Source organism: Sus scrofa, chromosome 3 (genome assembly GCF_000003025.6).
Source record: "Sus scrofa isolate TJ Tabasco breed Duroc chromosome 3, Sscrofa11.1, whole genome shotgun sequence".
Taxonomy (NCBI): Eukaryota; Metazoa; Chordata; class Mammalia; order Artiodactyla; family Suidae; genus Sus; species Sus scrofa.
The window spans coordinates 22,632,547-22,684,586 of record NC_010445.4 but is presented as its reverse complement, the minus strand read 5'-3'; the positions used below and the strand labels follow the sequence as shown (position 1 = coordinate 22,684,586).

Here is a 52,040-nt window from a genome sequence, read left to right as displayed (position 1 = left end):
TCCCAGGCTAGGAGTTGAATTGGAGCTAAAACTGCCAGCCTACGCCACAGCCACAGCAACGCAGGACCTGAGCCGTGTCTGCGACCAACACCACAGCTCACAGCAACACTGGATCCTTAACTCACTGAGCGAGGCCAGGGATCAAACCCGCATCCTCATGGATGCTAGTTGGGTTCGTTAAGCAGAGCCATGACGGGAACTCCAATCTGATGAACTTCTTAGGCAAAGGTTGGGTCTACATGAAACCCAGCTAATTCTTTAATCCCCTTTCTCTAGTCTCCTGGACAAGGAGAATGTATCAGCTACCCACGGCTGGGTAACAAATAAAGCCAGAACCAAGTGGCTGTAAACAATAAACGTTTATTATCTCATATTTTATGTGTGTCTGAAATTTGGGGAAACTTTGCTTCGTGGTCTGGCTCAGGATCTTTCAGGGTTGCAGTCAAATGCCAGTCTGGGTTGCAGTTATCTGAAGGCTTGACTGGGGCTGGAAGACTGACTTCTATGATGGGCCACTCCCATGGCTGCTGTCAGGAGATGCCTCCGTTCCTTGTCACATGGAACTCTCCACCTGAGGCCACCTGGAAGTCTTCATGATGTAGAAACTGGCTTCTCGCACAGCAAGGGATCCGAGAAGCATCACACACAAGTCGGCCCTACTTGGTGTGAGTGCCAGGTGGCAGCGATGACTGGGGTGGGGGCACACAGAGGAAGCCTAGAAGCCCTGGTGGGGGTCTTTGAGGCCAGCCGCCATCCTTCTTTCACTTTAGCGACTCCTACTCACCCTAAGACGAAATGTCATTTCAGAAACGTGCAGACAGTGACTTACAAATAATGGGGAGGAAGGAGGAGGTGGATAGGAAGAAAAAGATGCAAAATAGACGGGCTGAAGGTCTCCAGTCCAGAGACCAGGTCTGGGGAACTGGAAAAGGGGAAGAGACCACCTTTAGGCAGGAGAGACACAGGCTGCCCCACGTCCAAGGACAGAGATCAGGACACGACGTAAGTATTCCCGCTGGGCAGGTGAGCAGGTCCTTCCCTTATAAACCCCAAAGACAGACCAACAGCCAGTTCGGTCTGATTGTCAATTACTGAGCCAAAGTCAACCTGGGGCCTGAGAACTGGGATCCATGAGTCCATGATGCTGCTGCCCAGCTGTTTTGTAGGGGCCGAGTTATGCCCCCTCACGGTTCAATCTCGGAATGGGATTGCATTTGCAGACAAGCCTTCATTTACATTTCTTTCTTTTTTTTGGCTGTACCTGTGGCCATGTGGAAATTCCTCGGCTGGGGATCGAACCCAGGCCACAGAAGTGACCCAAGCCACTGTCCTGACGCCAGATCCTTAACCCTCGGCGCCACGAGAACGCCCAGAAAGGGCCTTTAAAGAGGGGATGAAGTTCAACTGGGTTGTTAGGTTGGCCCTTCATCCCAGACTGGTGTCCTCGTGAGAGGACAGGGAGGGACCACGTGCACACACACGGAGGGAAGAGCACGTGTGAGCGCGAAAAGGCAGCATCTGCGAGCCAAGGAGAGAGGCCTCAGGGGACACAGAACCTGGCAGCCACTCCATCGAGGACTTTCAGCCTCCAGAACGGTGAGAGAATAACCTTCTGTCCTATAAGCCAGCAGTCTGTGGTCTTTTGTTACGGCATCCCGAGCCAACGGAAACAGGAGCCTTCTCAGGAGTTCTCCTGTGGCACAGCAGGTTAGGGATCCAACACCATCCCTGCAGCGGCTTGGGCAGGTGCTGTGGTGGGGGTTCAAGCCCTGGCCTGGGAACCTCCGTATGCTGCAGGTGCAGTCTAAAAAAGTGAATAATTTGCAAGTTTCCTTGTGGCGCAGCGGGTTCGGGATCTGGTGCTGCCTCAGCTGTGGCACAGGCTGCAATTGTGGCATGGGTTCAGTCCCTGGCTTGGGAAGTTCCCCAGACTGTGGGTATGGCCAAAGAAAGAATAAAAAAATAAATAGAAAAATAAAACACGAGCCCTCTGGGCGGTTCTGTGAACCAGCTCCTCACCTCTGTTGTGTACAGTGGTGTCAGAACCACACACGGGGCCTCCCTTGCCAGGGTCAGGGAGGTGAGAGGGGCTGGGTGTCCTCGGCCAGCTGATGAGAACAGGCCTGCCATGGAGCCAAAAAAGACCTGTGTGCACCCAGAGGCCCTTTCCACTCCTGGCTCCTTCTATGAGCTTCAGATGGGCCCCAGGCCTCCGGCAACTCCCCTCCGAGGGCAGTTCTTGGGAGGACCGGTTCCTGCAGCCACCTCCGCTGTCCTGCACGCCTCCTCTCTAGGTGGCCAGCACCTTCTGTATTCGTTCTCGCACCTCCTCTGGTCCCAAGGACACCATCATCTCCGCTACAGGGGGTCCTTGCTAAGAGCGAAAAGAGAAAAGATTGCCTTGAACTGCCTGACGAATTAACACCCAGCCTCAGTCTGCAGAAGAGAATGCCCCAGGCCAACCCCAGCACTGTTGCCTGAGCCCCAGGAGCAGAGTTTGCATCTTTTGCTGGGGCTGAGGACAAGTCCCAGGAGGCTGCTCTGGCTGGGCTGATATGTCTATTACCCCCAGTCAACCACCAGCTCCATGAAGGCGGGGACCATGTGTGTTTCACTCACTACTGTAGCCATGGTACCTAGCGTAGTGCTTATGCATGGTAGGTATTTCGTAAGGACTGTTTGTTGAATGACTGAATGAGGGGAGTGGTCATGTTTCAGTCATCTCTGTAGCCCCAAAACTGTGCCTAGGGCTGAGTGGATAAATGTCCAGCCCAGGGGTCCTGCCTCACCAGCTGTCCACTGAGAGCCATTCGCAGGAGCTTCATCACGTGACTGTGTTTGGTGCCTTCTAGACCTTCAGACAGCTTTTTCAGTTCTCTGTTCAGCACGTCCTGCGTTAAGTTCGTACCAGGTCCTTCTAAAAGCCTAGAAGAGGGCCAGTCTATAAGGGGCCAGCATGGGCCAACGGCAAGTGGGTAGAAGGGAGACTTCGGAAGATCCTCTATCAGCTACGATATCAATAGCACAACCAAGGCATTTCATTGTGGCTCAGCAGTAATGAATCTGACTAGGATCCGTGAGGACGCAGGTTTGATCCCTGGCCTCGTTCAGTGGGTTACGTATGGATCTGGCATTGCCGTGAGCTGTGGTGTAGGTCGAGGTTGCAGCTCCGATCCAGTGTTGCTGTGGCTGTGGCGTGGGTCGGCAGCTGTAGCTCCGATGAGACCCCTAGCCTGGGAACCTCCATATGCCGCAGAAGCGGCCCTAAAAAGCAACAAAAGGAGCTCCCATCGTGGCACAGTGGTTAACGAATCCGACTAGGGACCATGAGGTTGCGGGTTCGATCCCTGGCCTTGCTCAGTGGGTTAAGGATCCGGCGTTGCTGGGACCTCTGGTGTAGGCTGCAGACGCAGCTCAGATCCCGCGTTGCTGTGGCTCTGGCGTAGGCTTGGCAACTACAGCTCCGATGAGACCCCTCGCCTGGGAACCTCCATATGCCACGGGAGTGGCCCTAGAAAAGGCAAAAAGACAAAAAAAAAAAAAGAGACGAAAGGAAAAAAAGAGTACAATCGATGTTGAAGGCTGCTTGGGGAAGGAGGACTATCTACATCCATCCCCATCCTAGTTGGGGAGAAACAGCAACCAAAGGACTACAAACCCAGAGAATCCGAGCAAGGGGCCATAAACCAGAGAAACTAAGAGGCCACCATAAGAGGATTTACTAATTGCTACCTCTGTGCCACAGAAATCTGCATGCCTCCATTTTCTCACTTGTAAAGTGGGGATAATAATAGCGTCTGCACCTCCCAGGGCTGGGGGGTGGGGGCTGAGTTAACACTCGTCAAACACTAAGTACGTGGCCTGGACAGATGGCGAGTTACTCCAAAGGATGAGATCGTCTGTCTATTCAATAAAAAGTTAAAGATTCGCTAATATTTATTACATCGAAGAGTGCAGAGACATTGCGAGAGGATCTTGAGAGAAACTCAGGAAAGGGTCAGACCCAAGACGGGAGAAGGAAGCTCTCTGGGAAGTGATCCAAACACCAGCTTAGAGCCTTCCGAGGGATTACAGCAGAGAGGGGAAGAAAGAAAGAAATCAGGAGACTCCACCTCCAGTAATGGTTCTGCCAGCAACTTGCGGTAACTAGTCTTTGCCTACAAACTGAAACACTTAAGGAGCTAAACTCCAGCGGGCCAGCAACCATTCCCCACTTCCCTGGCAGTCCACCTGAGACCCTCCCTCAAAAGCCTTTTGGAGGAGTTCCCGTTGTGGCGCAGTGGAAACGAATCCGGCTAGGAACTGTGAGGTTGCGGGTTCGATTCCTGGCGTGGCTGTGAGCTGTGGTGTAGGCTGGCAGCTGTAGCTTCGATTAGACCCCTAGCCTGGGAACCTCCGTATGTTGAAGGTGTGGCACTAAAACGCCAAAAAAAGGGGGGGGGGCTGTTTGAGCTCAAGAGAAATTACCCGATAAGAGCGGGACTTGCAAAAACTCCATTCCAGCCCTGATTCTGAGTTAGATCAAAAGGAGGGATCAGAGACAGGAGCAGAGAAGGGAGAGCGTATTCCACACGGAAGAGGGACTGGGGCTGGGGATCTTCGCAGGCACAGACCATCCGAGATGCCAGCTCTGACACCACCTGCTCCAGAAAGCGCCCAGCCGCTCCATTTCCCATGTGTGTGTGGGGGGGCACTCCTGGCTCAGGGTCACTGGAACAAACAGCCTTTTAGTGCAGGCTTCCTTAATCACCCCTGTACTTGAGCAGCAGTTTCAATTTGAGAAATGCAACAGTTCTTTTTTTTTTTTTTATGGCCACACCCACAGCATATACAAGTTCCCAGACTAGGGGTCAAACTGGAGCTATAGCTGCCGGCCTACACCAGGGCCACAGCAATGCCAGATCCGAGCTGCATCTGTGACCTACACCACAGCTCACGGCAACCCTGGATCCTTTAACCCGCCGAGGGAGGCCAGGAATCAAACCCATGTCCTTATGAACACGGGTCAGATTCGTGACCACTGAGCCAAGAGGGGAATGCTGAGAAATGCAATCGTTCTCATTGCATCTTGAAACTGGGCCACATCATTACTGTTATGAGGAAATGGAGGAGAGGAAATACGGAAAATATAAAATGTAGTCTGGAGAAAAAAAAAACCGTCCTGCTCCTTGATGTCACTGAGGGGACGCAGGCTGCCAAGGAGCTGGTGAAGGAGGGACAGGCCCCAGGAGGCCAACAATGTCAGCTGGGACATGTCTGAGCTGGCCCAGGGCTTGGCGTGGGCACTGAGGGACTTCCAGCATCTGGCAGCTTCTAAATTATTTGGGCGCCAGCTTTCCTGCTTTGAGTGGGAGCCCCAGAATGTCTCTAAAATCCAACCCCACAGCAGGGATGGGGAAGAAAGACGCTAGGCTGGGGAACTAGAAGTAACAGCCCCTCATTGGGGGAGGTCTAAATTAGAGTATTATTATTAATTATTATTATTATTATTTTGGTCTTTTTGCCTTTTTCTAGGGCCGCTCCCGTGGCATATGGAGGTTCCCAGGCTAGGAGCTACAGCTGCTGGCCTACACCACAGCCACAGCAACACCAGACCCGAGCTGTGTCTGCGAACTACACCACAGCTCATGGCAATGCCGGATCCTTAATCCACTGAGCGAGGCCACGGATCGAAGCCACAACCACATGGCTCCCAATTGGATTCGTTTCCGCTGTGCCACAACGGGCACTCCCCAGATATTTCTTATAATGATAGAGCAAGTTTCATGTATCAGACACTGTTCGAGCACCTTTACTGCAGGAAGAAGCAGTTTTCTCATATGATTGGACATGTGGCCTCTTGCCCCAGCCGGCTTGAGTTTTAATGCCTGCTTTTCCAACTTACTAATTATTTTAGACAAGTTATTCGGCCTCTCTGTGCCTCAATTTTCTCATCTGCAAAAAGGGGATAATGGAGTGTCAGTTCCCGTTGTGGCTCAGCATAAACAAATCTGACTAGTATCCATGAGGATACAGGTTCGATCCCTGGCCTTGTTCAGTGGGTTTGGGATTGGGCGCTGCCGTGAGCTGCAGTGTAGGTTGCAGACTCGGTTTAGATCTGGCATTAGATCTGGCTTAGATCTTAGCTACAGCTCGGATTTGTCAGATTTTATCCCCAGCCTGGGAACTTTTTTTTTTTTTTGCTTTTTAGGGCTGCACCCTCGGCACATGGAGGTTCCCAGGCTAGGGGTCCAATCAGAGCTACAGCTGCCAGCCACAGCCACAGTCTTGCCAGATCTGCGACCTGCACCACAGCTCACGGCAACGCCAGATCCTTAACCTGCTGAGCGAGGCCAGGTATCAAACCCGAAACCTCATGCTTCCTAGTCGGATTTGTTTCCACTGGGCCACAACGGGAACTCCTAGCCTGGGAACTTCTATATGCCTGGGTGTGGCCCTAAAAAGAAATAAAAGGGGGGTGGGGGATAGCAACAGCAGTTCATTAGGTTGCTGAGAAGTCGGTATACACACATGAAGCCCACATATATGTACACATACCTAATGCATATAATATATAACGGAGCAGGTTGCAGGCCTGCGTGTAAGCAAACACACATGCAAGTGTCTGCTATTATTGTCTAATTTAATCTCCACAACAAACCTGAGCAGGAAGTAAAACGGACATTAGCAGGGTTTGCTGCTCAGCCCCCAACCCCTTTCTCTTGATACAAGTGCCCTAAATCTCCCTGCGGAATAGCCAGCTCCCATCCTCAGACCATGTGCTTTGGCCGGAGGTCCATTCAGGGCCCTGCCTATGACCAACCTAAGCCGATCAGCATCAGCACATCCCACTCTCTAGGCCTTGGTGACTAGACTGGGGACAGAAAAACCAGGCCAAATCAGGCCCCGCTCAGAGTGAATCTCAGGATGCGGCTGCAGCCAGAGGCTAGGGTTTTGTAGCCTTGAGCACTCTTACCACCACTGGGGACTCTCGGAGAGGCCACCCAGGACCCCTGGGACCCCTTTGCCCTCTCCTGTGTACCAGTACGATTTTCAGCGGGGCACTTGGCTGCCAAGGTAAAAACTACATATTTTCCAGATTCCTTTGTAGCTTGGTGTGGCCGTAAGACAGGCATGCAGGCCGGCGGGAGGCGGGTAGGAACCAGTGTGTAATTTATTTTTTCCTTTTTTGGCTACGCTCTCGGCGTGTGGAAGTTCCCGGGCCAGGGATCGAACCTGAGCCACAGCGGTGACAAGGCCAGATCTTTAACCTGCTGCACCATCGGCTTAACTCTGAGGAGTGTGTAGCTTTAAGTCAGGTCCTTAAGGGGAAGGAGCATTCAATCCCCCCCTCACCTTCTTCCTTCCCTCCTCTGGCTGGAGGGTGAGCGGCCAGGGACCATGCTGACGAGAACAACGCCTAGTGGCGGCGGGACCCTGGAGACCTGGAGACACACCTGAACTGCCTACTCCGGAGGCAGGTGAGGGAGAAATGCACTTGTCTGGGAGAGAGTCCTACACTCCATCTATCTAACACAGAACCTCTACAGAAGGAGTAGCTGGCATGGGGGGTGGGGGGCAGAAAGTCAAAGGGACAGAGGGAGAAATTGGGTCTTGGTGCCATATTTTTGGCCCCTGTCTGAAAGTGGGCCTCAAGTCAGCTCTTCTATTTTTTTTGTCCTTTTAGGGCCACACTGGCGGCATATGGAGGTTCCCAGGCTATGGGTCGAATCGGAGCTGTAGCCACCGGCCTACACCACAGACACAGAAATGCCAGATCCGAGCCCCATCTGTGACCTCCACCACAGCTCACAGCAACACCAGATCCTTAGCCCACTGTGCCAGGCCAGGGATCAAACCCGCGTCCTCATGGATACGTCAGGTGCGTTAACCACTGAGCCACAAGAGGAACTCCTCAAGCCAGCCCTTCTGACTATCACATGATCCAACCACTCCCCTCGTGCTTAGGCCAGCTTTGGTTGCATTTTCTGTCTTCATAATCTAAAGAGTTCTGTTATAATAAGAACTCGTATCGTTTCCACCCTACAAGCGAGGAAACGGAAGTTCAAAGACACGCAGTCACTCGGACACCCTGAAGTCACCTGGGCAGGTGAACGAACCGGGCCAGTGAGTGGTGGGGCTGCAATGGAACCCAGGTGGGTCCAATCCCAGAGCCAGAACCACTGCCTCTTCCGGGGAGAGCCCAGGGTCCTCGGGGTGAGCCCTTCTATCAAGAGAGCCAAGAGCGATCGTCTCACTAAGAAACTCCCACTCGCTCTGGGGTTGTACTGTGGCCCTGAGAGCCAGAACCAGGAAGGAAGGGGGCCCTGGGAGGGAGACAGGGAAGGAGGGCGCGGACCCCTGAGCCCGGGCCTGCGAGAACTCACCCCAGCACACGCTTGGCAATGACCTCCACCTTCTCCGAGATGGCACCCAGCTGCGCTCGACCCACAGCAGGCCGGGTCCACAGGTAGGAGTGCGCTGGGGAGACCAAATCCTGCAGGCGGCTAATGTGACCCTGGGGAAGGAAGGGGATCACTGAATGCACTGGGGGTGGTGCTCTGAAACACTGGGAGCGGGAGAGGGGGGCACCTACTCCCTCCATCCTCCCCCCCCCACACACACCTGTCTCAGCAGGACGATCCTCTCCACGTAGGCTGGGTCCAGGACATGTCTGTCTTGTAGCTGGCTCCCAAACGCCTCCTCCACAAGGGCCTGCAGCTTCCCCACCAGCTGGCGTCTCTCGGTCTCATCGCTCACCAGCCGACGGAGGTGCAGCCTGTATGGAAGCCGAGCCACGGTCCAGCCGCTGGCCTCTCGGGCCCAGCCAACCCTCCTCCCCAGGGGCCTGGAGACGAATGCCTTTGGTGGGCTGCCCTCCCTCCAGCCTGGCTGGAGCAGCAGGGGAAGCTGCCGACAAGGATCTCCCCATCGTTCTGCTCCCCAGGGTCTCTCACTGGCCCGCCGCCCTCCCCTGAGCTACCTGCCTCGCCTGGACAGGCACCTGAGTTCAAAAAGCAGAAGCTGGGGGTACCTGCCTCCGGGTACAGTTGGAAGCGTGAGGCCCTGGTGCCAAAGGGCAGAGGTCAAGAATATGGCTTTCTGGGATTCAGGGTCAGGGGCGGTCCGGAGGGCAGAATCATTTGCATTCAGGGCTCACAGTTAAAAAGCACACATTTGCCTGGCAGGTCAACTTTTCTCCTTTTCAGAATTCTAACCACCTTATTCTTGACTTCTGAAGCAATAAAATCCCTAAGGCTTGAAGCCTCAAACCGGGCCCTGACACTCCTCGGTCCCTTGGCTGCCCTCATCCTCTCCCCAGCAGGACGGGAGGGACCCAAGAGACGGAGCATCGCCAGGTCAAGGGCCATTCTGCAGGTGCTTGGCCCCCTGTCCTTGGTGTAGAAGAAGGCAGGCAGCAAAGGATAGTGACCATCGCATGGGCTCTGAGATGAGACAGGTCTGTGAGTGAAGCCAGCCCTGCAGCAAGTCACACAGCCATTCGGAGCTCAGAACGCTTATCTCTAAGTGTGGGGACAAAAGGGCCTCCCTCACGGGGCCCTGGGCAGGGTAAACAGGGGACTATCTGTAAAGCGCTGAGCACGAGGTCCCTGTTACTACCACGCCCGGGGGCTGGAGACCAACGGGGAGTCTGAACAGAGGCTTCGGCAAGGCAGCTGGAGAAGGGTGGGCACACATGGCCCTGAAACTATATACATATACATATATACATATATATATATATATATATTCTTTTTCTCTTTTGCTTTTTTAGGGCTACACCCACGGCACATGGAGGTTCCCAGGCCAGGGGTCTAATCAGAGCTTCAGCCGCCGGCCGATGCCAGAGCCACAGCAACTCGGGATCCGAGCCGAGTCTGCAGCCTACACCATAGCTCATGGCAACGCCGGATCCTTAACCCACGGATCGAGGCCGGGAATCGAACCTACAACCTCATGGTTCCTAGTCAGATTCATTTCCGCTGTGCCACAATGGGAACTCCTGAAACACTATGTTTGAAATGAAAAGAAGGAATGACAAGAAATTGATAATGAGATTGTCTCTAGGACCTCCTTGGTAGACAGATGGGGTGAAGAAAGAAATCAAGACATGACAGTGGCCGTGGCTGGGATGATCCACCTAAGGTCCATGGCCTGGGACGTACCAAGGGCCAGAGAAACGCGAGTTACTGGGACTACCTCCCCCGCACCCCGAGGACTGCCGTGACAACTGCCAGAACTCTCTTTACTACTGGTTCCTGAGATAACAGAGCAGTGGCGTGATTCCAGAAACACCTAAAGAACAGAGTTTTGGTTGCAGTAAATCTCTGGGCAGCAATCGCAACGCGGCATCCCCTCCCTGTTCCCACGAAGCAAAAGCCTGCCTCCGTCCTCTTCTGGCTCCCCCTCGTGCTTTGGGGAGACCAGAACGGGGCACAAAGCATCTCCTCTGGTCTGACCCTGCTTCCCCTGGGGTTGTGGCTTCGCTGTGATACGAAAGACAGAGTAGGAGCTGCATTAGCTCCTGATTGCCCCACTCAAGAGATGCCGCCGTTTCCGGTGTGAACTTGAACTTGGGCTGGTTAATTAACTTTGTGACATCTTGCCCTCTGCATGTGCACAACAGGGCAGAAACATACAACGGATCTCAGGTCTGATGGGAAAAGTCAATGAAGTCACATCCCTGCAGTCGCTGTGTAGTCCCTGGGCTCATGCAAAGGAGAGCCTGTCCCCAAACCAGCGCTCGAGTGAAGGCATCAGGTAAGGAGCCCCTGCCCCCCCAAGTATGGACCTGTCTGTGGGCTTCCCTGCTAATGCCCTTGGACTGAGACGTGGCAACGTGACCTGAAGCATCCCTGTGGCTGGCAGTTTCAGAGGGAAGAACTCCTGGAAACTGAAATGCAAAACAGATGCCTGGGGACTCCGCTCACTCTCCGTGCTGGCTGGGCGGGGGCTGGGGCGGGGCTGATCAGGAATAACAGGGAGGACAGAAACCATGCTGAGCCTCTGCCACGTGCAAAGTGCTTGGATGCCATGTGCAAAGTTTCCCTGAATAATCGTACAAGGGGGGGTACCGTCACTAGCCCCATTTTATAGACGAAGGAAACAGGCTCGAGGAGGTTAGGTGACGTACCTGCGGTCGCACAGTACTAGACACCTGAGCCCACAGTCAAAATCAAATGGAAAAAAAAAAAAAGAAAAAAGGAGTTCCCGTCGTGGCGCAGTGGTTAACGAATCCGACTAGGAACCATGAGGTTTCGGGTTCGATCCCTGGCCTTGCTCAGTGGGTGAAGGATCCGGCGTTGCCATGAGCTGTGGTGTAGGCTGCAGACACGGCTTGGATCCTGAGTTGCTGTGGCTCTGGCGTAGGTCGGCGACTATAGCTCTGATTAGACCCCTAGCCTGGGAATCTCCATATGCCGCGGGAATGGCCCTAGAAAAGGCAAAAAAAAAAAAAAAAAAGAAAAAAAAATCAAATGGGTTTGATTCCAGAGCCCGAGAGACCCTCCACCGTGGGGACCCAGCATCAGCAGGTGAACCCTTTTCTACGGGCGTGTGTGTAACGTGTGTGTACATATGGGTGTATGCGCACACGTGCAGACACACACACATACGTGCACACCCTCCAGATTCCCTGCTGCTCACCTGTTGAATTCTGGGAGCTTCTCCAGGTCCAGCAGGGCTGAGTGGCAGGTGATCCGGGCCAGGTTGAACTGTGCGATCAGCTCCGGCAAGGTCCTGCCCATCTGGTTCTCTGCAAGGGAAGCAGGCCCAGCTGCTCAGCGCCCCTCTTCGCTTTCAATCCCAAGGGAGGCTGAGCAGAGGGCCTGATCTCAGCTATTGTATTTATGAAGGACTTGAAGAAGTGCAGAAAGGGCTCTGTCACTGAGAGGAGAAAAAAAAAAAGCTTGAAAACAAATCTGGTTAAATCCATGCTCACGGCCTCCAAAGACGTGAGCTGCAAAAACAGCATGCTCGCTGCCTGGCTGTGCCCCAGGGATCCTGATTGGACCGGTTTGGGATGGGGGTCTGAGCCGGGATGTATTTTATAAGCTTCCTGGAGGATTCCCAAGCAGGCAGCGTGAGAACCTCTGTGCCTGGAGCTGCTTCTCGTGAGCACCATCTCCAACCCCGCGCAGTCAGCAGGCATCCTGGGTCAGGCTTGGGCCCAAAGTGAGCCTCTGCCAGGTCCCTCCCCCGCTGTGCGACTCTGGCAGTGATGCAACCCTCTGAGCCTTACCAGTCTCTCACAAACAGTGGGGGTGACAAACACCTCTCGAGGATATGTTTCAGGCTTAAATGAGATGAGAGCAGCGTGAGCAGCAAGCAGACAATTATGGCCGATTTCCAGAAATCACCCCCCCCCATCCATAGTTGATGCTTCTTCAGGAGTTGGGCCCTAAGTCTCCAGCCATGGATAAGGGCTCAGCCTGGAGTAGACGAGGGTCCTAGTAATACCAGCAATATCATCAGAGCACACGATCGCACAACTCGCAGTAAGACAACTGCGATAGTCACAGGACCTGCAATTTTCGTGCTTACGGCATGGCAGACACTGTGCTGGTCCCTCACACGCAGGTGCTCAGTGAACCTGAACTCGACCCTGTGAGGCAGACACTGAGCCGAATCTCAGATGATGCAGCCAAGGCTCAGAGACCATAAACTCCCGAGGGCAGGGATTACGTCTACCTTATGCATCATTGCAGCCCCAGCACTTAACTAGGTATCCTGGCTTAATAGACATGTTTTATTTTTCTTTTTAGGGCCACAACTGCGCCATCTGGAAGTTTGCAAGCTAGGGGTCGAATTGGAGCTGCAGCTTCCAGCCTAGGCCGCAGCCACGGCAAGGCCAGATCCAAGGTGCATCTGCGACCCACATCACAGCTCACGGCAACACTGGATCCTTAACCCACTGAGCGAGGCCAGGGATCGAACCCGAATCCTCATGGATACTAGTTGGATCTGTTGCCACTGTGCCATGAGGGGAACTCCCTCAATAACCATTTTTTTTAATGAGAGGAGGACCGCTCCGTAAGATCACACAGCTGGTAGGTGGCACAGCTGGGACTGAAGGCCAGCTGGCCTGAACCAAGGCTCACTGCTCCGGTCCCAGCAGGACCGCTCTGGGGAGTGGGTACCTGCAAACCCTGAGCCGCAGTTGGTGATGATGTCGAGCAGGGCATCGGGCAGGAAGCCAGTGGCGGCGAAATGCTCCAGGAAGATGTCCCCTTGCCTCTTGGACAGCTTGCTGCCATCCTTGTTGAGGAGCAGGGGCAGGTGGGCAAAGCGTGGGGGCTGCCAGCCCAGGGCCTGGTAGAGGAGCAGGTGCTTGGAGGTGGAGACCAGCCACTCCGAGCCCCGCAGCACGTGGCTGACGCCCATGTGGTGGTCGTCCACCACGCAGGCCAAGTGGTACGTGGGGAAGCCATCGCTCTTCAGGATGACCGGGTCCCCCTCCACGCTGGCCACTTCGTGCCGATTCCAGCCGTAAACCAAGTCCTGGAAGGCTGGTGCCTCCCCCTCCAGGCGGAAGCGGATGGCGGGCGTGGGGTCCTTGGCCAGCTTCTGGGCCACCTGGGCCTGGCTCAGAGTCCGGCACCGGTTGTCATACCTGTTGGGAAGCAGAGCAGCACAGGAACTAAGAGCACCAGTTAGGGCCACACCCACACCATGTGGAGGCTCCCAGGCTAGGGGTGGAATTGGAACTGTAGCCACAGGCCTGTGCCACTGCCACAGCCGTACCGGATCCAGGCTGCATCTGCGACCCACACCACGGATCCTTAACCCACTGAATGAGGCCAGGGATCGAACCTGCATCCTCATGGTTCCTAGTCAGATTCGTTAACCACTGAGCCACGACGGGAACTCCATGTATTTATTATTATTATTTTCGTCTTTTTTTTGCCTTTTCTAGGGCCGCTTCCGGCGGCATAAGGAGGTTCCCAGGCTAGGGGTCCAATCGGAGCTGAGCCGCATCTGCAACCCACACCACAGCTCACGGCAACGCCGGATCGTTAACCCACTGAGCAAGGCTAGGGATTGAACCCGCATCCTCATGGTTCCTAGTCAGATTCGTTAACCACTGCGCCACGACGGGAACTCCCACGTATTTTATTTTAAATTGGAATTACAAGGCTGGCTCCTAAATAACACAGTACAAATGCCAAATGGTAACTGAAGATATTAATTAAAAGCATGGTTTTGTTTACTTTTTTTGTTGGATAATTCTGACATGCGACAGTGTGTAAATTTAAGATGTACACCACGTTCCTTTGGTGTGGTTGCCACTGTAATGATATTTATCACACTGCATACATATAGCACAATACTACTCCCTGTGTTCAATAAACTATACTTTAAATCCAAAAAAAAAAAAAAAGCACTTGTGACAGGCATGAGTCCTATCTTTGTCTCTGATAACTGTATGACCTTGGGCAAGTCATTTAACTCTTTCAGCTGTTGCATCGGTCTTTTTTTTTTTTTTAACCTGCCCCGTGGCATATGGAATCCCCAGGACAGGGATCAGATCCGGAGCCACAGTTTTGACCTACACTGCTGCCACGGCCACGCGGGATCTTTAAACCCCATGTGCTGGGCCGGGGATCGAATCTGTATCCTGGCGCTACAGAGACGCCACGGATCCCTGTGCACTACAGCGGGAACTCCTGTTTCTTCAGTCCTGAACGAGGATAATGAGGTTACTGTATGGACACTGAAGTGAGATCCCATAGTCCAGCGGCCCCAGGTCGGGCTCCCTTCTTTCCTGCTGATGCGGAAATGTCCCATGTCACCCAAGGGAGTGAAGCACGAGTGGATCATGACTGGTGTCATCAACTGTGCAATCCTGTTCCCCTATGTCCCCTGACCCATCCAGACAGGACCAGGCTAGTCACTGACACTCAAAGAAAAGCACGCTTGGAAGGGAAGGGAGGATTAAGGTCCTGGGAAATGTTTCCTCCCCAGGTGAGAGTGAGAGCGAGCCCCAAGCCGCTGTGGCCCCTTTTAACTGATGGGCGAAGCAGGGGCGGCAAGGGAGGCAGAGAGAGGCCAAAAGAGACCACCCCCCCCGCCCCCGGCTTCTCAAAGCAGCTGGTTTCACCCCAGAGTCCCCCATCTCCAGACAGCTGCAGAATGAGAAGACGAATGTCCATGTGGGTGATGCTCTGGTTCCACAAAGGGTGGTCTGTGGACCCCCAGCATCCACGGCACCTGGGAGCTTATGGAAAATGCAGCACCTCAGTCCCCGCCCCAGACCTGCTGAATCAGAAGGTGCCTGTGAACTAGATCCCCGGGTGACTCTTTTTTTTTTTTGGCCATGCCCCTACCATGTAGAAGTTAAGTTCCTGGGCCAGGGATTTAACCTGCTCCACAGCAGCGACCCAAGCCGCTTCTGTGACCACACTGGATCTTTAACCCACTGAGCCACTAGGGAACTCCCCCAGGTGATTCTTCTGCACAATAAAGTATGAGAAGCTCTGACTGTCCTTTTAAAACGGAGTACTTTTGCAAGTACTCACTACTTCATCTCAATAGCATCCTGGAACACAAATTTAACACATGCAAGAACAGTCCTTGACACTGGCCTAAATATTCAAACATAAATGGAGGCACGGATTTCAGGACAGGGCATGAGTTTAATTTTAAAAAAACAATCTTCTGGGAGATCCTGTGGTGGTGCAGCGGAAATGAATCCGACTAGGAACCATGAGGTTGCGGGTTTGATCCCTGGCCTTGCTCAGTGGGTCAGGGATCCGGCGTTGCCGTGAGCTGTGGTGTGGGTCGCAGATGCAGCTCAGATCTGGTGTTGCTGTGGCTCTGGCGTAGGCTGTAGCTCCAATTAGAGCCCTAGCCTGGGAACCTCCATATGCCATGGGTATGGCCCTAAAAAGCAAAAAATAAATAAATAAAAATAAAAAATAATCTTTTGTCCACGGGCAAGTAGAGCTTTTACGATTTAAAAAAAGAAAAGGCAGGTGTTCCCATTGTGGCTGAGTGGCAATGAACCCGACTGGTATCCATGAGGACGCGGGTTTGATCCCTGGCTTCGCTCAGTGGGTTAAGGATCTGCCGTTGCCGTGAGCTGTGCTGTAGGTCACAGATGAGGCTTGGATCCCATGTTGCTGTGGCTGTGACATCGGCTGGCAGCTCCAGCTCCAATTTGACCCCTAGCCTGGGAACTTTCATATGCTGTGGGTACAGCCCTTAAAAAAAAAAAAGAGAGAAGAAAAAAAAAAGCAGAAGTTCCCTGGTGGCTCAGTGGGTTAAGGATCTGGTGTTGTCATTGCTATGGTGTGAGTGTGATCCCAGGCCTAGAAACCACCACAGGACGTGTGCCAAGAAAATTAGAATAAAAAAGAGAAACTTAAAAAACAAACAACAAGCCTCCCAAAACAATGCTGCAGTGAATGTCGTGACCATGTACCAACATCCAAGCTCTTGTGCAAATAGTTCAATAAAATCAGAACTTGAACACTATAATACTAATGATAGTATAAGCCATAAAGGGCCACTAGAAGGTACCTATCAAAGCTGCAAATTGAACCTGAAATTCCACATCTAGGGAGGTAATCCAAGAAACACGATGCAGCTGCACAAAACGACATATGCCAACATTGCTCATCCTTACTCCCTTATTTCTGTCAATCTTTTTTGTCGCTTTTCTCTTTTAGGGCCTCACCCATGGCATATAGGGAAGTTCCCAGGCTAGGGGCTGAACTGGAGCTGCAGCTGCCGGCCTCCGTCACAGCCATGGCAATGCAGGATCCGAGCCATGCCTGCAACCTACACTGCAATTCTTGGCAATGCCAGAGTGCCAACCACTGAAGGGGGCCAGGGATCAAACCCATGTCCTTGTGGATACTAGCTGGGTTCATGACTGCTGAGCCACAACGGGAACTTCCCACTCCCTATTTTTAATAACAAAAAATTAAAACTGGGTTGGATCCCTGGCTTCGCTCCGTGGGTTAAGGATCCCATGGGGGTTTTTTTGTTTTTTGTTTTGTCTTTTTGCCATTTCTATGGCCGATCCTGCGGCATATGGAGGTTCCCAGGCTAGGGGTCCAATCAGAGCTACAACCGCCAGCCTACACCACAGCCACAGCAACGCGGGATCCGAGCCGCGTCTGCAACCTACACCAGAGCTCATGGTAATGCCGGATCCTTAACCCACTGAGCGAGGCCAGGGATCAAACCCGCAACCTCATGGTTCCTAGTCAGATTTGTTAACCACTGAGCCATGATGGGAACTCCAAGGATCCCATGTTGCCGTGAGCTGTGGTGTAGGTCGGCAGCTGCAGCTCCGATTCGACCCCTAGCCTGGGAACTTCCATATGCCTCAAGTGTGGCCCTAGAAAGGATAAAGGGAAAAAAAAAAAGGCGGGGGGACAGGACAAACCAAATAAATGAATAATTTTACATGCCTGAGGCCCAAGGCGGCAGGCAGAGCTGATGTGGCTCCTGTGATCCCTGCCTGCTGGTGTTTCTGCCTTGTGTCTTTGCTCTTGAGTGTGGGCTGCACCTAGTAACTTCCTCCTAAAGAACAGAGTGGGACACTGCGATGGTGTAAGGTCCCCAACTGAGGTGTGTGGACACGGCAGCTCCAACCTTCCTAGCTCCCTCCCGCCTTCTCCCTGGCTCACCCCGAGGAAGCCAGCTGCCGAGCTGTGAGCTACCCAGCAGAAAGGCCCACGAGGCGAGGAACAGACACCTCCAGGCAACAGCCTTGGACAGAGATGGAGGCAGATCCTGCGAGGGTCCAGCCCTGAGATAACCACAAGCCTGGCCAAGACGGAGAATCAGCTTTAAGAGAAACCCTGGGGCTAAGGAGCCAGTTAAGCTGGGCCCAGACTCCTGACCCAAGAAACCCTGAGATAAGATGTTTGGGGGAGTTCCTGTGGTGGCGCAGTGGAAACGAATCCAACTAGGAACCTTGAGGTTGTGGGTTCGATCCCTGGCCACGCTCAGTGGGTTAAGGAACCCACGTTGCTGTGAGCTGTGGTGGAGGTTGCAGACCCGGCTTGGATCCTGTGTGGCTGTGGCTGTGGTGTAGGCTGGCAGCTGTAGCTCTGATTGGACCCCTAGCCTGGGAACCTCCATATGCCAGGAGTATGGCTTTAAAAGGACAAAAGACAAAAAAAAAAAAAAAAAAAAAAAAAAGATGTTTGGGGGTAATTTGTTATGCAGAAACAGCTAACCAACACACCCACCCCTGGGGAGGCACCCGTGCCAGGCTGGGGCTCTCACCGGGGCGTCTGATGGTTCCTCAGGGCCTCCCTCTTCAGCAGCTCCAGCCGCTGGGGTGAGCAGAAACACGGGTAGGCAGCGCCGCTCTTCAGCAGAGCTTCAGTGGCCTGGGCGTACAGTGCGAGCCGCTGAGATTGCAGGTAGGGCCCAGCAGGACCTCCCCGGCGGGGGCTCTCATCAGGGGGGATCCCTGGAACACAGGCAGAGAGAATAATCACCCCATGATAGCAACTATGACACATGCGGCACAGGTTCCCAGACACTGTTCTAAGCACCCAGCACGTATAACAAAGCATTTCACCCTCACAACAATCCGTGAGGCTGTTAACTCTTATAGTTTCCCGTTTCCAGATGAAAAGTTAAAGCAGAGAGGTTAGGAGTTCCCGTAGTGGAAGAGTGGTTAACAAATCCGACTAGGAAGCATGAGGTTGCGGGTTCAATCCCTGCCCTCGATCAGTGGGTTAAGGATCCGGCATTGCCCTGAGCTGTGGTGTAGACTGCAGACTCGGCTCGGATCCTGCATTGCTGTGGCTGTGGCGTAGGCCGGCGGCTACAGCTCTGATTGGACCCCTAGACTGGGAACCTCCATGTGCCGTGGGAGCGGCCTTAAAAAAAGGCAAAAAGACAAAAAGACAAAAAAAAACAAAAACAAAAAAAACAGAGAGGTTAGCCCTCAAGGCCGCATAAGGTGGATAAGGACTCAGAGGGAGGTGCGTGCACCGGCTCCACAGTCTACACCCTCTGCTGCACAGCATCCTCTTCCTCCATCCTGGACCCGGGGAGGGAGGAACTAGCTCAGGCCTGGACCAGCGGCCCCAGGAGTAAGACACATAGTTCAGGGACAGCTCGTCAGGCCCCGTCTGGACCTCTGGCTCTGCCCCTGACTGGCTGTGACAAGCAATAGTGCCATGCGCCTGCCAGGCTGCTTTTACGTTTTGTGATCTCAAGGCTCAAAACCACCCGACCTGGTCAGTGCCGTGATCACTCCCATTCAGTAAAGGGGACAGTGGGGCACAGAGGGACTGTGTTAGGTCATCTGGCCAAGGACAAGGGGCAAAACTAGATTCAAAGCCAAGCCAGCTCTTAACCACTCGGTGGACTGCCTCTTTGCATTTGTCTTTTTTTTTTTTTTTTATTTAAGCGCCTCACCTCTGGCATATGGAGGTTCCCAGGCTAGGGGTCTCATCAGAGCTACAGCTGCCAGCCTACACCATAGCCACAGCAATGCCAGATCCGAGCCACATCTACGACCTACACCACAGCTCACGGCAACGGCGGGTCCTTAACCCACTGAGCAAGGCCAGGGATCGAACCCGCAACCTCATGGTTCCTAGTAGGATTCGTTAACGAGGGAGCCACGACAGGAACTCCCAGTATCTTTCTCTTGACAATCATCCCAAGGCTGGAATGAGACGGCCTGAGGGTCGGCTTGGTGCCCTCTCTGGCAGGTCTAAGCATTCAGGAGACCCTGGCTGCGGCAACCACTGGTACTGTCGATATTGGGATTTCTCTGTTTGTCACCTAACCCAGAGGGATGGAATCCCTTCCCCATCTAACCTTAATGTGTTTATCATTTGGAATTATCCAGGGTTTAAGAGCAACTCCACCAGGAGAACTGAAAACAGGTTCACATGAAAAATAGTATGTAAGGAGTTCCCACTGTGGCTCAGTGGGTTAAGAACCTGACATAGTCTCTGTGAGGATGCGGGTTGGTCCCTGGCCTCGCTCAGGGGGTTAAGGATCCAGCATTGCCACAAGCTATGGCATAGATCACAGATGTGGCTTGGATCCAGCCTTGCCATGGATGAGGCATAGGCTGGCAGCTGCAGCTCCAATTTGGCCCTTAACCTGGGAACTTCCATATGCCACAAGTGTGGCTGTTTGGGATTAAAAAAAAAAAAAAGAGAGAGAAACAAAACACCAAAAAAAAAAAAAAGTATGTAAATGTTGTTTTACTCACTGTAGCTCAAAAGTAGAAACAATTCAGGGAGTTCCCATCAAGGCTCAGCTGTAACTAACCCAACGAGGATCCATGAGGATGCAGGTTCGAGCCCTGGCCTTGCTCGGAGGGTTAAGGATCCAACATTGCCAAGACCTGTGGTGTAGGTCGAACGCATGGCTCAGATCCTGAGTTGCTGTGGCTGTGGCTGGCAACTATAGCGCCAATTCAACCCCCAGCCTGGAAACTTCCATATGCTGTGGGTATAGCCCTAAGAAGACAAAAAGTAAAATAAAATAAAAAACAACAAAGAAAGTGGAGCTTTAGGGGTACTTCGAGGCAAAAAGAATATTAAAATATTAAAAAAACAAAACAAAATAAAACATGGAGTTTCCATCATGGTGCAGAGGAAACGAATCCCACTAGGAACCATGAGGTTGCAGGTTTGATCCCTGGCCTCGCTCAGTGGGTGAAGGATCCAGTGCTGCTGTGAGCTGTGGTGGAGGTCGCAGATGCGGCTGGAATCTGGCATTGCTGTGGCTCTGTTGTAGGCCGGCGGCTACAGCTCTGATTAGACCCCTAGCCTGGGAACCTCCATATGCCATGGGTGCGGCCCTAGAAAAGACAAAAAAATAAATAAATAAAATGGGTGACGTTGGGAACGGCAAGAGAATTTTTGTTCAGAAGGGTGCCCAGAGCCACAATGTAGAAAAGGGAGGTGAGCACAAGACTGGCCCAAACCTCCACCGTCTGTTTGGGCAGAAGACAGGTCAGCCTCCCGGACACACTTACACAGATGCCAACAAGAACAAAGGCATCACGTGGGGAGAGGTGACGCTGATGGAGCACTTGGAGAATCCCAAGAAGTACATCCCTGGAACGAAAATGATCTTTGCTGGCATTAAGAAGAAGGGAGAAGAAGATCCCGTCATGGCTCAGTGGTTCACGAATTCAACTAGGAACCATGAGGTTGTGGGTTCGATCCCTGGCCTTGCTCAGTGGGTTAAGGATCCAGCGTTGCTGTGAGCGGTGGTGTAGGTCACGGACAAGGCCTGGACCCCGAGGTGCTGTGGCTGTGGCTCTGGCGTAGGCCGGGGGCTACAGCTCTGATTAGACCCCTAGCCTGGGTACCTCCACGTGCCACAGGAGCGGCCCTAGAAAAGGCGAAAAGACAAAAAAACAAACAAAAACCAAAAAACACAGGACTGCATCTCAAAAAAGCTACTAATGAGTAAAAATCGACCACCGCCTTATTTATTACAAGACTGAAATGTCTCATGACTATACCGCATTTAGATTGATCTCATACACTGGAATTCAGATCACGTACAGCTGATGGAATGTTTTATGTTGGACGGTCCTGATTTAAATAAGACTGGTTGGTGGCTAACTGCATATGGTCAGCTTTCTGAATTTTAGCGGTAATTCCCGTTCCACAAGGACTATCACTGTTTTCCCCTTCTACAGAGATGATTCAACTGGAATGTGGAGAGTTAAACTCTTCAGGAAGATGGTGAATACCTTCTCAGAACCTATAGGAGATTGGTTTTATATTTAGATTTCTATAACTGGTCTTATTAAGATATTTAAATGCTGAAAAGATCCCTTCACCATCTCAGAGGACAGAGCAAGATGCACCCGTGTTTCAAGTTGTGTTCACTAGCCCGTTAAACTGAGAGTGCCCCTTCATCTTTTTGGTCTTAACTACGCCAATTTGATTAAAATTATCTGTATGTAAAATACTGCCTTGGGAGTTCCCGTTGTGGCGCAGTGTTTAACGAATCCGACTAGGAACCGTGAGGTTACGGGTTGAATCCCTGGCCTTGCTCAGTGGGTTAAGGATCCAGCGTTGCCGTGAGCTGTGGTGTAGGTCGAAGACATGGCTCGGATCCCGAGTTGCTGTGGCTGTGGCGAGGGCCGGTGGCTGTGGTGTAGGCTGGTGGCTGCAGCTCCGATTGGACCCCTAGCCTGGGAACCTCCATATGCTGTGGGAGCGGCCCAAGAAATAGCAAAAAAAGACAAAAAAAAAAAGACAAAAAAAATAAATAAAATAGGGGAGCTAAACTGTCAGCACAGATTTGTAAATTATCTGTTCATAAAGGTTAAGAATGAAAAACAAAATCACAGATCAGGAAACAAAAACACCCCCCCCCCAAAAAAACCCCACCTCAATCCTGAGTTTCTGCTATAAACTTCCATAACAGAGGGCAGAAAGGAAATCAGTTTCTGCCCTTTAAGAACCCAGAGTTCAGTTAATCATTTACCTGAAATTAGAATACACAGTTTGGTGTTTCTGGCATTTTCCCTCGGGGAGCTTAACTAGTCATACCTGTTCTGACAGGTAGGCTGCTGTTGACCTGGGGAACACGCACGCTCCCTCACGTCCTCCCCGAGCTTAGGTGACCTTGGGATCAAACCTCCCATGAGAAGACTGGCCTCCGAGGCTATGCACATTTTTGGTGGACTCATACAATGTGGTTAAAAAAAAAAAAAAAATCTGGGCTCAGATTTAACAGAGGGAAGTTGTCATCCAAAGCAAAGTAAAGGCGTTCCTGTCGAGGCTCAGTGGTGGCGAACCCAACTAGTAGCTGTGAGGATTCGGGTTCAATCCTTGGCCTCACTCAGTGGGTTAAGGATCCGGAGTTGCTATGAGCTGCGGTGCAGGCTGGCAGCTACAGCTCCAATTCGACCCTCAGCCTGGGAACTTTCCAAATGCCATGGGTGCGTGCTAAAATGACTAAAAAGAAAAAGAAAAAACCCCCTTAAAAATCCTGGCATTCTGGTTCGTCCTGGAAACTAGGAGATATGACAAGGTGGGGCCAGGATTCCCACATGGGAAAAGGGGCTGGTGCTTTCTCTGGCTCACCGCGGCCTGAGAGACCCCGTTCCATCTTCCATCTGGCCTGCGTTTCCTGCCTGCACTCAGTTGGAAATGAGATTCTGAGATAAGAACAGGAATCTCTCCGATTTGACCCTTAGCCTGGGAACTTCCACATGCCATGGGTTCAACTCTAAAAAGAACTCTCCCCTCCCCTCAAAAAAAGAACAGGAATCTCAAAAAAAAAGAGCCTTGGGGCTTCTTTTTTTTTTTTTTTGGTCTTTTTAGGGCTGCACCCATGGCATATGGAGGTTCCCAAGCTAGGGGTACAATCATAGCTACAGCCGCCAGCCTACCCCACAGCCACAGCCACACCAGATCCAAGCTGAGTCTGTAACCTACACCACAGCTCACAGCAATGCTGGATCCTTCACCCACTGAGCGGGGCCAGGGATCAAACCTGTGTCCTCATGGTTACTAGTCAGGTTCATTTCCACTGAGCCACAATGGGAACTCCCCCTGCCTTTTTTTTTTTTTTTTTGGCAGGGGGCTTCAGCATCTTTCCAGGCAGCACCTGCCACCCCAGGCAGCACAAACGGACCCATCTCCCCAGGGTCTTGGCATTCTCCACCCCGGGCCCCAAGGGAAGATCTCCAGGCTCCTGTTCCTGCTCCCTGCGTCTTCCCTGGAGAAGGGTCCTTTCCCTGCCAGCCTCACCTGCCCATTCCAGCATGTCCTCGATATTCTCTGCTGCCCCGGGCACAAGGCGGGTCTGATCCGTGTCTTCCAGCCTCAGGATGAAGCTCCCTCCGTGCTTCTTGGCAAAGATGTAGTTATATAGGGCAGTGCGGAGGCCGCCCAGGTGCAAGAAGCCTGGCAGAAGAACAGAATAGCTCAGATCAGGTTGGGGAAGAAGAGCTGACCGGCCTCAGCTGAGGGGCAAGTAAGCTCAGCTCATGGCAAAAGGCAGGGCCCAGGAAATGGCCATCCTAGGAGTTCCCCTTGTGGCTCAGTGGGTTAAGAACCCAACTGGTATCCATGAGGATGCAGGTTCAATCCCTGGCCTCGTTCAGTGGGTTAAGGATCCAGCACTGTCATGAGCTGTGGTGGAGGTCTCAGACTCAGCTTGGATCCCGAGTTGCTGTGGCTGTGGTGTAGGCCAGCAGCTGTAGCTCCTATTCGGTCTCTAGCCTGGGAACCTCCATATGCAGCCCTAAGAAGACACACACACACACACACACACACAAAAAAAAAAAAAAAAAAAAAAAAAAAAGAAATGGCCAGCCCTGTGCCATCTTTCCAGCCAGCACCAATCAGGCTGCCACAGGAAAGGACTGGGGTGGTAGACTCATTTACACTCATTCGGGAAGTGGAGGGTCACCTGAGTTTTGGAGCATGTTACTTTGTAAAAAGGCTCTGATTCTCCCCAACGACCCTGGTCATTCTACTTTGAGATGTGCCTTAAGGCCGAATTTCTTGTCTCTCCCTTTTTGTTTTTTTTAGGGTCACACCTAAACCCCATTTGGTCTTTTCCTACAAATCAGCAAGGAAATGGGAATTACAATCATAACAGGAGTTCCCTGGTGGCTCGGTGGGTTAAGGATCCAGCGTTGTCACTGCTGTGGCTTGGATTTGATCCCTGATCTGGGAACTTTGGCATGCTGCAGGCACGGGGGGGAAACCTCCGAGGCATACGGAGGTTCCCAGGCTAGGGGTCCAACTGGAGCTACAGCTGCTGGCCTACACCACAGCCACAGCAATGCCAGATCTGAGCCATGTCTGGGACCTACACCACAGCTCGCGGCAACACCAGATCCTTAACCCACTGAGTGACGCCAGGGATTGAACCCAAGTCCTCATGGATGCTAGCTGGGTTTGTTAACCATTGAGCCACAAGGGGAACTCCAAGGCCGAATTTCACCCAAGGAATAAGCACATGGTTTTCACTGACGCTACATCACACGTGGATTTAATTTATGCAAATTCAATGAATTGCTTGAGGGAAAAAAAAATCACAAATTTAAATTAGTGTGAAGTTACATTTTGCACATACCCTCTACGCACTGTATCTGACTATCCACATCAGACATTTTTTTTTTTTTTTGTCTTTTTTTTTGCTATTTATTGGGCCGCTCCCGCGGCATATGGAGGTTTCCAGGCTAGGGGTCTCATCGGAGCTGTAGCCACCGGCCTACGCCAGAGCCACAGCCACACAGGATCCAAGCCATGTCTGCAACTTACACCACAGCTCACGGCAACGCTGGATTGTTAATCCACTGTGCAAGGGCAGGGACCGAACCCGCAACCTCATGGTTCCTAGTCGGATTCGTTAACCACTGTGCCACGACGGGAACTCCCAGACATTTTTTTTTGGGGGGGGGTGATCTTTATTTTTTTTTAGGGCCACACCTGTGGCACATGTAAGTTCCCAGGCTAGGGGTGGAATCGGAGCTGCAGATGCTGGCCTAGACCACGGCCACAGCAATGCCTGATCCTTAACCCACTGAGGCTGGGGACTGAACACGCAGAAGATACTAGTCGGGTTCTTAACCTGCTGAGCTACAACAGGAACTCGCACATCAGATGTTTTGAATGTCGCCTACTTAACATTTCAAGCGATGGCTTTAGATATTAACGGAAAGTAATATTCGACCACACTGTATTTCTCTTTACCCAAGTTTAAACCTTTTTTGTTTGTTTGGCTGAGCCTGCAGCACGTGGGAGTTCCTGGTCCAGGGACCGAACCTTTACCGTGGTAGCCACCTGAGCCACAGCAGTGATGATGCCAGATCCTTAACCCACTGTGCCACCAGAGAACTCCCTACCCAAGTTTAAGCCCTTAAGATTTCACTTTTTCATCATTTCTGACAGAAAAGTTGAAGTGAACTGTTTTCCCCAGGCTGTCATCCCCCTATTACCCCCCACCTTCTCTGATCCAGGCCACAATCCTGTCTCCACAATGAATGAGCTCATCTGCCTCTCCAGGGACAGAAGGCAGCATGGGACAGGAACCACTCCTCTGAGGTCAGGCAGACTCCAGCTCAACACTGATTATGTGTGTGACTTTCCTCTAGTTATTGCAAGATCACCACAAAACCAGAGGTCCCCAAGACAGAAGACAGAGATCTAGTCATTGAAAGCAGGACGTCGTCCATCAAATAGACCTGGATTCAAATTCTGCATCCACCATTTACTAGTTGCTACCTCTGGGGCACTGGATTTTTGTGAGCTTCAAATTTCCTAATGTGTTAAGATTAAAAACAAAAACAGACACATTTCTTGCAAGGGTGCTATGAGGCACAGGGCTGACCATAGTACATGATTCAATTAATTTCAGCTCCTGTTACGATCTATGTTGCTTGATAATTCTTCTAACTATAGTCGACAGCCTTGCCCATTTGGGCTTTTCCTACAAATCAGCAAGGAAATGGGAATTACAATCATAACAGGAGTTCCCTGGTGGCTCGGTGGGTTAAGGACCCAGCGTTGTCACAGCTGTGGGTTGGGTTTGGTCCCTGGTCTGGGAACTTCTGCATGCTGCAGACACAGGGGGGAAAAATCATTGTAACAGACACTTCTGTTTATTCAGTGCTTTCTATGAGTGCCAGACCCCACCAAGTGCCTCAGCTTCATGAGCTCAAACCAGGAGGCAGGTACTATTACCAGCACTGTTTGACTGACAGCAAAATACAGGGGTTCAGAGAGGTTAAATAATTTGCCCAAGTCACACAGAGAAGAAGTGGTAAAGCCAGAAATCGGGCCCACACAATCTCAGGCCTTGGTACCCAAACTGATACCTGTTCGCATGCTGTTGGCAGTTCACAACCAAGTAAGTACAGCAACTGAAAGTAAAAGTTTAGCTGTAGGTCAATTATAGCTCAATAAAACCAAAAGAAAAAAAAAAAGAATGTCAATGTTTAGAAACTAATAGCATTTTTTTTTTTTTTTTTAAATGGCTGAACCCATGGCATTTGGAAGTTCCCGGGCCGGGCTGCAATAACGGATCCTTTAACCCATTGCAACAGGCTGGGGATGGAACCCTCAACTCTGCAGCAACCTGAGCCACTGCAGTCAGATCCTTAACCCACTGTGCCATAGTGGGAACTTGTAGAAACAAATAGCAGTTTGACAGAATAATTTTATATCTGCTGAATCTGATAAAAAGAAATAATTCCATTTTTTTCATCTTTTAAGTGCTTCCTTTTTCTAGTAGTTTCTTTATATTGATTTTATAAAAGTATTAATCCTTAATTGACTAGAAATCAGAAACAAGTCCTTTCACTAGGAGTAGAAGCACACTCTACACTACACTGCCTGTCAAGAAAGATCCTTGGAGTTCCCGTCTTGGAGCAGTGGTTAACGAATCCGACTAGGAACCATGAGGTTGCGGGCTCAGTCCCTGCCCTTGCTCAGTGGGTTAACGATCTGGAGTTGCGGTGAGCTGCGGTGTAGGTTGCAGACGCGGCTCGGATCCCGCGTTGCTGTGGCTCTGGCGTAGGCTGGTGGCTACCGCTCCGATTCGACCCCTAGCCTGGGAACGTCCATATGCCGTGGGAGCGGCCCAAGAAATAGCAAAAAAAAAAAAAGAAAGATCCTTGTCAGAGTTCCCCTTGTGGCTCAGCAGGTTAAGAACCTACCACCATAGTGTCGATGAGGAGACAGGACACTCAGTGGGTTAAGGATTCAGCATTGTTGCAAGCTGCGGCATAGGTGACAGATGGGGCTCAGGTCCAGCCTTGCTAGGCCTGTGGCATAGGCCTGCAGCCGCAGCTCTGATTCGACCCCTTGTCCAGGAACTTGCATATGCTGCAAGTGAGGCCCAAGAAAGAAAGAAAGAAAGAAAGAAAGGAAGGAAGGAAGGAAGAAAGGAAGAAAGAAAGGAAGAAAGAAAGGAAGAAAGAAAGGAAGGAAGAAAGAAAGAAAGGAAGGAAGGAAGAAAGGAAGAAAGGAAGGAAGAAAGAAAGAAAGGAAGGAAGGAAGAAAGGAAGGAAGGAAGGAAGGAAGAAAGGAAGGAAGGAAGGAAGGAAGAAGGAAGAAAGGAAGAAAGAAAGGAAGAAAGAAAGGAAAAAAGGAAGAAAGGAAGGAAGGAAGGAAGAAAGAAAGAAAGGAAGGAAGGAAGGAAGGAAGGAAGAAAGAAAGGAAGGAAGGAAGGAAGGAAGGAAGAAAGGAAGAAAGAAAGGAAGAAAGAAAGAAAGGAAGGAAGGAAGGAAGAAAGAAAGGAAGAAAAGAAAGAAAGAAAAGAAAGAAAGAAAAGAAAGAAAGAAAGAAAAGAAAGATCCTTGTTACCCTATGCAGCTGGGATCTTGCCACAAAGGTAGCTTTGTGACCCAGAGGTTCAGAATGAAAGGTTCTCCGGATGTAAAGGGTGCAGGAGGTAGCCTCAAAGAGAAAAGAATTTGGGGCACTGGTGGGGAGCCCCTGACAAGATCTCCACCAGGATATACAATGGACCCCTGCCTCACTCTCCGGTTTACCAGGTCCCAACACTAACCACAGGACCTTTGTAACTCCTATTTCCTTTGCCCAGAAGATTCCTTCTACAGGCTTCACACACCCCGCTCCTTCTTGTCCTTTGGTTATCAATCTTACGTCGCCTCCTCAGTAGGGCATTCTTGAGCATCCTACTAACCCTCAGTCTCCTACCCCGCTTCATTTCCCTCATGGTACACAAGAATGTTTAAAACTACCATTATTTTTATACGTGTTTGATGGGGCCAACTACAGTGCAGGCTTCTTGGGAGCAGGGGCCCTTCTTTCTCGATGACCTCTGTATTCCAGAGCCTAGAACAGTTTCTACTTAATACACATTTATTGAGTACGCAAAAGAAGAAAGGGACGGAAACAAAAGGTGCACTACAACAAACCCGAAAGTCCTGGCAACACGAAAAACTTCCGCTCCTAAATCTGTTTCTGCTTCTGTAAAACGAGATCGTACGTCCCGCCCAGTCTGACTCCACCGGAAGGGATTCGTTTGGGAACGTGGGTTGGGGGGCAATAGATCCTGTGGGCCTCGGCCTGCGGCGTCACGGCCGATAAGGTTACCTGTGGGGCTGGGGGCGAATCGCACTCGCACCGCAGCCCCGGGATCGCTGCTCAGGCTGGCCTCGCACCCTCCCAAGGGGCGGCCCAAGGCCGCCAGGTGCCTCCCGGGCTGCAGCAGCCTCTTCACGAGCACCGCCATGTGGGGCGGAATCGCACACGTGGGCTTCCCTGTGCATCACTTCCGGGGACTTCTTCCAGCCAATCCGCTTCCGCCACAGCAGGCGAAACCCCGCCCCTTAAAGGCGCAGACCTCCCAGTGTGCCAGCCCACGCCCCCCTGCACGACTACGGCCTGACTCGTCCTCAAGGGGGCAGTGCCCAGCGAGCGGGCGATTTCCCGGACCCGCCCCCCACGGTTCTCGAAAGCTAAAGCGTGGCAGGGGCTGGGCCGGGGAAGCGGAGGAGGCGGGTCTCCATAGAAACCTCCACCTGTTTCCGGCCAGGCTGCGAGAGATTAGGGGCTGCTGCGGGGGCCAATCTCAGCCAGCTCGCCTTTTCCCGGCGGCCTCTGCGGGAGCGGTGGGTGTTGTACACAATCATCATGGCGGCGGCCGGAGCCCCGGATGGTGAGTGTGGAGGGGGTGGCGGGCTCCCGGGTTGGGCCGAGGGGAAGCGGGCTCTGCGGGGGGGGATGCGGACTGGCGTGGGGAGCAGTAACCTAGCTCGGCGACGGCGGTCCGGCAGCGCCTCGGCAGAGTCTGGTCCCAGGCCCAGCCCGCGGCGAGCGCCCACCCCCTAACCCCCTTGCAGGCATGGAGGAGCCTGGCATGGATACCGAGGCCGAGACCGTGGCGCCCGAGGCGCCCGCACGGCCCCTCAACTGCGTAGAGGCCGAAGCCGCGGCGGGGGCGGCGGCCGAGGACTCTTGCGCTGCTCCAGGCAGCCTGCAGCCGGCCCCGGCCCAGCCCCCTGGGGACTCTGCGGCCCAGGCGTCGGTCAGCAACGGCGAGGACGCGGGCGGCGGCGCGGGCAGGGAGCTGGTGGACCTGAAGATCATCTGGAACAAGACTAAACACGACGTGAAGTTCCCCCTGGACAGCACAGGCTCCGAGCTAAAACAGAAGATTCATTCGATTACAGGTGATCCCCGTGGCGCTGACAACCTTCCCCAGCTCACCTGCCAATGCCAGGGCTGACCCGGTGCTAGGCACCGCGCTCGCGCTTCCCTTGCATCGGCTTCCTCAGTGCGCACAGCGGTCCTCCGAAGAGAGTGCTAACGTGCCCATTATTCAGATTGGGGAAAGGAAGTCCAAAATCAGAGCTAGTTAGCGGCTGAGCTGGAATTGAGGTCCAGTGGACTCTGAGGCCCAAGTTTCTAGCTAGTGTTGCCCAGATGTCTCTAATAAAAATCACCTAAGGCCCATGTTAAGTTTACAGCTCCTAGGCCCTTCCCCCTGGAGATTTTGATTCAGTGGGTCTGGAATGATGCCAGGAATTATTTTTAGCAAATGTCTTAGGTTATTCCAATAAGGGAAGTTTAGAAAACACTGCTCTTGGCTGTCATGCTGGTCCCTTCACACATGCTCCTGTTACTTAACGTTATCTCACAACACTTCGTTAATGGAAATGATTTTATTTTTTTGGCCACACCTGCAGCACATGGATGTTCCCAGGCTGTGGCCCTTGCCCCACAGCTGTGGATCCTAACCCCATGTGCCCCAAGGGAACTCCTTGAAGTGATTTTTCTTTGTAAACTTTCTTAATGTAGCCTAGAAGCTCCAATGAGGTTTCTGTATCCCTGACTCTCACATAATGTTTGTCATGGGATGGTTGATGAATAATAGCTAATATTTATTGAATAATTACTGAATACCAGGTACTATTTTAAATGCTCCACTGTTGTCCTTTTTCTTAGTCCTTCAAACAAGGGCATGCAGAAGGAACTATTGTCATGATTCTTAGAAAGTTCGGAGGTTCAGAGAGGTTGTGAATTGCCCAAAAATAATTGGTGATGGAGTGGTACTCTCTTTCAGGTCTGTTGTCCGTCCAAGAATGTTTTTTTCTCCCTCTCCCCCCCTTTTTTTTCCTTTCCTTTTTTGAGGGTTGCACCGGCAGCACATGGACGTTCCCAGGCTAGGGGTCAGATCAGAGCTGTACCTGCAAGCCCACACCACAGCCACAGGAATGCCAGATCCAAGCTGCTTCTGTGACCAATACCACAGCTCACGGCAACGCTGGATCCTCAACCCAACGAGCAAAGCCAGGGATCTCACCCACATCCTCATGGATACTAGTCGAACTTGTTTCTGCTGTGCCACAACGGGAACTCCCAAGACTGTTTTTAATGTCTCCTTTTCACTTGCCCCTGCCTTTTCCCAAGGTCTCCCGCCTGCCATGCAGAAAGTCATGTATAAGGGACTTGTCCCTGAGGATAAGACGTTGAGAGAAATCAAAGTGACCAGCGGGGCCAAGATCATGGTGGTAGGCTCCACGATAAATGATGTTTTAGCAGTCAACACGCCCAAAGATGCTGCCCAGCAGGACGCGAAAGCCGAAGAGAACAAGAAGGAGCCTCTCTGCAGGCAGAAAGTGAGTCCCTTGTCAAATGATTGTTAGTCCTGGGAAGTGTGAGGCTTTGTCCTCTCGAGCCTAGGCTGGTTGTATCCTCCCTAGAATAAGCTCCTTTTCGGACAGGGCCCATGATGGAAATTTATGGCAGCAGTTGGGTGCGGCTGGCTGTTGAGTGGAGGTGCCACCTACCTGAGATTTGCGTCTTTGCCTCATCTGGCGGGTCAGTGTGTCTCAAGTCTATCTTCTATAGGATAAGGCCTTTGTAAAGGCAGCCTGCAGACCAGGTATCGAAAGGAAGCAGGTGTGGGTTTCTCTCCAGCTTTAGTGCCAGAGAAATACGCCCCTCTTAGCATCAACCCTTCATTTCGTGCCCGTGCTTACGTTAGCTTTTCAGCTTACGGCTTCCCCCAAGTCAACAAGCCCTTTTCTGGATAGGCATGGAAATCCATAGCTTTCAGATGTTCCCCTAATAAAACTGTTTCGGGAAGTCAAGTGAAGCTGATTAGGAAGATAACTGTGCGGATTCTCCCCGCTCCCCCGGTCCATAAAACCGGGGCCTGATTTTTTTCACATACTCTGTTCCTCCTTTTGGATGGAGGAGATCCAGCCCTGTCTGGGGCTCATTGTAGCCATTCAAATCCTTTTTCGTACCTGGGAAAAGTCAAGAGTGTTTCCCTGGGGGAGGACCTGGTTGGCTGAACCATCACTGGCCATCTTATCCCCTGGCAGATCCCACTTGTCGTCACCGAGCCTCCTGGCCACTCTCAGTAGTGTTCCAGGAAAGCGTTCTCGACTCAGCTTGTGTCTTGAGGCGCCCAGACCACCTGGCAGCACCCTCAAGTGTAGGGAGCATAGGCACCATGGCACACCTGGATACAACGGCCCTGCCAGGGCTGGTTTTGTGTTCGAGGCCCGGAATCCCTCCCAGGTGCTTCCCAACCCCCCCCCCCACCCCGGAAAACCAAAAGTGCTGTTCGAAATGCGGCAGCACAACCCGACCAGTGACCAGAGTGAGTGTGAATATCCACTCACGTTCTGCTGTAGCCACACGCTAACGTGTTGGCTGACAAGGTGTCTCCGAGATCCCCTCAAAGAATGTCGTGTAGCATCGTGTGAACCTGTGTATGACAGCGTTTTAGAAAGGTTTCCATTTTATGACTAAAACCCAGAGGGTTCCAGATAAGGGGTCGTACATCTGTGGTAACCTCTAAAGGGAGTGTATTGGGACACTTTTGCCTCCAGACATGGGGTCATGATGTCCTGTACCCGGTGGCGTTCATGTCCGTGTGCCCGTCTGCCGCTGCCACACTGTAGGCAGTTATCAGCCACGAGTGAGCCTTCCCCCTGGTCTCGCCCTTGGAGCATAACACGCCTCTTAAATACAGGTTTGGGGGTTACTAATGGTAGCTTGACGGGCTTAGAACTGTTCTTCACAGTGAAGGGCAAGTTCTTCAAAAGGCTCATGTGAGGAATGGGGCAAATGAAGCTTCCAGTCCCCGCTGCTCTGTTCTGTGGATGCTGGTTCTGATACTTAATAGGGCCCAATGGGAGGGACCCGTTCTCCTGGCTTTTCATCGGCTTGTTCAGGAATCCGGGGCTGATCCATCGAGGGACCTTTCCCGAGCAATCTGGCAGCGTCTTTGAATTGATTCCTTCTGGAGAGCTCGTGCCATCCATGCCAGCGAGGGTTTGGGCCTGGCTTGTGGCCCCCTGGGCCTTGAGTTCTATTAAAGGTTTACCCGCCGCCCATTCACTGCCCCTCTGTTGTAGCTTCATCACACAGCAGCTGTACCTGTAGTGTCACGGATGGAGGGGAAACGCAGGACTCAGGTGTTTGGGCCGGGCCAAGCCCGCCGTAGGGGGCCTTGAGCCTAATTAGAACCCTTAATGAGCTGCTTCAAACTCCTGGGGTGGGAGTGGGGTTAGAGACTTTGGGCCAGGCTATAAATAGCCTTTCTCTTTGGAAACGTGGCTCTTGGAGCTTTCTGTTTAGCTGGAGTCAAGGGTAGAGCAGCGGGGCAGATTTTTTCTGCCATAGGCTGCATCTCCATTTGTTGAAGAAGCACCCTTCTAGGCAGCTGAGCTGCTTACCAGCATCCTTACAGGTTCCTTTGGGAGTTCGAGTGGACCAGAAATGACAAAGCCGTGGCTGCTTTGTACCTGCCAGGAGAGCAGCAGCCTTTGTGGGTCTCTTTAGCTTGCCGTTTGATCCTTTCAGTGGTGATCGTGGCGGGGGGGGGGGGGTCAGGGGAGGAGGAAGTAGAGTCTATTTGAATCAGCAGTCTGGAAATCCTGACTGCTCTAGATCTTTGACGTCAGATACGGTAGCCCCATGTGGCTGGTTAAAAACTCAACATGAAGAATTCAGTTCCTCACTCACACTAGCTACATCTCAAATGCGTAATAGCCGTGAGGGGTTCACGGCCGCTGTTTTGGACAGCACAGACACAGGATGTGTCCAGCCTGGAAATTTCTGCTGGACAGCACTCCTCTGTATTGTCAAAGGACCTAGAACCTGTAGATAGTAAAAGCTTTTGAACCAAGCTGTTAAGGCTCTCATGCTCTCTTTTAGAGAGGTGGTAACAGACTAAAATGCAGTAAAATGCAGTCAGCTATTTCATCTCATTTCTCTTCTGACTTATAGCAACACAGGAAAGTGTTGGATAAAGGAAAACCCGAAGATGTGATGCCTTCTGTTAAGGGTGCCCAGGTAAGCCAGACTTTTTTTTTTGGTCTTTTCTAGGGCCTCACCCACGGCATATGAAATGGTTCCCAGGCTAGGGGTCGAATCGGAGCTGTAGCCGCCGGCCTATGCCACAGCAACACAGGATCCGCGCAGGGTCTGTGACCTACACCACAGCTCACGGCAATGCCGGATCCTTAACCCACTGAGCAAGGCCAGGGATCGAACCCACAACCTCATGGTTCCTGGTCGGATTCGTTAACCACTGAGCCACGCCGGGAACTCCCAAGCCCGACTTCTTTGTGAGTATTCCAGAAAGGAACCGGCCTACTTCCTGAGGTTCCTGCAGTCGCCTCCTGACCCCGGTCCCCTCTCTGTCCCCTGTCCTTTTCCTGTCTTATCTTGCTTCCGGTCCCTCCCGCTCTCACCACGCTCTTGTGCCTCCAGGAGCGCCTGCCAAACATGCCCTTATCCGGTATGTACAACAAGTCCGGAGGGAAAGTGAGACTCACCTTTAAGCTAGAACAAGACCAGCTGTGGATCGGCACTAAAGGTACGGCCTGCTCTCGCCTCTGGCCCCCAGTGGGTTCGGGCCTGGTGCCCTTTCGCCTCTCCTTCTCAGATCTCTCCATCCACTTGCTTTGCGTGCTCCTGGTTTCTGCTTTTGCTTCTTGACACTCGCCTTCTATTCGGACCCTCTTCCCTCATTCTTTTCAATCTGATCTCAGGGCCCACGTATCACATGCTGGCTCTTCCGTTGCAGTGCCAACCAGAGGTTCCACGTCTGGTCCACAGACAAGGTGTTTTATGAATTAACACACCATCTGTGAAAATCAGGAGATTTCGCTGGATATGATTTTTTTTTTTTTTTTGGCTTCTCTTGAAAAAAAAGCAAAAGATCTAGCCCTTCGGGACCTGCATGCTTACGTGGCAGCAAGCAGTTGGAGCAATGGTAGTTTCAGGTGGACCACGCTGCAGTCCTCACTGTTTGATTTATCTTTTCTGTAGCCAGCCGTGTTCCTTTATGTCCCAGCCTGGCCCCTGGAGGTCATGGTTGGCCTGGGGTAGGGCCCTGCCCCTCCCTCCCCCGCCTCCTGCCCGCCAGCTGATTGCCCTCTGCCTCCCTCGCCTGCCCTGCCTGTGGGTCAGGCATGCTATTTGCCTATTTGCTGGGAGGAGTCTCTGACCGTCCTTTCTCTTATTTCATGACTCAGAGTCTTGTCAGTGACATTCCAGAATTGCCTATGTCCCTGTCTTTGTCCCTCTCTTGTGCCCTTGGACGTCTGGCATCACTAAACTTGATCTGTCGAAGCAGGTTGGCCTCTAGTCCTGCCCATTTTCCCTCCTTTTTCTTCCTCACTGCTTCCTGTGCTCAAAAACCTGGGGCTCTTGAAGGCCATACTGCCAATGCCTAAACACAGTGTCCCGTATTCGCAGCGAGGGGACCCCGTTTAAATTTTTGACCTAGCTTTCCTGCCTCATTTGCCCGGTTATGCCCCGCAGACTCCAGCTGCATCACCCCCAAGCGTCCCACCAGGCTTTGCATCACTTGCATCTTTGCTCATGCCGTGCCCTTCCTTACCCGGCAGGCCTTCGTCCCACTCCTTGTTATTCATAAGATCTTCCGAAGCCTGACTTAAATGTCCTCTCCCAGCGAAGCCTTTCCTGGTGTCTCCCCCGCACTCCAAATGAATCACTGCTGCGTCTGTTCATCAAGCGCCCCTTCGTATCCCAGAGCGCACCCCGCTCCCAGACTTGTCTGTCCCCGTTAGCTTTCCGCAGGGGCCCCGGCGTGCCCCGTCCACCTGTCCTTGGCCGGCGCTGTAGGGTTTGGGGTTCAAGGTGAATACCAAAGAGGAGCATGGGATCTCATCTGCAGTTAATTTGTTTCAGAGGCAGGTCATTTCCTATGATTCTGCTTCAAATGTGGGACCAGAGTTTTATGGAAAATAATTGGGACGGGGTGGGGAGGGGGGCGGGAGGGAGATTTTTATCATCTCAGATGTGAACATGCAGTTTCTTGCTTTCAGCCCTGTCCTGATTCTTCAAATGAGCAAAGACTGCAAAGGCCAAAGTGCTTGAGTGTTTCCGCAACCTCGTGATCCTTTGCTAGTTTTCATTTCATTTTCATCTCTTAACTGCAAAGTAGGTTTTGCAAAAATACTTAAGGGCTTTCCCAGTCGTCTCAAGGGTTTTTGGACCTTTTAGTAGGTCATTTTCTTCCTGCCCAGCCCATCCCATCATCAGTTCTAATTGTGAGCTACCCTGCCTCTGTCAGGTGTTCCCTTATTCATGACCTTGCAAGAGCTGGATGAGGTCTCTGAAAGGGTCTAGGAGACAAATGTCCTAACTGCAGGGACTCATGAGAACCTGCCGTACATGTGTTGGAAGTTTTATTTCCTCTGATGGGAGCAGCCACTTTCCTACTTTGGCACGAAGGCAGGGCTCTGAAAGACTCTCCATGTGACCGGGCTTCAGAGCTGTTGGAAGCCTCTTTACTGCTCACCAGTCTTACTGAAGAGCCTGGCCGTGAGCATGCGTGTCTTCAGGGGTTGACCAAGCCGGAGGTTTCTCTTCCCACCCAGACCACTGCATTGGGGGCCTCAGACTCTCTTCTCATTTGTGAGCCCGAGTCTTGTCACCTGAGTGTCCTAAGCACGCTCCTTGGAGGACAGCTTGTTTTGGGAGCTGGCTTCATCTTTCGGCTGGAATGACCATCCCAGCAGCTAGCTGGCCTCTTTTCTCCATGGGGTGCTTTACTGCGCGGCTCTCAAGAGCTCCTCCTCGCGGCTAAAACTGTGGTTGCATGTGTAGGAGGCACTGCTGAGCCTTGGGCCCAGTAGAGCTCGACGAATGAGCTCCAGGCAGGAGCTGGGAGCTGGTGGCCGCGTGGGGGGACCTGTGGCCTGTTTGAAGGGAGCTCGAGTCTCTAATCTGGCTGATTGCTGTCCCTCAGGAATGTGAACCCAGGATTGTTGACTCTTCTGCATTTTCAAGAGAAGCCAGAGGTTCCTATTTTTGTTTGAACTCTCTGGACAATTCGAGATGGCTGGTGTTTACATAGTTTCCATCTTAAAGACAGGCGCTGGTCAGGTCCTATCTGTGGGTCCCTTGTTCAGAGCCACTGAAAGTCAAACCCCGAATGAACCTCTTCAGTCAGATTCCATCTCCCCACCCCGCTTTGTCAGAGACCAAGGCCCGCAGGATGGAGATAACATGTCTCAAGTCACCAGCCAGACAACAAGCCGGGTCTCTCAGTTCCTGGTTTGTTTTGTGACCTTACCTATTTTCCAGATTTTGCTTTCGGCAAAGGCTCCAGTGGGTTTTTTCCCAGCCTGTCCCTGAGGCATCTGCTGCTTCTGGGGGGTGGTTTCTCTTGCGCAGTGCGCCCCACTCCTCTCCCGCCACCAGCCCCGGGCCTGCCGCACTCGGCTCACTTCCAGTCTCATCTCACTCTAGGCCTCCCTCGCTGCCTCCTCTTTCTTAGCAGCCCTCCTTGAGCTTGCTGCACAGCGTCTCCTGAGCTCGTGTGATAAGTGGAATTTTGAATGTTAACATAAGTGGTGAATGTTCTTAAGAGAACTTCAAGTGTGTGTACTTGGAGGGGCGGGGACCCAGGGGAGGGGATGGGGGCGGGAGGGCGAGTGAGCCGGGTCTTCAGGCCGCAGGCATCCCACCTCCTGGATGCGTCCCAGGGGCAGGTGGTTGCCGCGTCTTGGGCCTCCTGCCTCTCCCAGGCGCCAGGGACCTTAGCCAGGGCTGGGCTTGGCAGTAAGGGTGCCAAGGAATTTCTTGGGGATGGATATCTCTGCATCAGAGTTTACAGATCACCACCAGGAAAGCAGTGTCTGCCCTCAGAGGCCTTGACTCCACCTCTGCCAGGCCCTGCCCCCCCCCGCCCCCCCGCCCCATTTGCTCCGCAGACCGTCCGAGCTCCCAAATAGGCCTCGAGGTGTACTGGCCAGATCCATCGCGTGGTCCCCAGTGGGTGGGGGTGGCCTGCGTTTGCAGTCGATCGTGCAGCCAGCGACCTGGCGAGGGGCGAGCTGCGGCAGAGGAGGGCCTTTGAGTAATCAGCGTGATCCCTCTCCACGTAGAGCGGACTGAGAAGTTGCCCATGGGCTCCATCAAGAATGTGGTCAGCGAGCCTATCGAAGGACACGAAGACTATCACATGATGGTGAGTAGCCCTCCCCAGACCCCCGCTTCTGTTCCCCTGGCAGGGAGTGGACTTTCCCACTGTGGAGAAAACCCACTCTTTCCGAGCCACAGAGTTTTCAGATCCTCGTGTTGGCTTCACACTTGTAGCACTTCATCCGTGACCTATTGCTAGTGCTGTTTATTTTGCACAACGCCACCTTCCCCCACCTTCCAGGGGTTGGAAAGGGGGTACGGTTTCTCTCTCCTGCGCCTCTCTTCCCTGTAACACTTGGTTTTTTTTTAGACCAGGGAAATAAATGTAAAGAGGAGGAATGGCTCGCGGGTCTTCATTTTCAGTTTGGTCTTCGCATGAAACAAACGCCCACCTCCCGTTAGCCGGGGCTCCAGAGGGCCCCAGGCGGTTGCTTATCCCGGGGGGCAGCCGTGGAGTGGCTGAGGCCCCTGGGCTCTGTGAGCGGGTTCTGCCCAGAGGGCCACTCTCAAGAGAGCGGCTCTTCTTTCCAGGACAGAACCTTTGGCGGCCTTCTCCACGTGTGTGCCCAGCAGAGCCAGGAGCTCCGGGACAAGAGCCCCCGAGCAGCTTAGGCCGACCCCTTCCATTTTCCCAGCAGTGCTCAAAGGGCCGCCTTAAAAGGGAAGTTCAGCCACCTCCCTCTGAAGTTGCCACCCCAGGGACCCTGCAGGGACCTGTCTGCGGAGGCCAGAGGGGCGGTGCTGCAGCCCCCCCAGCCCCACCCCCCAGGGGGAGCAGCGCTAGGGGCCACCCTGCAGGTTCCTGCACCAAGTTCAGGGCAGGGGGAGCTGCAGGCAGGTCCAGGAGGTCAGTCAGTGGCGTCCCCTCTGCTGTCCTTCGAGGTTTGTCACCTCGGGCACGCGCCAGTCCACGGTGGGCAGAGCAGCCCTGGGCGCACACGCACGGGGCTCCTCCGCCAAGGTGGTGACGGCTGCATGGGGGGGCTCCTTCCGGGCCCTCGGGTAGCCTTTCCACCTCTCTGCTGTCTCTAAAGGATTGTAGGTGATTTGTGTTGCCTGCTCAGCTTTTTTTTAATTTCCCATTTTAAAAGCTGGATTTTAATACTTTCCGCTGGGCCCCTTCGCTTTCTTTTGAAACATCCATCTCACCAGTTTGGCCCAGTAGGTGTTACAGCCCCAGTTTTCATACAGCCTGGGGAGAGAGAGGGGTTTCAGACAAGAAGGGGGGACCATCTCAGTCACCTTTGAAGGAGGGGGCGCGGGCGGCTAATGCCTTATATTCAGGTCAGTGCTCATTTCTCTGTCGAGTCGTTGTTGGCAGAGGCAGGTCTTAACCTCCTCTCTCTCTTCTCAACACCGTTACATGGCACCTCGGCCTTGGCCTTCATGAAAGGATCTCTCTCCCTCTTGGCAGGTGCCGTGTCTCTCGCTAGATTCTCAGTCGACCTTAGCAAAGGGTGGCTGTGCTTTTTCATTTTTAGAGGAACCTCAATATAGACAAGAGCCGAGCGTTACCATAACAAACCCATATATCCATCACCAGGAGATGACTGTTGTAAAAACCTTTGTAACTTGTTTTCAGTCTTTCATTAAATAAAAGAAAATTGACCCACAGTGAATATGTCCCCATTGTCTTCCCCGCCCCCACGGCCCTTCGCATGGTGGCTCACGTGGAGCCTTCCCATCTCTCTGTGCGTTTATTTTGACATATCTCCATGACCAAGAGACGGTCTTGTTTTGTGTTTTTTCAGTTTTCATACACAGTATCATGGTATGTATCGTTCTGCAGCTTGCTTTTTTTTGGGGGGGGGGAGGGGTTCGACCTTATGATCTGTCTGTATTTTAACTCTCGATCCAGTTCATCCCCTTTTAAAAGTAAATCCAGTACTCAGATGAGTGGGTCACTTTTGATTTTGCGTTCCCTTAACCCATGGATACGTAGGTTGGTTCCAGGTTTTGACAGTGCTGCTTTGAACAGCCGTGTCCGTTTCCTCGTGCATGTGTGACAGTTTTCCTAGGGCTGTGGTTCTCAAACTGGGCTCTGGATCAGCAGTATTCCATCTCCTGGGCACTTGGTAGAAATGCACATTCCCCAGCCCCCTGCCCGTGGAATCAGGGCCTGGAAGGACTGGAGCCCACCAGTCTGTTCTCCCAAGGCCTCGCCTCGGGCCCGTCCTGCTGCTCGCTCCCCGAGTTCGGGAACCACCGCTTTAGGATCGGCTATGCCCAAACTCTCCCACCTTTGTACGTTTTATTTACTTGTGTATTTTTGATGGAAGAATGCTCCCCACGTGCACAGATTCTTTTGGGGTTTTTTTGTTTTTTTTTTTCCCCCTTCCCCTTCGAAGTAATTCTCTTCTCGGCCCTCCCCCGTGTGTATTGTGCTGCCTGCTCAGTCTCCCGACCTCTGAAGTACTGCTTGGTTTTCCTTTTTCCCTTCCAGGCGTTTCAGTTGGGCCCCACGGAAGCCTCTTACTACTGGGTGTACTGGGTTCCAACTCAATATGTGGATGCAATCAAAGACACTGTGCTGGGGAAATGGCAGTATTTTTGAAAGCACTTTCACCTCTGGCCCAGGAGACTGACCCAAAGTGAAGGACATTGCTGGGAGAGGCCTGCAGCATCCCTGGATTTCAGAGTTCTGGAACTTTGTTCAAAAAACAAAACAAAACAAAACAAATATCTATATCCAATCTAAGGTGATGTGGTGACTGAAGCCAGAGGTGATGTACTTTCACCATTAGCTTAATTTTAACTTAAATCACCGGTTCCCTTTCTTGCAGTCAGCTTCATACCATTTTTAAAGTCAACAGTGGAAATCAATAAATCTGAATTCTGAACATGTTGTGTGGAATACTCTTAAGTGTGTTTGAGAGTAGATCTGCCAATTTTGTTTAGAAAGGAGTGGTCAAAAGCTTTCTTGTTTCTTTTTCTATTTTCTAAAAGTGATTTCACTGGAAATATTTTCATACATCTTTTTGGTTGCAAACATTTGGACTGCATTATGATGAGTTGGGCTGTTTGTGTTTTTTCTTTTTCATATGAAATTGTATGCAAATTGTTGGGGGGGGCGGTTAGTAAGCCATATTTCTCTGTCCCATTGATTCAGAATGAATTCTTCCCCTTTTTATTTTCTCACTTCCTAGATTGGAGTTTGTGTTTTAAAAACCCAAAGATGTCAGTTCCTCTTTGGTACCTCATCACCGCTTCCTTCCCCGGCCTCCGTCCCGCCGCGCTGCTGCTGCTGCTGCTGCTGCTGCTCTCGTGAACGCGCAGTGGGAGCAGAAGAGCTGGGTCCGGTCGGGGGCGCTCACAGCCGGCTGTGGTGTTTGTTGAGTCGAGGCGTGTGTTGCGGTGACCCCGGTCTAAACATCTTGCCCTCTGGGCCCCCGATCCCTGGGGAGTTCCGCCTCTGCTTTGCACCGCTGTCCCCCGGGGCCCGGGTGCTCCAGAGCCACAGCTCCCAGGCCGACAGGCCTCTGCGAGGAGCCAGGTGGAAGCTGGTTCTACAGCCGCAGAGGCCCAGATCCAGATCCTTCTTTCTTTAGGCGTTTCGAGACCTTCTCAAGCAGTCCAGTGTTTCTGGCGATGCTGCTTCTCCATTTGGTCCTTCTGCTCATGCATTACGTTCAAGTGTCCTTCATCCCGGGTTCAGCAATGCTGCCTTTCTCTAGAAGACCACCTCTGACCCAGTGGGTTGGCCGATGTATTGAAACATCCACAATGGGATAAATGGCTTTCGTGATGAGCGCGCCCTCTCCTGGTTTGAGCCCTTCATGTTCTTTGTGCCCGTGAGCTTCTCTTGTCTGCCGATGGCTTGGTTGACCCTGGAACGAGGGAGAGTCTCTCTTGGTGAATGACCCCCTCTTGTGCTGTTCGCTGTTGCTCTGCTGCTGTCTTTGCCCTTCTCCTCCGACGGGTGCAGGCCCTCATCCTAAGGTTTGGCGAGAGCTGTTCCAAACTTGACATTGTGGAGTCTTGGCTGTTTCCCCCCCACCCCACCCCACCCCCGCCCCATCCTGTGAAATGTATTAGCATGTGTTCGCCTATGATGACTATTCCTTGTGAGCCAGTTTATGGTGATACTCTGTGCCCTTCCTTCCAAGCCGTAGTTCAGGAATCCAGCCCATCCAGGCAGGCTGTCGCTTTTCATGGTGTGTTCCATGCCCAAGGTGACGCATCCTGGGCAGGAAAATCTACTCTTGCTTTCTCGGGGGGCGTGAGTGTGTCCGGGAAGTGTCGCGTCCAGGAAACCATCTGACTTTCATCCCTTGTGGAAGGAGCAGGGAGTCTTAACGTTGCCGTCCTCGTTGGCCCGCGGTTCCTGGAGCAGAGGGCGCTTGCTGCGGTCCCGGAGCAAACAGAGCATCCTCTCGGTTTGATTCCTGTCGTCTTCTCTCGGCCAGCAGCCCTGTCCTGGAGACTTGTCCTGGCAGCGCCACGCGCCCCCTTTTTGTCCTCTCGAAGCGGGCATCTCTGTCCCCAGGCTGGCTGCGCAGGGCTGCTCTCCGCGGTCCTTCCCGCCAGGTCTCCTCACCTGCCCCGGGTGCGCGGTGGCCCGTGCCCGCTGATGCCGCCCCTTCCTCCCAGTGACAATTGTGTATCCCGTCCCGTCGTCCCCCTGCTCCCTGAGGGCCAAACGGCATCTCACTCAGGCTGGTGTCATTTCAAGACAGGACCAAAGCCTGTGTGAGCCTTTTTATTTTAAGCAAAATGGTGCTTCTTTTCCGTACTTGGAGATATTATGTATAAATAGTGTAAATGACATCTTTTCGTATGGGCCTGTTTGAGTATTGCTTTACAGAGCTCCCTAAATCTGCTGGAACAATCTTGGGCTCTGGCTCCTGACTCTGCGTGGAGACCTTGCTGGAAGCCCTCAGAGAGCAGCGGGGGACAAGCAGAGGAAGCCACTGGGACAAGGGTTTGATTTAGAGCCAGGTCTGGATCACGCAGTATTCGCCAGTTTGTCACTACCATGAGTGGTCTCTTCACAGTTCTTCTACGGTCCAGAATGTCCTGACGCAGTCTGTGTTAGCAAATTGAAATGCCCTCTCCCCTTCGGTAGCATCCCAGTGTCCATTTTTCTCTGGGGATTATTTCTGTGCAGAGCCCTTGCCACGGGAGGGGGTCTTTCCCTGAGCCCGAGGGGTTGCAGGTGGATGGAGGAGGAGCTGCCTCCAAGAGGGGGCCCTGCGGTCTGGGCGTGGCCAGGGCCTGCCCCCTTCCTGCTTTCTCCCTTGGAACTTGTGCTGGTGGTCCTCCGGCAGGTCCTGGCTTGAAGCCATCCTGCCCTCCTTGCCCTCCCTGAGGCCACTTGGCAGAATAGTAACCATGTAATCCCTGCTGGGCCCGGCGCCACTCATCCCTGTGTTGCTCAGTCTGGTCCTGCTGGAAGAGGCTTGCTTGAACTCTTTGGTATTAAGGATTTTAATCGGCAGCAGGCCTTTGGCAGGTGGCATCAGCTCTTTTGAAATGAAGTCTGAGCTGGGGATGCAGGCAGCCCTGTTGAGGCCTCGAGGCTCCTGAGCTTCTGTTGTGCGTGGTGAGGGCCAAAGAGACTCACTTGGTGACATCTTTGCAGAGTTGCCATACTTCAGCCGGAAGGAGCTTGCTTTCCTCCTCGTCTCACTTGAACCACCTGCCTGGAGGAGCTGTCCCAGGCTTTGGCGCTCGGCCTACCCTGTCTTCTCGCGGGGTTGGGGGAGGGAGCAGGGGAGACCCCAACGTGCCAGGGCTGTGCAGGGGCCGCTTGGGCCTCTGCGGGACGCCCTCTCTCCCCGCTTGCCTCTGTTCGTGCCTGTGGTCTTGGAAAAGGATGGTTGCCTGGTCTTAAGGCTTTGTGAGAAAGTCACCTCCAGTTAGGACTGGCGCCTGTCTCCTCCTCCACAGGGGCCCTGGGGGCCCTGGGGAAGTTGCAGGCGGTCAGGAGCCCTCCAGCATGCACAACCCCTGGTGACGTTACCTGCCAGGCTGGCTGGTTCCCCTGCTTCCTACATTTCTAAGAACCTCTGTCTGTTTCTTTCTTACAAAGGGTTCTGCTCAGTTGTTTGACAGCATAACGTAAGGATCATGTTTCCCTGTGGTGTATGCTCTGTTCTGGTTTTTTGTTTTTAAATCAAATGCCTGTTTGGGAGGAGATGAACGTATTTAGTCTTATTAGATTTGCGCTGCTGGATTTTTTTTTTCCCCCCAAGTGTAACCTTGACTAGCTGTCTTACTGTTTATCCTGTAAGATTAGTCTATCAATTAAAGTTTGATAATTAATGGCGTCTCCTTTTCCTTCTAATTCTTCCTGCGCCCAATCTGTCCTGGGGGTCGAGCGACATTTGGAACCCGGGCCGGGAGCCGTCTTTGGGCCTCTGGGGCGTCCCGGGTCACCATCCCTCGTATATGGCCTTTAAGCCTGTCCACACTGGGTCCTGCTGACAGCGGCTGATGAAGGGATTGGCTCTGATTTGCTCTGTGAGTCAAGCTACCACCTGGGCCGTCAGCCACGTCCACGTTGGGGTCGTCTTCCGCCCCCGGGTCTGGCCTCCAGGTGTTGGAGGGACAGTGGCCTCCCGGTGCCGCCTTCTCCCTTTGGGGACACGTTTGATAAAACCCTGCGATGGAGCCGCAGCTCTGGCCGAGGGCCACAGAGACCCTGGAGGAGGGAGGGGGAGCTCTTTCCAAAGGGGGACAGAAGTAGAATCGTTGACACAAAGAGTGACCACGTTTGTCCGAACTGGGTTTTTGGTTTTTTTTGTTTTTGTTTTTGTCTTTTTAGGGCCGCACCCACGGCATATGGAGCTTCCCAGGCAAGGGGTCGAATCTGAGCTGCAGCTGCCGGCCTACACCACATCCACAGCCACGCCAGATCCGAGCCGTGTCTGCGACCTACACCACAGCTCACAGCAACTCCGGATCCTTCACCCACTGAGCAAGGTCAGGGATCGAACCTGAAACCTCACGGTTCCTAGTCGGATTCATTAACCACTGCACCACGACGGGAACTCCCAGGACTGATTCTGACCCAGCACCCCTCCTATGGGAACCTCTCCTCTCTTCCCCCTACTTTGTTATTTGTTTTACTATAGTTGATTTACAACAGACTTGCCAGTTCCGTCAGTTTCTGCTGTAGTCATATATACATTGTTTTTTTCTTCTTTTTCTCCATCATAAGTGACTGGCTACAGTTCTGTGTGCCACACAGCAGGATCTCATGGCTTATCCACTCCAAATGCAGTAGTTTGCATCTACCGACCCCATCCCTCCCCCTCGGCAACCACAGGTCTGTTCTCCATGTCCATGAGTTTGCTTCTGTTTCTTCCCCTGACTTTATAAATGTTCCTGAAGGTTCTGGCCTCACTGCCACTTCCTGGCTCTTTCCCCGCCCCCCCCCCCCCCCCCCGATACCTCATAATCCTACAACCACACTGCCAGATTCTTGGACTGTCACACGGGAGGGAGGAGGGCGTGGGGCTGTGCTCCAGGCCGTACGCTGGCCGATGCCCCCTCAAGAATCTCCTCTGTGCAGAGAATTTCATCCCAGTTCTGAACCGTTGTTTCAGGCACCTTAAAATGAAGAGGATAGATGGACCCTCCTCGGGTGGAGAATGAGATGTTCTCCAGTCCGCGTGTCACACCCCACCGTCGGGGGGAGGTATCCTGGCATTTTTCGGGACACTTTCAACAAACAGGGACCCCACGTAACACAGTCACGAGGGCAGCAGGCAGGGGCGCCTTCTGCCTCCCCGCCGCCTGCCGCCCCAGGACAGCTGTCTAGCCCATCCCTGCTCTAGGAAGTCAGCGTGCTTTCTGCCCACGGGAGGCCTGAGGCCTCTGCCCACACCACCCGTCTGCCTCCAGTGGGGATTAACCTCTGGCTTTGCCAGTTCATCATGGCTCTTTTCGTTCTGAAGCCTTGTTAGCCTATCTTATTCTACTGGGGGAACCTCTCCTCCTGCTGCTCCTCACCCCATTTCAGATCTCCTCATCCTCAGGTCTTTTTTCTTTTCACCACTTTGCCCTGCATCTAATTTTAATCTCTTACTGTTTTCCCTTTTATGTTTTGGAAATTTTCCAACTACAGAAAGTTGCAAAATGCTACAGTGACACCTCATGCTTTCACTTATGCTCCCATTGTTAAAATACATACATATATATATTGCTTTGTTGGGCCGCACCCACAGCATATGGAGGTTCCTGGGCTAGGGGTTGAGTTGGAGCTGTAGCCACCGGCCTACACCACAGCCACAGCAACGCCAGATCCGAGCCAGGTCTGCGACCTACACCACAGCTCACGGTAACGCCGGATCCTTGACCCACGGAGTGAGGCCAGGGATCAAACCCGCATCCTCACGGGTACTCGTTGGGTTCATTACCACTGATCCACGACGGGAACTCCCCGCTTGTTGAAATACTGACTCCACTTGCTTTCTCTCAACACGCATATACACGTGTTTGGCTGCAACATTTTCCAGGCGTGTGGGATGATGGCACTTCACCTGTGGATTTTTAAGCCGTGTCTTCAAAGAATAAGGCCATCTCGGAATACTTTATCCCGACACTGGGACCTCGCCCAAAAAAACTACTCTCCTTTCAGTAGGATGGTACAGACCAAAATATCTCCTAGAACTGTTCTTTCCAGTCAGTGATCTTTACATTTTTGAACTGTTCTCCTAAGTCTTTTTTTTTGGCCTTCTTTGGCCAGGCCAGGGATCAGATCCAAGCCAAAGTCACAGCCCATGCCGCAGCTGCAGCAACGCTTGATCCTTTAAACCATTGTTGCTGGGCCAGGGATCCAACCTGCGTCCTGGCATTGCAGAGACGCTGCCAATCCCGTTGCACCACAGTGAGAATTCTGGGTCTTGTGGTTTTTTTTTTTTTTTTTTTTTTTTTAATACTCCTTTAACTTCTCTGTTTTTGCTAGTCTAGGATTTTCTCCCTCACCTGAAAGAAAAGTAATATCTCCTCATATGTTTTTAATCTTAATTTTTCTTGTGACCCCACCCCACCCCCACTCCAGCTCGCTTCCCTTCCCGTCATGAGTCTTGTCCTGTTCTCTGTCCTGGGGTCCTGGGTTATCCTGGTTTCTGCAGCTGTGGTTCTGGAGAAGGTGTCCTCAGGGAACTGGTGCCCCCAACAGGCAGAGTCCCCTTGTCCTCTGAAAGCTCTGGCTTCCCTCCCACATCTGAGTGTGAGACTTAGCGGACTTCAGACTTAGAGGACTGAGGACTCATGGTTATTGGTGACAAACCCAGTTCACATGAATAAAAGGATTTAGGGAGTTGCCATCGTGACTCAGAGGAAACGAATCTGACTAGGAACCATGAGGTTGCGGGTTCAATCCCTGGCCTCACTCAGTGGATTAAGGATCTGGCGTTGGTTGGCATGAGCTGTGGTGTCGGTTGCAGGCGCAGCTCGGATCCTGCGTGGCTTTGGTATAGGCGGGGAGTTGTAGCTCTGATTCGACCCCTAGCCTGGGAACCTCCATATGCTGAGGGTGCGGCCCTAAAAAGACAAAAGGACAAAAAAAAAAAAAAAAAAAAAGGGGATTTGGAAATCCAGATGTCAGACCGAGGCTGAGGCAGGTGCTCAAGTCACATCAGGCACTTGACCCTTCAGCTCCTGACTCTGCTTTTCCTCTCTGTTGTCTTGGCTTCTAGCAGACTAGCAACCCCAAGGGAAAGAGAATTGTTTTCTTCCCCAGGATTTCCAGAGGAGATAGAGCCGACCAGGCTCTTACTGGCTAATTACTCTGACCTCCACAAACTCATGAGCACGATACAACCTTTGCCTTAGCCCCCGAGACATGGGTGGGTTGGCTCCTGTTCACTGAGCCTGGGACCTTGGGGCGAATCCTCCAGGCTGGAGAAAGCAGGCTGTGGCAGACCACCCAGCAGGGTTTTGACCTCTGGCCCTGTGCCAGGTAAAGTGCTTGGAAAGACCCAGCCTCGGTGAAGGGTGGATGCTTCTTTTGGACCCTCTCTCCACGGGGGATTTGCTCTCCATACTCTGCCTGCAAGTCCTGAGCCGTCGGCCCCCTCACGGAGCCTATCCATTGCCAGGCACTGGGTCAGAGTATGTACGTGTGTTCTGCTGTCACCACTCCACCACGTCCCTCTTTTCAGCCCCACTGTCCATTGATGGAAACTTACAGAAGGGACTCAGCCAAGGCCATCTGCCGGTCCACGACGGGGCAGCGATTCAGGATCCAGGACCTGCCTGACGCCAGTCTGTGCTCTTAGATGTCTGTCTTACTGTTGAGCACTTTGGAAAGAACTCGGCTGCTTTGTCTTTGTTCATTTGTTTTGCTTTTATATTTTTCCTTTTCTTTGCTCAGTTTAGCCATGTTATCCTAAGGTCCCTAACTCGGTGAGTTATTTTTTATGCTCTTAGCCTTGATACGTATCGCTTGGCTACTGTTTAGAAAATTAAGACAGTAAGTGATATGCACTTGATAGAGACATTTCAAGTGGTAGGTGAGCCTGGCTCACTTCTCCTTGCTTCTCCACCCCAGCTCTGTGCCACCCCTGAAGGAAGTAGAATTCACTCTAGGCGTAAGCGCCAAGGGCATCCCATGAGCATAGGGTCAGGCATCCCGTATCAGAGGGAAGGAGGGTCCGCAGTGGGGACTTTACAGCAGGAGGCAACGGGTCCTGCAGAGCCCTTAACAGACACTCCTGCTCCAGCCCTGGGGCTCCTGCCCAGCTTTGGCTTAGTTCTCACTCATTATCTGTCATCTGCTTGGGTGTCCAACAGATAAACCCAACATGTCCCAAACTGAAATCTTCTTCCTTCCGATCCTCTGTTTCCTCAGACAGCAACTCACCTGGCCCTGGTAACCCAAGCCAGGACCTTGGGAGATGACCTGGGCTCCCTTCCTCCCATGTCTGGATGCTGCCGCCGTTTCCATCCTGTTTTTTTTTTTGTTGTTTTTTTTTTTCTGGGCCACACTCATGGTATATGGGAGTTCCCAGGTTAGGGGTCAAATCAGAGATGCGGCTACCAGCCTACACCACAGCCACAGCAACTCGGGATCTGAGCTGAATCTGCTACTACACCACAGCTCACGGCAGTGCTGGATCCTTAACCCAGTGAATGAGCCTGGGGATCGAACCCGAGTCCTCATGGATCCTAGGCGGGTTTGTTACTGCTGAGCCACGATGGGAACCCCTCTAAACCCAGAATGTTTGGCAGTTCATCTCTATCGCCACCTCCCAATCTGCATCTTTCTCTAGGCTGCTTCTAGTAACCAGCATGCTTACCTGCTTTGGTCTACCCTGTGCACATCCACCAGCCGCGGTGTCTCCTTGCAGAAAGTCCTATCACACCCACTGCCAACAAGCTTCTTGCCAGATGGTCGGGCATTCCTTTGTGACCTGATCCTGGCCATCACTTTAAGTCCAGGCCACCCCACCCACATGTTCACACTCGAGCTGTATCCCCGCCAGAACAGACCGAGGTCCTGGCTTCTGTCTGTGCAGAACCTAGAAACACACTCAGGCTTCACTGCCCAGGAAGGCCTTTCCCCAGATCAGCTCCTCCGCTTCTGCTGAAAGTCAGCAGATGTCTCGATGCTTGCAAGGATGAAGCCTGCATCTCCGGAGACTGAGGTTAGTTGAACCACTACATAACCCTGTTACTATAGCTAGGAAATTTAACTACCACTGTCTTAACCACCTATGGAGAATCCAGTTGTCCTCAAAATGTCTTTTTTTCCCCCCACATCCTTTCAAGCTTCACACTTCCCATGAAGTTGACATGTCTCTGGTGTCCTTCAGTTACTCTGTCCTTTTTGTCCCACATCTTTTTTTTTTTTTTTTTTTTTGAAGTGCCCCCTTCTGGATTTGTTTCCTCATTATCATTTCTAGCAGGACCACCTCAGAGCTGAGAACTCCTCTGCTCGTCCTGCCAGGAGCAGCACGATGCCTTTCGTGTTATTACTGGTGATGCTGAATGTGAAACATCACATGGATCTTAACCCTCTCCCTTATTAGATAGTGAGCTCCCGGAGAGCAGAGACACCAAGGTCCTGCCTGGAGACTGCTCCCCTTGGCGGGCACATCGTCACATCAGTGGGTAAATGAGTGCATGGCTGTTGGGGAGGCACAGAAGAGTGATAGTGCTGGACTGGTGACGGAGCCAGAAGCAGCCGTGACAAGCCTCCAGCCACCCCTCTAAGAAAGGGACCTGCCTACAGCAGACACCAGTCCTTCGAGGCACTCACGGGAGACCCTTGAAAACCACAGGCACACAATCCCATTGATTCCAATTCATACACACTTTGGAATGTGTGGCCAGTTTGCTGCCTGTGTACAGAACGTTCCAGCAAAGTTCTTAGAGCAGAAAAGCTTTTGCTGTTGTTTGAACACCCAGGTCCTAAGTAGCCTTATCAATGAATTGTGCAATTGAGTGTTTGTTTTTTTTCTCTCATTCTGGCTCCTTCGGGACTTAGCAGCTACAGAATGACGCGCATGGGCCATTTCACTGCAGGTGTGTGGTTAAGATGTTAGCAATCACTGTGATGGCAGTACTGCCAGACTTCATGGTCCCAGGCAGCAACGGACACAGATGCATCTTTTGCACAATGTGTAGTTGCTGCAGGAGTTAAAACAGCCGGAAGGACGTCTACCCCCGATGTTAAATTACGGTACGTTCCCATCAGAGGCATCACATGCAGCCTGTCTGGTGCCTCTTGGGTCTCTAGTGCTCTAACTAAGCACTCTTAACTAATTGTTGAATAAATGCATTTGTGGAAAAGAATGAGGTGGCTCTTTGTGCTCCAATTTGGCAGTTTTCCAGTACCTTGTTAAGTATTAAAAAGGTGCAGTGTAACAGGGAATGCTTTCTGCTCATGCAAAAGGCGCTATGGCTGCCTGCTTTGTCTGCAGTAATCCTAGGGTGACAGAGAAGGGACTGGCCACACTGGGCCCCTCCAGGAAGGGGAGGCGGTTTGAGTGTGGACCCAACCCCAGACCTGAGTGCAGAATCCCGCTACCTCATCCCCCAGCCTTGGGATTCTCTGCTGGCTGTAGGTCACTCAGCCAGTCCCGCCACCGCTGCAATGCTCATTCCTACCTCACTACAAGACCTTGGAGTTCCCGTCGTGGCGCAGTGGTTAACGAATCCGACTAGGAACCATGAGGTTGCGGGTTCGGTCCCTGCCCTTGCTCAGTGGGTTAACGATCCGGCGTTGCCGTGAGCTGTGGTGTAGGTTGCAGACGCGGCTCGGATCCCGCGTTGCTGTGCCTCTGGCGTAGGCTGGTGGCTACAGCTCCGATTGGACCCCTAGCCTGGGAACCTCCATATGCCACGGGAGTGGCCCGAGAAATAGCTACAAAAAGACAAAAAAAAAAAAAAAAAAAAAAAAGACCTTGGTCTCGGGAGTTAGCTTTGTGGCTCAACAGGTTAAGAACCCAACTAGGAACCATGAGGATATGGGTTCGATCCCTGGCCTCACTCAGTGGGTTAAGGATCTGGCATTGCCATGAGCTGTGGTTGGATCCTGCGTGGCTGTGGTTATAGTGTAGGCCGGCGGCTGCAGCTCCAATTCAACTCCTAGCTCAGGAACTTCCGCACGTCACAGGTACAGCCCTAAAAAAAAAAAAAAAAAAAAAAAAAAAAGACCTTGGTCTCCCTCCTACAACTAGATGTTTCTGTAAAAGCAGAGCAGTTATTTTGTGATTGGTCGCTCACATCTCGTCACGA

At 52.3% G+C, this 52,040-nt stretch overlaps 2 protein-coding genes across 10 annotated transcripts; one reads left to right on the top strand and one right to left on the bottom strand.

Annotated features, from left to right (window-relative positions):
• Nucleotides 341-30,236, bottom strand: EARS2 (glutamyl-tRNA synthetase 2, mitochondrial). Of its 4 annotated transcripts, XM_013989675.2 has the most exons (10): nucleotides 29,022-29,172; nucleotides 26,777-26,821; nucleotides 23,697-23,852; nucleotides 18,223-18,412; nucleotides 13,119-13,591; nucleotides 11,626-11,734; nucleotides 8,605-8,758; nucleotides 8,367-8,497; nucleotides 2,790-2,925; nucleotides 341-2,374 (listed from the first exon to the last, which is right to left on the bottom strand). In XM_013989675.2, the coding sequence occupies exons 2-10, from the start codon at nucleotides 26,784-26,786 to the stop codon at nucleotides 2,291-2,293; spliced, it is 1,443 nt and encodes a 480-aa protein (XP_013845129.1). In that variant the 5' UTR covers nucleotides 26,787-26,821; nucleotides 29,022-29,172; the 3' UTR covers nucleotides 341-2,290. The 4 variants fall into 4 exon arrangements, with proteins under 4 accessions (XP_013845129.1, XP_013845132.1, XP_003130516.1 ...); XM_013989678.2 differs by lacking the exons at nucleotides 26,777-26,821; nucleotides 29,022-29,172 and adding an exon at nucleotides 30,138-30,236; XM_003130468.4 differs by lacking the exon at nucleotides 26,777-26,821 and having other exon boundaries at nucleotides 29,022-29,207.
• UBFD1 (ubiquitin family domain containing 1) lies at nucleotides 29,304-51,095 on the top strand. 6 transcript variants are annotated; one of them, XM_005656767.3, is made up of 7 exons: nucleotides 29,304-29,586; nucleotides 29,771-30,100; nucleotides 31,341-31,549; nucleotides 34,176-34,241; nucleotides 34,662-34,767; nucleotides 38,312-38,394; nucleotides 40,792-43,821. In XM_005656767.3, exons 1-7 carry the CDS (start codon nucleotides 29,562-29,564, stop codon nucleotides 40,900-40,902), a joined length of 930 nt encoding a protein of 309 aa, XP_005656824.1. In that variant the 5' UTR covers nucleotides 29,304-29,561; the 3' UTR covers nucleotides 40,903-43,821. The 6 variants fall into 6 exon arrangements, with proteins under 6 accessions (XP_005656824.1, XP_005656821.1, XP_005656823.1 ...); XM_005656764.3 differs by having other exon boundaries at nucleotides 29,353-29,586; nucleotides 41,495-44,195; XM_005656766.2 differs by lacking the exon at nucleotides 40,792-43,821 and adding an exon at nucleotides 48,461-51,095 and having other exon boundaries at nucleotides 29,518-29,586.

Excerpts from the sequence above, each read along its gene's own strand:
- UBFD1 (XM_005656764.3), top strand. The coding sequence starts at position 29,562 with ATGGCGGCGGCCGGAGCCCCGGATG. Across the intron at positions 31,550-34,175 it reads AGCCTCTCTGCAGGCAGAAA|CAACACAGGAAAGTGTTGGA; the intron begins GTGAGTCCCTTG and ends TCTGACTTATAG. Across the intron at positions 38,395-41,494 it reads ACGAAGACTATCACATGATG|ATTGGAGTTTGTGTTTTAAA; the intron begins GTGAGTAGCCCT and ends CTCACTTCCTAG.
- EARS2 (XM_003130468.4), bottom strand. The coding sequence starts at position 29,160 with ATGGCGGTGCTCGTGAAGAGGCTGCTGCAGCCCGGGAGGCACCTGGCG. Across the intron at positions 13,592-18,222 it reads AGGAACCATCAGACGCCCCG|GTATGACAACCGGTGCCGGA; the intron begins GTGAGAGCCCCA and ends GCTTCCCAACAG. Across the intron at positions 8,498-8,604 it reads GGATCGTCCTGCTGAGACAG|GGTCACATTAGCCGCCTGCA; the intron begins GTGTGTGTGGGG and ends TTCCTTCCCCAG.